The sequence below is a fragment of the Sciurus vulgaris genome (assembly GCF_902686455.1).
Source record: "Sciurus vulgaris genome assembly, chromosome: 16".
NCBI classification, from domain to species: Eukaryota; Metazoa; Chordata; class Mammalia; order Rodentia; family Sciuridae; genus Sciurus; species Sciurus vulgaris.
Genome location: NC_136477.1, coordinates 77,336,878 through 77,408,966, shown reverse-complemented (window position 1 = coordinate 77,408,966; position 72,089 = coordinate 77,336,878). Strand labels below are relative to the sequence as shown.

Sequence of the window (72,089 nt, the reverse complement as noted above, 5' to 3'; positions counted from 1 at the left end):
TGGAATCACCAGTAGAGAAAACTCAACTCTAAAAAGAAAGATGACAACAAACCCTAGGTAACAGGTAAAATTTGGAAGGGAAAGAGAACATGAACAAAGGCCCTAGGAGGATGATTTGGAGGTGCTGGCTTCTAGAAGGCATGGAGAAGATAAGACTTCACAGCACTGCACATTCCACAGCTCTTCAATGCTCATTATCACTTCAGGTTACAAAATAAACTGACATATGGTAATATGATTATTGCAGGAAGCTTGTAAGAGTTTTCAATTTACAGAAGTGTTACTTATTTCAACTCAATCCCCAGTAGAACAGAGCTAATACATGATGATGATTATAATTACCCATTTTTTCAGTATCTGGAAGCTCAAGGAACTGTAACTCAAGAGAGTTCTTCTGTTCCTTGACATCCATTGGCACATCTAATTCTACCAATTACTCCTCTTGTTAGAAACCACTTTCCTATTCTCTAACAGCCAATTCTCAGACCCTCCCCCTTCTACCAGCACAATATTATTTTTTTCATCTTAACAAAAACAGAATTATCAGGGAACAGATTCTTTATGCCATTGCATGATAGCTTACTTAATACAAATAAGTTTTTAAATAGGAGTCTAGTACTGTGCCTTAGGGACTTAATAAATTTTGTGTTCATTTCTCTAACAAAGAAAAAAATTCCAGTAGATTTTAAACTCTAGAGAGCAACCCTGGTGCTTTTTTAAAATTATTCATAGTACCAAAAATAGTTGATTATATTCTGACTACTCATGAGTACCTGCTCACAAAAGGATACTGAGATCAAACTGGAAAATAAACTTTCAATTCCTTTCCACCAACAATAAGATAGCTCTTAATTTTTGAAGATACACAAAACAGCAATATTTCCCTGGCCTCATCCTCCTCCATAGCTAAAAGTCAGCAGTCTTAAAATACTGTATAGAGATTTTGCTCTGCTTGATACAACTATAAAACCCACTAAAAACCAACATAAACTAAGAGATAATCAGTAGCAGATATGCTACTTAGATACGACTAATTGTCATTGTGAACTGCCAATAAAATCTCAAATCTTTTACTCTCTGTGGGTTTCATCTCACAAACGTATTGGTCATACTTTATTAACTTCAGTATTTTCCTTGTTTTTTTTTTTATACTACACGATTGTCACATCTGTTAAAAACCTGAAACAAATTAAAATAATATATCATGACACACATCTTATTGATGCATTTTAAGAGACTGTTTAAAGACCAAAATTTAAATAAGCAATTTCAGTCTTTCTATACTTTTTATGGCCCTCTTTCTGTTCCTTTGAACATATTAGCATATTATAAGTTCAAATAGATCCATTAAAAATGCTTAATGAGATTACTCAAGTTTGTAAAAAACAGTTGTGAGAGTTACAATTGCAAATTTATCATAGCACAGAACAGTAACTAAAGCAACACAATCCCTCACCTTTTTGGTTAACAGCATAAAAACAAGTTTAATATTTTAATAATACATTACCAGAAGCTTCATATAAAAAGATACTATTTTAGTTTCTGGCTATTTATCCTTTAGACAATTTTGAGTACACATTATTATTTGCATCACTATTTTGCCATTTTAAAGAAAGAAAAGATGAACAATTTTATAAGGTAATTTGTATAAATTGTCATATTTGCTTAAAAGGAAGAGCAAAAAAATCCAAGTTCTTGGATTAATCACATGTGAGTATATGCAGACATCATTATTTAAAAAGCAATGGGATCTTGAACAATTTAATCTCTTTGAGCATGTTTACTAATCTATAGAATAGGAAAAATGCTACTTCTTTTGGTGTTATGGGAAAACTACTATTATCAAGAATAAGAACTAAAATGCTATGGATGTTTTGGAAATCTTTCCAAGCACAGTTCCCACATAAAATGCTACACAATTTAGAGTAAGATTTCAGACTATAAGTGCTTAGAAGTAGCTGTTTATGATTTTCTCAGTTCTGCTTCCCTTGAAATTTCAGGAATCTAACACCAACATGAATACAAGAGTACATCTTTAAAAACACAATGTAGCAATTAAACCAACAAAGCCTCCAGCTCTCTGCACACAAAATACAGAATGCAACAGGGATTTGGTTCCTGTCTTAATAGTAAGCAGTATAGTAACATCCTTCCACTTCTGGGTTAACTATCTATGGCTTGCTTTAAAAATATTTAAACCACACCACCACTGGTTTTCTGCTTTACCTTTCTTTCAAAAATTGGTCACGTTATATTCAAGGGATTAAATATTTTCATCTGACCATATGCTAAATTAGAAAAAAAGTACTCAAAAAAATGTAAACTCTTTAGTAACCTTCTTTATGAAGGCATCCAGCCACATGTAAACTGACCATTAAGATTTGTGTAAACAGATTACTCAGTCCATTTCATATAATAGTATCACATCTGGCCTTGGACATTCTGAAAGTTCACCATGTTATGTTTCAAAATATTAGCCATTTAGAAACAACTGATAATAGAAAACTTATAACTCAAGCCCAGCAATAAAAAAATAACTTCACAGTTGTGCAGCTTTTAAAAAGAATGAGGCATGTTAATAAAAGTGAGGGATATTTGTGGTTATAGTTGGTCAATAAAAGAATATACTATCTATGAAAAAATATACTATACATGGAAAAAAAAACACTGAATGAAAAAAACACTTTAAGTCTGATTACACAGTAAAACAGGAAATATGAGAAGACAGGGGAGAGGGCAGTTCATTCCTTTCTTGACAGCTTCATTTTTTCTTAAAGAGCTAACAGTGCTTTGAAAAAAACAACTATTCTTAAAAATGCATTCCTCCCTACCCCAAATTCTTCTAATTTGTTCAAAACATAGTAATGAATTCTCAAAAATAAAGACAGGAAATATGGAAACAAGTAATGACTAAAAGGAAACTCCTGAGTTCTACTCCTGGGTCCTCCCTAAGCTGGTGTTTACAGCGTCCCAAGCAATAGAACAGGTACAGCACTGACCACCAACAGATGTACACTCACTCACACAACCAGAAAAAGGTAGAAAACATACCACCTGCTCTCAATGTTCTGACACCCAATCCCCAGCCACAGGACAGACTGAGCACTCTCATCCTGGCCTTTGCCAGGTCCTTGGGCTCCCTGTCCTCAGCCCAGACCCAGGCGCAGGACTGGCTGAGCACCCGGAGTCCCTGGAGTCCAGTCGAGCTATGTCCAACCCCCAAGGCCTCCCTATCTAGGATCCCCGACCTCAAGGCCCAGACTCTGGGTTCGGTCTCCAAAGGCACTTCCGCTGCCCCAGGACACACCAACCAAGGCCCCGCACAGGGTGGAGTCCTTACCCCAGGGCGTCCTGACACAAGGGAGGTGGCCTTCTCATAAGGCCGAGACTTTACCCAAGAGCAGTGACCTGATCCGAAGGCAGAGTGCGGTCTTGAAAGTGTTCCAGGTACTAGGTCTCCTCCAGCTGTGAACCAGCCGGATGCCAATGTCCCAACAACTCTGATCCTCCCAGAGTGATCAAGCGGGGATGGTTCCTGTTCCTGCACCTGGAACTGAGCATGCAGAAGGCCTCGGTGGGTTGGGCACTTCCCCTCATGGCTCTGCCCACTCTGAACTTGCCCTGTCGGGAACCCCAAACCACTGAGCTCTGCTCTAGGGCCCTGAGGCGCCTCTGGAGAGAAGAACCCGCCAGAGCAAAGCCCTTCCTCCCGCCCTCCTGCCCATGTGGGGATGCCTGTGAGCATGCTGGCACTGCATAGTTCAGGGTGAATCGCTGTGGAGGTCCCGGGGATGCAGGCCCCTCACCCCAGGGACTGGGCTTCCCGGTACTGGGCATCATCAGCTTACTTTTCTAGGTCAGAGACATGCCTGGCAGGGAGAATTTCAAGACACTGTTTTGGAGGTTCCTTGCTAAATGGTCTAAAGTGTTCTGGGCTTTCCCATGATGGTCGTTTTAAAGTGTCCCCTTAGGGGACAAGTGCTGCACTGCAAGCCACGCTGAGCTCCCCTCCCCCACCCCTCTGCTGTAGCTGGTGGCCCTTGGACCTTGATCCTCTCAATGTGTGCGCTCCTAGGAGCTGCCCACACTGTGCAGGACAAGCAGGGATCCACCTGGGAGCCCCTCCACACCCCCCACACCCGCAAGCCAGTTGGGGTCCATCATGGAGCCCCTCTTCTGCTGTCCACACCAGTGCTTGCTGGGTACCCTGGGCCTGGGCAGGTGCAGCTGCTGGCTGGGCTGGGCCAGAGCAACAGTTCTGCATTTTGCAGATCTATTTTTAGGGGGTGGGATGCAGGAGCTGAAAGCCTCGCCCAATGCTGGGGGGCTCCAGGCTGAATTATCTGAACATGCTGTTCAAAATGGGAACTATCACATAGTCCTTTGACAGGAAAATGGGTGGAACTTTGTAAACTATTAGAACACCTGATGCTTAGGCATGACGAAAAGCCAACTGAATAACACAAATTAATTCCATGAACTTACAGTTGAATGAAAGAATCCAGACAACAGAAGAACAATACATGAGTCTAAATGCAGCACACCAGCACTGTTAATCTCTGTGGAAAAGACAGGCAACCAGCTACTTCAGTAAGGTGTGACCGGGTTTATCATGAAGGAACCTCTGGGTTGCTGAAAGTTTCATGTCTTTGTTTTTGGTGGTGATTTCATGGTTGTGTTCATCTCCCAAAAATCCATAAAGCTATACATATATAATTTGTGTATTTCTATGCATGTGGGTTTTATTTTAACCAAAAGCTACTGAAAATTAATTAGCTGGTCAGTTTGCAGCATTGGATAATGTGAACTAAAAGTTCCTTTGATTGCCAGCAGCACTTACAGAGTCAAAGTCAAAGGACCAGACATCAAGTGTGGGTGTGTAATCTGGTGGAGCTGATGAGCCTCAGGGAAGAGTAAGTGAGTACAGTTGTCTTTGGTATTTCTGGGAGATGGGTTACCTTCCCCTCCCCTCCCAAATATCTATATTCTGAAGTCTTATATAAAGTTATATGTAATTTACATATAAACTATCTTATTCTTCAATATATTTAAAATCATCTCTAGATTACTTATAATACCAAATATAAATGCTATGTAAACAGTTTTCAGACTCCATTGTTTAGGGAATATTAATAAGAAAAATAGTCTGTACAGATTTGGTACAACTACAGTTATTTTCTAAGTATTTTTAATTCTGAATTTTTTGAATTTTTGAATGAAAACCCAATGTGCCAACTAATGTTCTAAATCATTTGCATGTGTCAATTCACTGAATTCTTATAACTCTGAGGTTGGGGTTATTATCTCTGAAGATTAGGAGGTTGTTTTATTAATTATCAAGCAGCCATTAGTGGGGGAATCTACATTAGAACCCAGTCAGTCTGGACCTAAATTCTGGATTATTAATTATAATTTAAGACTGTTCTTCAAGTTAACTGTATCATAGTATTCAATAATTCTTTAAACAGTCATCACTTAATTCAGTAAATGATCACAGCCAATTATAAAAAGTTTTCTAAATGATCAGTTGTATTTGTAGAGGCCATAAATGAAACCCACTCATGAAATTTATTTGGTTTAGAATTACAAATGAGCTTTTTTTTTTTTTTCTTACAGGATAACATAGTATTATGTTGAGATACTGGTGTGGGGCATTTTCTTTGACCTAGGAATAGAATGACATTTTTCATGCATTAAGTAAAGAATACAGTATGACTAAAGAGAAGTGACTTTTTAGTTAAGAGTTTATTTTGCCTATGTTCTCAAATGATTTCTATGCTACATTTAGCATAATTACCCAATCTGTAAATTATTTTAAGTAAGAAAACATGTCTGAATGCATTTACTTCCCATACCATGATTCTTTAAGAAAAAAACAAAACAAATAAAATTTCTATTTTTGATAGTGATTATTAATTGGTGTAACTGACTTTTTTTACTGCTTTTGCATACCTCTTGGTAAAACAAAACTCAAGAATTATTCACACAATCAACTTACATTGACAGTCCTTCCTATATTTTCAGGTTATATACTTAAGAAAATACTCACTTACTAAATGGATATTTAGTGCTAAATAAAGGTAAAACATTGATTAAAGCTGAAAAAAAGATTCTCTTCCTAGAGTTTTTATACAGAAAAAGGAAACATAAAATTTGAAGATAAGTACTTTATAAAAAAAAAATAAAGAAGGCTCAGGGAATGTGTGGTAAAAATGGGTCAGAATTTCAGATAGCACATTGGTCAGCTTTATGTTAGGTACTGTAAATGAATACCTGAGGTCATCCACTTACAAAGAGAAAAGGTTTATTTTGGCTGACTGTTTTGGAGGTTTCTTTTCATGACTGGTTAGACCACTGTTTACAGGCCTGTGGCAAGGGAATGTGCACTGTGGCAGCACTGTGGCCAAACTTTATCTCCTGACTGGGATACACACCTCCATGTTAAAGATCTTTAGCAGGGCCCACTGCTTCAAAGTTCTGCCACCTTCAATAAGCACCAGCTAGGCACCAAATATTTAACACAAGGACTTTGGGATGACCCAAACCAGATCCAAACCACAGCAGATGGGGATCAGGAAAAGCCCCATCAAGATAATTAAATTTTAGTCCAGATATAAAGGTGATAAGGGAGAAAGCATATGGAAAGACTGGGGCACAGAACTGTATGCAGAAGGAATACCCAGTACAGAGTTCTTGAGGTCACACTGTGTGAACACATATTAGGGCCAACACAGAGGCCTCAAGCAGAGTGAGTTGGTGGGGAACTGCAAGACATGAGGTGAGAGAAATAACAGGTTCAAACAGTGTTCAAAAATACATACCTCATTAGGGGCTTTGACCCTGAGTGATAGGGGAAAGCTTTGTATCATTTTGAGAGTGATATGTACTGGTTTGCATGTTAGTAGGGTGACACTGGCTTCTATGTTGGGAGGAGGCTGTAACCCACAAGGGGTCAGAGGCAGGGAATGTGATGAGGGGGTATCCCAATAATCCAGGTGAGAGGTGATGGGTGATGCTGACTATGGTGGTGGCCATTGGGGTGGTGAGAGAAGCTACACTCTAAATTTGGAAAATGAAGAGAAATGGAATTATTGAGAGGCTAGAGGTGGATTGGAAGAAAAAATGAAATGACTGCAAGGTTTAGAGTTGAAACTGTGTAGTTTACACTGCTGAGGAAAAACTCAAAGACTCAAGATTTGGGAGGGTTGGAGGTCAGATGTTCTTTGTGGAACATGCTGAATATACATGATCACTGCAAAAGGAAGCAGGATAGGGACATTTTGGTTGACACACTCAAAAATACTAAATCCTAAGAGTGACCTGGATCTTCTGAGTCCCGGAAGGGTCTTTTCTCCTCACATCACACTGATGGTCCAAAATTTCTATTGTGCAAGATAATAAGCACTTCCACCTCCCCTCCTTGCCTCCTGAACAAAAGCAAGGTCAACATAAAACATCATTTGGCTTGCTAAGAAAAGAAATGGTCTATACGCATGCAGGTTCTAGCTGATACTCATAGAAGAAGCTGAGGGAGGACATATGAGCTGGATCCCAGGAGTGCTGGATCAAGGAGTGGAGCATTAGGCTGGATAAGGGAAAGCTGGTGCAGAAGACATCTCTCATGTCATAGGAATTAACACTCCACCAAGGACCTGGGAAACATACTACCATGTAGCCAGATTGTTTTTTCAAAGCCTAGAGAAACATTGGTTCACTCTAGTGTAGGATTTCCAGAACTGCCACTACAGACAGTAAGAAAGAAGTGGGCACAGAACTAGTGATGCTTGGACTAGTGATTTTAAAAGGGCCAGGGCACTCACACCATAAAGAGGCATGATCTCTTGCCAACTCTCTGGACCTGATGCAGTTCTTAGTCTCAGAAGCAAGGACTAAAAGAGAGGCTAGTTCACCTCAAGGGAGTTCCCTCCAACAGCAAGTCAAGTCTATGCAGCAATCGTCCCTGCTAATCCTTTTACCTAAAGATCTATGGCAATGTACTTGGAGAACAAGTGCCCTGGCTAGAAAAGATTGGGAAGCATTTTAAGATGGTTCTATAGTATCTAATTTGATAACAAAGGACAGAAGCTCCATAGCAGACTGTTCGAGTGGCCAAGTATAATGGCAGGTCACAAAAGGAGCCCGGTCCCAGATGCTCTCTTGGTTCTATACACCCACCTCTCAGTTACATGCCACTTCTCTGTAGGTATAATGGGAACAAAAATGTTCTGGCTTCTTGGCTAGCATAAGAGTTCATAAAGTGGGAAACATAAATGGAATTTTCTATAACTTCTTCCTTCAAATGATCCAAGTAGTAAATTCAAAATATGGTATTCTGGAGGGAATGGTAAAAATCAGAGGATGTGAGGCTGTTTGTCTGCATCATTTTCCATGTAATTCACCAGTGTGGACCCTATAAGTGACTCAGGAAGTTGACAGTGGACAATGACAAACTCAAAACAAATAATGTTTCCAACTGTAGCTCCTATGCCACAATACAGGATTCTGGCCTTAGGAGATTAACACAGACACAAATACAGGTGCAGCATCCCAAATCCATAAATCTGAGACCTGAAATGCCCCCAAATCAGAAACATTTTGAGGATCAATGTGCCACTTTAAATGGAAATTTTCACATCTGATCTCATGTGACAGGTCATAATCAAAATGTAACATTATGAGAGGTCATAATCAAAATGTGAACATTAGTACAAAATCACATTCAGGCTGTCTGTATAAGCTATTTATAAAACAAGTGAATTCTGTGTTTAGACTTAGGTCCTATCCCCAAATACTGCATATTTCTTTGAATATGTAAATATCCCAAGATACCCCAAATTCCAAAACAATTCTGGTCTCAAGATTTTGGATAACTTTGACATGGTTTGAAGACCTTGACATGACACAGGTGTTCTTCTCCATTCCTAGAAGAAGCAGAATCTGGAGCAGTTAACCTTCCAGTGATAAGGAAGCAATAGTTGATCTACAATCTTGCTGTGTTAACCCAGCTGTCCATTTTAATTCACTCTGAAGGGACCTGTATAATTAGACATCCTTCAGATCATCATAGTTATAATGTATGCTCATACAGATGAATGGATAAATAAAATGTGGCATACATATGTAATGGAATGTTACTCAGTCATAAAAGAAAAGAATGTTTTCGACATCTTCTAAAAAATGGATCTGGAGACTATTATCCTAGGCAAAATAAGCCAATCCCTAAAACCAAAGGTCAAATGTTCTCTCTGCTATACGGATGCTAACACAGAAGTGTGGGGGTGGGAGAAGTTCAGGAGAGTATACAAATGGGCACTAGAGGAAGGGAGAGGGGATGGGAACAGAGGAACAGGGAGCAATTCTGACATACTTTCCTGTGTACATGTATAAATATCCCACTGTGAATTTGTACATCATAGAAAACCACAAGATGGGGATCCTAATAGAATAAAATGTACTCCATGTTTGTATAAGTAACTAAAATTATACTCTACTATCATTATAACTAAAAAGAACAAAAATCAAGAATAAAGAAAAAAATTATGTTGATGGAATTACCCTGATGAGAACAGAGAAGCAAGAAGTGGTAAGTATTTTGGAGGCCTTGGAAAGAAATCTGCATTTGAGAGGTATAACATATATCTAGCGCATTTGAGAGGTATAATATATATCTAGCAAAGATTCAGTCAATGAAGTTCTTATGGGTCCAGCAATCTAACAGGTGCCCATTTACAAAAAGGACAAATCATGGCATCTTTTATTTCCCAACACTGACAAGAAACCCATTGCCAAACTGGACTTTTTAGGTTATGGGATTTGCATATTCTACAGTTGAGAATTCTTCTCTGTTCATTGAGAGACAAGGGAGATGGATAAGCTAGCATTGGGCAGCAGAACCACAATGAAGACTTGCAGGGTACTGAATCAAACCCTGTCATATCCAGCAGAGAACACTACAACTAGAAACACAGTTCTAGTAGAGATGGAATCCCTCCCAATGAAGTCAGAGTTGACCACCATGGATCAAATCCTATGAGGAGCTCAGGTCATAATATCAAGCAGAACAGAAGCAATCCATCCTAAGATGGTGGGTCCAAGAGTCAGTCTAGAGGGGACAAGTGAGTCATTCTTGACTGGCAGGGGAGATGGTACCTCACCCTCAACCACCCTCAACTGCCACAGATGAGGTATGTGTGGGGCTCTCCCTATCAGCCACCCAGGAAGAAAATGTACATCTTAGTTTATAAATAGTTGCTTCAGAGTCCAGTAGAATCTGAAAGTGGTTTGTAGGACAGTTACAGAGGGCTGTGAAGTTGCAGAGAAAAGAAATTCTGATAGGCAAAGCTGCAGTGAAGGAATGCATGTGGTTCTCCACTTTGTATGGAGAAAAAACTGGCTGAGGGAATAAAATATTTGGGTCCCTGGGGAAAATCAATAGCTTCTTTTCAGTCAGGAAAAAGGAGATTAATGAAATATCTGGAAGGTCAGGGAAAGGGAGGTCTGAGGCAGAAAGAGGTTATTGGATTGGTAAGAGTTAGTATGGAGTTTGAATGTCTTAATCTTGCATGGTAACACTTGCCTGAGAGTATACACACAGAAGCACACCATGGAAAAGGCACTGAAATTTTATCCAGACATGATGACCAGCCTATCTTTAGCCTTCCCAGGAATGACAAAAGAGTCAATAATGGAGTGCATTAATGGAGGGAATGTGATATTGGTTACACCCAACAGCACAAACTCCCATTAAAACCAATATGTTAGTCCCACAGCCATGTCTAATCTGCTGCCAGAAGAAACATATCTTGATTTCTCTAATATAATCCATTTTTCAAGAAAACTAAACAGCCATAGGACCACTCTAGGAGGGGCAGCAATTCACTTTGGCTGGGACGAACATATCAAGGTATGATTTTTCCTTCCCCACCTTCAGAGCCTCAGCCAGTATTGTGTGAGGGCATCTAGAATGATTTATGTACAAACAAGTCCTCATCCAATTCATTGGACCAGAAACCCATTTACAAAAATAACTATGGGAACTCAATCACAAACTCCATGAAGAGGATGGAACAGTATACAGTCCATAAATTGATACCCTGATGGAGGGATGGAGGGACATGACTGGAACACTAGATTAGAGGTGATACACTGTCAAGATCAAGTGCCTTCCTGGAAGGCAACATAGGCAACATTATATAATGCTTTGTCCTCAACAGTTTGAATACATGGAACTAAAAGTTTGAATTAGAAGTAATTTCTTTTACCATGACTCCCAATGACCAACTTGTATAATTTGTACATATCCTACACCCCAGTTTAAATTCTGTGGGTCTAAAGAGTCTGATTTCCAAAGTGAGGTTTGCACCAGGAGACACTATAAGAGTCCTCTTAATCTTTAAGCTCTGACTATCTTTCACTTGGACTCCTCATGCTGAGATACGTTCCCTGATGAAGTTACTGACACTGACCACTGGAAGCAGTAAGACAGGTACTAGATTCTGGGAACAGGAAAGGATATATTTGGCACCCAAGTGGCACACCAAGGTGTCTCCTAAATGTTCCTGGCCAAAATTGATAGCAAATCAATAGGTCATCACCCAGAGTATCTGAAGGTCATGGTGGCCAGGGGCTCAGATGCTTCAGTGATGAAGATGTGAATTATGCCACCAAGTAAATCAGAAGTACTTGGCAGGGATGGAGAGGACAGGAGTGAGAGCAGGTAGACAATGAACTTAAGATATACAGCAAATAGATTCAAGCTGTGGGAGTACAGACTACAGCAAGTACCATGGTATGCCACTCCCTTTTCTCCCTTGAGGATGAGGGCATTCACTTTCTTCCTTGCTAAAAGCACTGGGATATGACAGACCTCAGAAGAATCCATTTCTCAGATTTGCCATCAAAGTCATTCAACCCAAAATCATACTCCAGGGGACAGCTCATCTTCACCCAGCCTGAAGGCAGGACAAACTGGAGGGCAATCTAGCACCAAGCTCTCTGCAGGATGGGCAGCAGACTCAGTCCCAATTACAATTCAACTGTATTACTGCCCTGAAGTTTAGCTTCTTCCTCTGTCCAAATCTACTTCCCTTGTAGTTCAAGAGAATGTTCTCAAGATCACAGCACAACAATGCACACAGAATTTCTCATCCCAGGGTCTGTCTCCTGGGGAAACTATCTCATAGCAAGGGCATGTTGAGATGACTGCCAGTCAGCTCAAGGCAAGGACTGGTGGTGAGGCTGGGTATGCTGATGACCATGGACCTTTCTCTTGACCTCTGCTAACAAACACAGGATACCTTGGGTAGTCTGTAAGTAGTCTTTGATCATATTACTCTATTTTGGACCTGAAATGGACATGATTTAGAAAGAAACAAGAAAGTTTTCTCAAAACCACCTGTAAACTGAATTGTGTTAGAGAAAAGCCTGGAAATGCCAACAAGGAATTTGAGGAAAGGTGGGCCTGTGGCAATGAATTTCATTTTTTCTTTGTGGTGCTGGGGATTTGAACCCAGGGTCTTGAGCATGTGAGACAAGCACTCTACCAATTGAGCTATATCCCCAGCCCCAATAAATAGCATTTTTAATGGTGCTGGTACTAGCTGAAAGATTAAAACAATACAATGAGAATATCAGTATCAATTTTTATTATTGAAATGAACAAGATACACTGTATTTCAATTAGCTTCACTTGCATTAGTATTTTTGTAAGTAGTCTCTCTGGAAACAATGACATATTCAATTTATTTAAAAAGAAGGAATAAATAACTTTCCAGTGTTCTCTAGAAAACAACCATAATTTCATACAGGGGAAAACATGCTACATTACCCAAGGTTACTCAGAAATTCAGGAACACGATTGTAATTCTGAATCCCCAAAAAACTGTAGAATAAGTTAGAGGAACATTATAGGGGATGGATTAGGTTTTACACAAGTTGCATGAAAATTAAAGAGGAACTAAAAATAAAGTGTTTAAAAACAAATCAGCTCTCTCCCTCTCCAAAATGGATAAAATTATAATGAGGAATTAATTATGTCTAGGTTAATTTAAGCCAATTAAGGAATGACTTGGCACTTCTTCAGCCAAAACATGATCATTCCATTCAACATAAATTATTGTAAAATTTAAAATAATCAGTTAGTAATTTCTATTAATTGATTATTATTAAATAAAAATAAGAGAATCTGTTTCATGTATTAATCTTCCCAAAAATTTCTGACATTGTTCTGAATTAGTCTAATAACAAATTAGATCATGGTGCAGGGAAAACTAGAAACCCATATGCAGCAAACTGAAATTAAACCCCTATTTCTCACCCTGCACAAAGTTCAACTCAAAATGGATCAAGGACCTAGAAATTAGACCAGAGACCCTTCATCAAATAAACAGAAAAGTAAGTCCAAATCTTCATCATGTCGGCTTAGGGCCAGACTTCCTTAACATGACACTCAAAGCACAAGAAATAGAAGCAGGAATCAATAATTGGGATAGATTCAAACTAAAAAGGTTTTCTCAGCAAAGGAAACAATCAACAATGTGAAGAGAGAGCCTACAGAGTGGGAGAAAATCTTTGCCACATGCACTTCAGATAGAGCATTAATCTCCAAAATCTATTAAGAACTCAAAAAACTTGACAACAAGAATACAAATGCTAAGGAAATGAGCAGACACTTCACAGAAGTAGATCTACAAGCAATCAACAGATATATGAAAAAATGTTCAACATCTCTAGTAATAAGAGAAATGAAAATCAAATCTACCCTAAGATTTTATCTTACCCTAATTTGAATGGCTATTATCAAGAATGTAAGCAATAAGAGGTGTTGGTAAGAATGTTGGGTAAAAGGTACACTCATACATTGCCGGTTGGGTTGCAAATTGGTGCAGCCTCTCCAGAAAGCAGAATCTCTCTGGAGAGTTCTCAGAAAATGTGAAATGAAACCACCATTTGACCCAGCTATTCCACTCCTTGGCCTATACCCAGAGGAGTTAAAATCAGCATACTATAGTAACACAGTTACATCAATGTTTATAGCACCTCAATTCACAATCACTATATTGTGGAACCAAAATAGATGCCCTTCAATAGATGAATGGATAAAGAAACTGTGGCATACATACACAATGGAGTATTATTCAGCCCTAAAGAAGAAAAAATTATGGCATTTGAAGATAAATGGAAGGAGTTGGAGAATATCATGCTAAGTGAAATAGGCCAATCCCAAAAAACCAAAGGCCATATGATTTCTCTGGTAAGTAGATAATGACACATAATGGAGAGGGGGAAGACAAGAATGGAGGAAGAATGAATTGTGGAGATGGAAATGTGGGGTGGGGTGGGGACAGGGGAAGGAAAATAAGAGAATGAGACAAACATCATTACCCTATGTACATGTATGATTATGCAAATGGTGTGAATCTACTTCATGTAAAACCAGAGAAACAGAAGTTGTACCCCATTTCTGTACTATTAAAATTTAAAAATTGAAAAAAAATTATATCAAGTGGATTTTTTGACAGAAAAATGATTTCTAAATAATTGGAAGAACAGGAAGCATTATCATTTCCAAACAAAATATATTCTTTGTCCAAATTTTAGAAAACTAGATTGTTGAATGATAACTCTGAAAGTTAAAATGTGGAACTTTGAAAAAACATAAGCAGTGATTTACTTCTTGATTTCATGTTGTTGGTAGTAGTAACTGTGTATGAAAGCATAGCCTGATGATAGTGAAGCTGGCCTATGGTCTGAACTCTGGATTACTTATTAGTGTACAGGACTGGATTATTTATGTATACTGCTTATTTTCACTGTGTTTTCTGAAAATTTGCATAGTCATGGTTTCTAACTTGTAAGATTACTGTTGAGGATTAAATGAGATAATTGGATGAAAAAGATAATGAGTGTATGTCACATAAGACCTTGATGAATATTATTTTATTATAATCTTTAATGGTACTGACATGCTTAAATAGTGACTTCTATTTCTCTACAAAGGTTAGATTAGACATTTTTCCCCATAAATTTGCTTATCTATTAATTTCTTCCTTTTTCTCTCCAAATTATGTGTTTCTTATGTTGATGCACCTAACAATTCCCTAAAAATCATTTTTTTAAGTTACTTTTAAGATACATCACAAAAAAGATTTATTTTTGCCCTCTGAATGGCCTGATTCCCTAAAGGGCTGACATATATGTTCACTGGGGTGCTATTCCTCTGACCATGAGCACTGTTTCTGTGGTAGACCACCAGGAAACCACTCACAGTGCCGCAAACATCTCTCAATCTTTGAGCACTTGATTGTTTTAAATTTCTTTTAACCCTTTACAGGAGACATAAAAGTCTCTAAAAAGGAATTTTAGATGAGAGTAGATTCTAAAACAAGATTGTAAATGAGTCAAGTACTTCAATAGTTTAATCCATCCCGATTGTGTGGATATACTACACGTCCTGTTTTTATTAAAACTGTTTAAAAAACAAAATTCTTAATGATAAGAATAACACAGGTAGGGTCATAAAATTCCCTACTAGTAAACTTCTACAGAGACGAGCATCAAGGATAGTTCTAATAGGTATGTGATCCTCTAAACAGGTGGACCAAACCTGGGACAGAATGAGTCATATGCAACAGGGAAGTCGCTAAGGCAACCTGTGTTCCAAGGAACCACAGAGCTTGGCTTCCTGGAAAAAGAACTATGTAAATTTTAATGCATACCTTCTAAATTACAAGCATGCCAGATACTGTAACACATCCTCTATTTTTCAAACACAACCCTGAGGAACAATAATAGATCATCATTGTTTTTAAAAAGGGGGACTAACTCTGAAAGAATCAATAAATGGGATGTATTCAAACTAAAAAGCTTCTTCTCAGCAAAGGAGACAATCAATAACATGAGGAGAGAGGCTACAGAATGGGAGAAAATCTTTACCACAAGCACCTCAAATAGAGCACTAGTCTCCAGGACACATAAAGAACACAAAAAACTTAACACCAAGAAAACAAAATAATCCAATCAATAAATGGACAAAGGAACTGAACAGACACCTCACAGAAGAAGAAATATGAATGGTCAACTAATATATGAAAAAAGGTTCAAGATCTTTAGCAAGTAGAGAAATGCAAATCAAAGCTATTGTAAGATTTCATTTCACTCCAGTCAGAATGACATTTACTAAAAATACAAGCAACAATAAAATGTTGGCAAGGATGTGGGGGAAAAGGTACATTTCCAATGATACTGCAAATTGGGGCAACCACTCTGAAAAGCAGTATGGAGATTCCTCAGAAAACTTGGAATGGAACCACTATTTGACCCAGTTATCCCACTCCTTGGTTTATACCCAAAGGACTTAAAATCAGCATACTATAGTGACAAAGCCATATTAATGTTTATAGCAGTTCAATTCACAACAGCTAAACTATAAAACCAATCTAGGTGCCCTTCAAAAGATGAATGGATTAAAAAATGTGATATACATATATATGTATGAATTCACATGATGGAATATTACTCAGCCTCAGAAAAGAATAAAATTATTGCAATAAATGCATGGAGCTGGAGAATATCATGCTAAGTGAAATAAGCCTATCCCAAAAAATTAAGCTGCATTTTTAAGCTGCATTTTTTCTCTGATATGCAGATGCTAATTCACAATGAGGGGTGGATAGGGAAGAAAAGAGTTACTTTAGGTAGAGGGGAGTGAAGGAAGTTGAGGGGGTATAGGGTAGTAAGGACAGTGGAGTGACTCAGTCATTATTACCTCAGGTACATATGTAACAGTATGATGGTGGTATTCATGTATAATCAGAAGAATGAGAATCATATCCATTATATATGATGTAGCAAAGCACACTCTACTGTCATGCATAAACTAATTAAAACACATAAAAATTTAAAAATAAGGTGAACTAGAAGTGAATTTAGGACTTTCTGAAATTGCCATATCAAACCTTGAAAACAGGAAAGGGAATCATCTTGTTTCTGAGAGAAAATGAATCATCAGCATGTTTTCTTTATTTCTTAAGTAAATTTTTCATCATTTTCTTCTTCTTTACTATACCTCAACCAAGACCCTATGAAAGAAAATCTAATGGGAATTTGTACTGCAAAACCAGGTAGAACTTTCAAAATACCTTAGCTCTGAGGTGAGGGATGATACCTAATGTAAAAATATATGGACCCCTTCAAAAAACCTATTTGTCACTTTACCTTCTAACATGTAGGTTGAAAGGAACAAATTGTGGCTACCAGACAAAATTATCTAATCGTTAAAATAAAGTGTGTATAATTTGGGATCTGGGTGATCCATTATTCAGGTTCACAGATGGCTGTTCAAATCACTGAACTTTGGTATAAAATTCAACCATTTGGTGTTTAGAAAGTGTGTGGTAGCCCACATTTCATGATGTACAGTGAGAAATTACTTGCATTTTAGCAACATCTTTCTGTTCTCTGTTATTGGAATATCAGATTGACTGTTTTGGGTTATTATCAGGTCATCTGTACCCCTTCTCAGCTTATTTGGTGTACAGACAGAGCCTAGGTGAAGGAAGTCCTCTGGCTTGTTTTTTACCCTAAAACAAGTATTGTGAGGCTTGAAATGTACAAATCATTTTGATAATTAAAGTCAATCAATATGAGAAAAAAATAATGTAGGGAAGATCTTGAGCTCCTTGATTATGGAATCCATTAGAACTACTTAAAAACAGAAGGAAAGGAGTCAATCAGTGGATGCCTGAACATTTTCACCCACCTAAAGGTGATAACCAGGAATGGTCAGTGCCTCTCACTGGGTGGCTTGATTCTTCTCTTGTTCTGGTCCCTTGGAGATACAAGGACAGGCAGGGATATCCTAGGATTACTTACTGTTAGACTTCCTACTCACAGTTTGGACTCTTGAAGTATGTGTCTTTAGAGGTTCATTGAAAAATTAGAAGAAAATAAAATATCTCTATGTTTTAAATAAAATTATTTTAATAGATTATTCACAAGAATTTGTTTTATTCTCTCTCTTTCTCTCTGCATGTGTGTGTGTTTGGGTGATCCTGGGTATTGAACCCAGTGCCTCATGCATGCTAAGCAAACATTCTACCACTGATTTATACCCCTTCTCCAGATGACATACTTAATGACATTAAACACATATTCAAGAAAAGTGGCAAGGCTTTACTAAATCAATATGTCACAAGATTTTATTTCATAAATTTTCTACCTAAGGAAGAAAGGAATATGCTTATATGTGTCAGAAATATTAATACCAATGACATTTTTAAATAATTTTTTAGATATTGACAGATCTTTTATTTCATTTATTTATTTGTATGTGGCACTCAGAATTGAACCCAATGCTTCACACATACTAGGCAAGTGTTCTACCACTGAGCCACAACCCCAGCCCCACCAATGACCATTTAAAAGTGAGAAACTTGTAAAAAAAAATGGCTTTGGTTTTTTTATGACTGAGAGGCTTGGAACTATTTGAATTCATGTTTATAAATACCTGCCTACATCCAACAAGTAGCACATGGAGGCCAGCAACAGGTGTTATTCAAGGTTACATGCACTTTATGAGAAAATCTGGTTCTATTTTAAGGACATGTGTGCATGCCCAAAAAGAATTCAAAGTCCAAAAAATAACTGCAAATTTAAAGACCTGCCTTTAGAAAGTATGATAGTGTAGTATGCTTTGAAACATCAGATTAAGAGATCAGAAGATTCCCCTTCATACTCAAAGAAATAAGAAACATAGGGACAGTAGTAACATACCTCAAAATTGTAAAGGCTACTTATGCTAAGCCCATAACCAACATCATTTTTAATGGAGAAAAACTGAAATATTCCCTTTAAAAACTTGAACAGGACAGGGAAACCCTCTTTCACCACTTCTGTTCAATATCATCTTTGAAATACTAGCCAGAGCAATTAGACATACAAAAGAAATTAAATGGACCCAAAGAGGAAAAGAAGAACTAAAAGTGTCACTAATTGTCAATGATATGATTCTATATTTAGAGTATCAAAAAACTCCACCAGAAAACTTTTAGACCTAATAATAAATAAATTCACCAAAATAGCAGAATAGAAAATCAACATGCATAAATCTAAAGCATTTTAATTCATAAGCAATGTAATATCTAGAAGGGAAATAACTCTGTTCACAATAGTCTCAAAAAATAAAATATGTGGAAATTGATGTAATCAAAGAGGTGGAAGACCTCTACAATAAAGAGGACATTAAAGAAAGAAATGGAAGAAGATCTTAGAAGATGGAAATATCTCCCATGACCTTGGATACTAAAAATTAATATTATCAAAATGGTCATACTTCCAAAAGTGTCATACATATTTAACACAATTCCAATTAAAATCCCAATGACATTTACTATAGAAATAGAGAGCACAATCATTAAATTCATGTGGAAGAACAAGAGACCCATAATACAAAAAGCAATCATTTACAGGAAGAGTGATGCATGAGGTATCACAATACCAGACTTTAAACTGTACAATAGAGGAAGAGTAACAGAAACTGCAAGGTATTGGCACCAAAATAGACAAGAAGATGAATGATAAAGGATAGAAGACACAGAGATATTCCCACATAAGTACAGTTATCTCATACTAGACAAAGTTACCAGAAACTTAGAATGGAGAAAAGATAGCCTATTAAACAAATGGTGCTGGCAAAACTGGAAATCCATATGCAGTAACAGGAAATTAAAACCCTATCTCTCACCCTGTGCTAAACTCAACTCAAAATGGACCAAGGATATAAGAACTAGTCCTGGTACCCTTCACCAAATAGAACAAAATTTGGCCCAAATCTCCATCATGGTGACTTAGGACAGGATTTTCTCAACAAGACCCACATAGTGCGAGAAATAAAAGCAAGAATCAATAAATGGGGTAGATTCAAACTAAAAAGCTTTTTTCTCAGCAAAGGAAACAATCAATAATGTTAAAAGAAAGGTTATTGAGTGGGAGGAAATCTTTGGAGATTGGATAGAGCACTAATCTCCAAAGTGTACAAAGAACTTAAAAAACTTTACACCAAAAATACAAATAAACAAATCAATACATAGGCTAAGGAACTGGGAAGACACTTCACAGAAGATATACAGGTGATCAATGATCAACAAATATATGAAAAAGTGCTCATCATTCCTAGTACTTAGAGAAACACAAATTAAAATGACCCTGAGTTCAACAAACTCCAATTAGAATGGCTAATATTAATAACACAAGCAATAATATTGTTGGCGTGGATGTGGCTAAAAAGACACACTCATACATTGCTGGTATAGTTGCAAATTGGTGCAGCCACTCTGACAAGCAATATGGAGATTCCTCTGAAAACGTGGAATGGTCCTTCCATTTGACCCAGCTATTCAACTCCTCGGTTTATACATAAATACTTAAAATCAGCATACTACAGTGATGCAGCCACATCAATGTTCATAGAAGTTCAAGTAACAATAGCTAGATTGTGAAACCAACTGAGATGACATTCAATAGATGAATGGAAAAAGAAGCTGGTATATATACACAATGTAATATTATTCTGGCATAAAGAAGAGTAAAATTATAAATGTTAAATGGATGAAGTTGGAAATTATTATGCTAAGTGAAATAGGCCAAGCCCAAAAAAACCAAAGTTTGAATGTTTTCTCTGATAAGTGAATGAGGATATATAATAAGGAGGGATAGTTAGGGAAAGAAGAATGAAGAAACTTTGTATGGTGTAGAGAAAAATGGGGCAGAAGGGGTAGGTTAAGAAAATAGAGTAGAATGAGACAGTATTACCCTATGTATATGTATCATTATGCAAATTATGTGAATCTACATTGTGTGCAACCATAGAAATGAGAAGTTGTACCCCATTTGTGTACAATGAATCAAAGTGCAGGGAATTTTCAGATATAATTGTACAACCATGAGTCAGAGATTACTAAAATAAAGAATCTGATTCAATAGTTCTGGGATGGAGTTGTGTTTTCTGAAAATATAACAATTTCTTTAGCAATTACAAGACCGCAGTGGAATTAGAGAAACTTTTGAAAGGCAATGAGTTTGACCACATAAAGGAAACACTTACTAGTGAATTTGAGTTCAAATATTTTATGGTATTTATGCATGTTATTAAAATATCAAATAGCAACAAAAATCCCATTTGAATATTTTGTTCTGTTTTTCAAATTAAACTTATTTTAATATATAAAGTAAAAACTATACATATTTATGCAATAAAGTTTTGGTACATGTATATATTGTATAACGTTTATAACAGGATAAACATCTAGCTTTTCAAACAATTGTCAGTTTTATTTAATTTTATTTCTTCTTTCTAGTTCTACATGACAGTAGAATCCATTTTCATGAATCTATGCAAGCATGGAATACATTCTAATTAGAATGACAATTGTCTTGTGGGTGGGCATGATGGTTGAACACACATATTTTTACATGTATACACAGGAAATTTATGTTAGATTTTTTCTACTGTCTTGTCTATTTCTATCCTCCTCCCTTCTTTTTTTCACCATTGTCTAATCTTACAACTTTTCTTACCCTCCCCACTTCAGGTGGTTTAGATTTTATGTATTGGCAAGAAAATCGACCTTTGGATTTGGGAATTGGTTTATTTCTCTTAGCATAATATTCTTCATATACATCCATTTACTTGTAAAAGTCATGGAGTCATTATTCTTTATGGCTGATTAACACTGCATTGTGTATACATGCCCTAATTTCTTTATCCATTCATTTGTTGAAGAGCACCTATGTTGCTTTCATAACTTAGCTATTTTAAATTGTACTGCTATAAATATTAATGTGGCTGTGTCACTGTAGCATGCTGAATTTAATGTCTTTAGGTATATATTAAGTAGTGCATTCTCTCATTTTAATGGTGGATACATTTTTTTTAAGAACATCCATACTCCTTTCCAGATGGGTTACAACAATCTGCAGTTCCACCAGCAATGTGTGAGCATTCTGTTTTCTGCACATCCCCATGAACACGTGTTACTTATATTCTTTTTTCTTTTTTTTTTTTTTTTTTTTTTTTTCTGGTGCTAGGGATTTGAACACAGGGCCTTGTGTTTTTGAGGCAAGCACTCTACAAACTGAGCTATATCCCCAGCCCCTTATATTCTTGATACTAACCATATTGAACAGATTGAGATGTAATCTCAGGGCACTTTTAATTTGTATTTCTCTAATATCTAAAGATGTTGAACAATTTTTGAAATATTAGTTGATTATTTCTCTATTCTTTGTGAATGGTCTCTTTAGTTCCTTTGTCCCTTTATTGATTTTTGATGACTTTAGGTAATTAACATTCACGGTAATTATTGAGATATGATTTGTAGTCCTAGTCATTTGGGTTTATTTTTGGTTTTTAACTTGATTTGGTATATCTTTTGATTGTCTTTTCCTATAAAGTAATTCCTCCCTTTGCTGACCTACATTGCTGTTTTCCATTTCCTCCACATGGAATATTTTGCTGAGAATGTTCTGTAGCACAGGCTTTCTATTTGTAAATTCTTTTAACTTCTGTTTATCATGGAAGGAGATTTTTTCATTTCAAATGTGAAGGTTAATTTTTCTGGGAATAGAATTCTTTGTTGGCAACTACATTTTTTCACAGCTAGAAATATATTGTTCTAGGCCCTTCTAACTTTTAGGGTCTAGGCTGTGAAATCTGCTGATATCCACATTGGTTTTCCCCTACATGTAGTCTGATGCTTTTCTCTTGTAGCCTTCAAAATTCTATCTTTATTTTGTATATGAGGCATATTCATTATAATATGACTTTGTGTGGATCTGTTGTAATTTTGTGCATCTAGTGTTCTATAACTCTATTCCATTTGATTTTCCCTTTCATTCTTCAGGTTGGGATAATTTTCTTATTTTGCTGATTTATGGTGATTTCACTTTATTGAATATCCTTTTCCAAGTATAAGTGATACCTACATATATTCTTAGACATAAATGTTAGATCATGCTTCATAACAGAGTTTTAAAGTTTCTTCACCATACACTGAATATTTATTAATAGATTAAAATATTGTATTTTCAATAATGCATTTTACTTCTTTTTTAAATTTATTTTTATTGTAAACAAATGGGATACATCTTGTTTTTTGTTGGTACATGAAGAAGAGGCATACCATTTGTATAATCATATATTTACCTAGTGTAATAATTTTTTATTCATTCTGTTGTTTTTTCTTCCACCAATCCTCCCACCCCTCTTTTCCTTCTATAAAGTCTCTCCTTCCTCCATTCTTGCCCCCTCCCACCCCACATTATGTGTCATCATCTGTTTATCACCCATATCATTTGTCCTTTGGTTTTTTGACATTGGCTTATCTCTCTTAGCATGATATTCTCCAATTTCATCCATTTGCCTGCAAATACCATAATTTTATTATTCTTTATGGCTGAATAATATTCAATTTTATATATATAATATATATATATATAAAATTGTCCTTCAATTGAAGGACATCTAGGTTGGTTAGACAATCTGGCTATTGCAAATTGAGCAGCTATGAACATTGATGTGGCTGTATCTCTGTAGTATGCTGATTTTAAGTCCTTTGGGTATAGGCCAAGGAGTGGGATAGCTGGTTCAAATGGTGATTCCATTCCAAGATGTCTAAGGAATCTCCACACTGCTTTCGAGAGTGGCTGAATTAATTTGCAGTCCCACCAGCAATGCATGAGTGTACCTTTTTCCCACATCCTCGCCAAAACATATTGTTGCATGTATTCTTAGGAATCACCATTCTAATTGGGGTGAGATGGAATCTTACGGTAGTTTTGATTTGCATTTCTCTTATTACTAAAGATGATGAACATTTTTACATATATCTGTTGATTGCTTGTGGATCTTCTTTTGTGAAGTGTCTGTTCATTTACTTAGCCCATTTGTTGATTAGGTTATTTGTATTCTTGGTGTAGAGTTTTTTGAGTTCTTTATATATTCTGGAAATTAGTGCTCTATCTGAAGTATGAGTGGCAAAGATTTTCTTCCACTCTGTAGGCTCTCTCTTCACATTGCTGATAGTTTCCTTTGCTGAGAGAAAGCTTTTTAGATTGAATCTGTTCCAGTTATTGATTCTTGCTTTTATTTCTTGTGCTATGGGAGTCCTGTTAAGGAAGTCTGATCCTAAAACAACATGTTGAATATTTGGATATACTTTTTCTTCTATGAGATGCAATGTCTCTGGTCTGATTCCAAGGTCCTTGATCCATTTTGAGTTGATTTCTGTACACAGTGAGCAATAGGGGTTTAATTTCATTCTGTTGCATATGGATTTTCAGTTTTCCCAGCACCATTTGTTGAAGAGGCTATCTTTTCTCCCTTGCATATTTTTGGCACCTTTGTCTAGTATGAGAAAAATTGTATTTATTTGGGTTTGTGTCCATGTCCTCTATTCTGTACCATTGATCTACCTGTCTAATTTGGTGCCAATACTATGCTGTTTTTGTTATTACTGCTTTGTAGTATAGTTAAGTTATGGTATTGTGATACCCCCTGCTTCACTCTTCCTGCTAAGGACTGCTTTAGCTATTCTGGGTTTCTTATTCTTCCAGATGAATTTCATGATTGCTTGCTTTATTTCTGTAAGGTACATCATTGGCATTTTAATTGGAATTGCATTGAATCTGTGTAGAACTTTTAGTTGTGTGGCCATTTTGACAACATTAATTCTGCCTTACCAAGAACATAGGAGATTTTTACATCTTCTAATGCTTTCTGTAATTTCTTTCTTTAGTGTTCTGTAGTTCTCATTGTAGAGGTCTTTCCACTCTTTTGTTAGATTGATTCCCAGGTATTTCAATTTTTTTGAAGCTACTGTGAATGGGATATTTTTCCTAACTTCTCTTCCTGAAGGTTCATCAGTTATGTATAAAAATGCATTGGATTTATGAGCATTGATCTTATATCTTGCTCCTTTACTGAGTTCATTTATGAGTTCTAAAAGTTTTGTGGTAGAATTTCCTGGTTCCTCTAAATATATACTCATGTCATCATCAAATAGTTTGTGTTCTTCTTTTCATATTTGTATCCCTTTAAGTTCCTTGGTCTCTCTAATTGCACTGGCTAACGTTTGAAGGACAATGTTGAATAGAAGTGTTGAAAGAGGGCATCCCTTCCTTGTTACAGTTTTTAGGGGGAATGCTTTTAGTTTTTACCATTTAGAATGACATTGGCCATGGGCTTAGCATAGATGGCCTTTACAATGTTAATGAATGTTCCCACTATCCCTATTTTTTCTAGAGTTTGGAGCATGAAGGGATGCTCTATTTTATCAAATGCTTCTTCTGCATCTATTCAAAATAATCATTTGATTCTCAAGTTTATGTTTGTTGATATGGTGAATTACATTTACTGATTTCCAAATGTTGAACCAAGTTTGCATCCCTGGGATAAAACCCACTTGATTGTGGTGCACTATCTTTTTAATGTTTTTATGCAATTTTTATGAGATTTTTCAGAATTTTTGCATAAATAATCATTTGGGGTATTGGTCTGAAATTTTCTTTCCTCGTTGTGTCTCTGTCTTGTTTATGTATCAAGGTGGTGTTGGCTACATAGAATGAGTTTGGGCGGGTTCCCTCCTCTTCTCTTTCATGAAATACTTTGAGAATTATTGGAATTAGCTCTTCTTTAAAGGTTTTGTAGAACTATGCTGAGAACCCATATGGTCACAGACTTTTCTTTTTTTGGTAGGCTTTTGATGACTCCTTCTATTTCATTACATGAAACTGATCTATTTAAATTGTGTATTTCCTCCTGGTTCAGTTTAGATAACTCATATGTCTGTAGAAACCTGTTGATGTCTTCAAGATTTTCTATTTTGTTGGAGTATAGATTTTCAAAATAGCTTCTAATTATGATTTGTATTTCACTTGTGTTTTTTGTGATATTTTCTTGTTCATTTTGAATTTTAGTAATTTGAGTTTTCTCGCTCCTTCTCTTTGTTAGTGTGGCTAAGGGTTTATCCACTTTGTTTATTTTTTCAAAGAACCACCTATTTTGTGAATTTTTTGATTGTTTCTTTTGTTTCAATTTCATTGATTTCAACTCTGATTTTAACTTTTTCCTGTCTTCTACTACTATTGGTGTTGTTCTACTCTTCTATTTCTAGGGTTTTGAGCTGTAGTGTTAGGTCATTTATATGTTGATTTTTTTCATCCTTTGTTGAAGACACTCCATGAAATAAATTTTCCTCCAAGTAGTGCTATCATAGTGTCACAGAGATTTTCATATGATGTTTCTTTGTTCTCATTTACCACTAAGAATTTTTAATTTTCCTCCTGATGTATTCTGTTATCCCTTCAACATACAATAGTTTATTATTTAATCTTCAGGTATTGGAATAATTTCTGTTTTTTACTCTATCTTTTACTTCAAATTTCAATCCATTATGATCTGATAGAATGCTTCTTGTATTTGCTAATATTAGCTTTGTAGAATAACACATGGTCTCTTTTAGAGAAGTTTTCACGTGCAGCTGAGAAGAAAGTTTATTCGTTCTTTCTTGGACGATATATTCTATATATGTCTGTTAAGTCTAAATTATGTATTGTGTTATTGAGATCTATGGTTATTTTGTTCAATTTTTGTTTGCAGGATCTGTCCAGTGCTGAGAGATGTGTGTTAAAAATCACCTAGTATTATTGTTTTGTAATCTATTTGATTTCTGGAATTGAGAAGAATTTGTTTGATGATTATGGATGAGCCACTGTTTTGGGCATAGATATTTATGATTGTTATGTCTTTCTAATTTATGCTTCCTTTAAGCAGTATGAAATGTCCTTCTTTATCCCTTCTGACTAACTTTGACTTGAAGTCCACTTTATCTGATATGAGGATGGAAACTCTGGCTTTTTTGCTGTGTACTTGTGCTTAGTATGATTTTTCCCATCCTTTTACCTTTAGTTTGTGGGTATTTTTCTATGACATGAGTCTCTTGCAGGCAGCAAATTCTTGGATCTTTCTTTTTAATCCAATCTACCAGTCTATGTGTTTTGATTGATGAATAAGGCCATTAACATTCAGGGTTATTATTGAGATATGATTTGTATTCCCGGTCATTTTGCTCTTCTGTTTTTTGACACAACTTGCTTTCTCCTTTATTTGGCTTTTCCTTTAGAATAATTCATCCCTTTGCTGATTTAAATCATTGAATTTCATCTCTTCCTCATGGAATATTTTGCTGAGAATGTTCTGTAGTGCTGGCCTTCTGTTTGTAAAATTCTTTTAGATTTTCTTTATCATGGAAGGATTTTATTTTGTCATCAAATATGAAGATAAGTTTTGCTGGGTGTAAGATTATTGGTTGACATCTGTTTTCTTTCAGAGCTTGAAAAAAGCTGTTCCAGGCCCTTCTAGCTTTTAGGATTTGGGTTGAAATATCTGCTGATATCCGTATTGGTTTCCCCCTGAGTGTAATTTGATTTTTTTCTCTCTCACAGCCTTTAAAATTCTGTCTCTGTTTTGTATGTTATGTATTTTCACTATAATGTGCCTTGGTGTGAGTCTATTGTAATTTTGTGTATTTGAGGTTCTATAAGCCTCTTGTATTTGATTTTCCAATTCATTCTTCAGTTTGGAGACATTTTCTGACATTAGTTCATTGAGTAAATTGTTCATTCTTTGCTTTGTTTCTCTGTGACTTTCTCTATCCCAATAATTCTTAAATTTGGCCTTTTCATGATATCCCCAATTCTTGAGATTCTGTTCATGATTCCTTACCATCTTGTCTGTTTGGTCAACCTTTGTTTTAAAGGTCAAACATTTTGTCTTTAATGTCTTAGGTTCTGTCTTCCAGGTATTATATCCTATTGGTTATGCTTTCAGTGGAGTTCTTAATTTGGTTTATTGTTTTCTTCATTTCAAGGATTTCTGTCTTTTTTTTTCAGTATCTCTAACTCTTTATTGAAATGATCATTATCTTCCTGTGTTTGCTCTTTTAACTGTTTAGTTGTGTGATCATTCAAAGCCTGCATTTACTCTTTCATCTCATCATTTGCTTCTCTGATCATTTTAATAATGTACATTCTGAACTCCCTTTCTAACCGTTCTTCTGTCATGCTGTCATTGGATTTTATTGCTGTAACATCTAGGTTTTTTGGGGACATTTTCTTCCCTTGTTTTCTCATATTGCTCAGGTATCTACCTCTCTCGTAATGAAGCTTCAGGATATTGCAAATTTCCTCTATTGACTAATATTGTCACTGTAGATTTTCCAATAACTCACCTCTTAGCCTTCAGTAGCTAGTCTTGTAGGAACTTGATAATGTGGTGCTCCACAAGAAAGCTGCCCCTCTAGGGGTGGTTGCCTTCAGGTGTTGCAGGGGCGCCTGGCTCTCCTTGCAGTGCTTGACAGAGTTCCACTGAAGGATGATTGCAGAGACTCATCCTAAAAGGATTGTAGCCAGATGTATGCCTCCCTAGCTTGGATGTTATTCTGTGGAGTATTCCTAATAATATATTACTCACTTCAGTCTGTGGATCTTGCTAGAGGTGATGGAAATAATTCTAGAAATTTCCAGAAAAACATCACGGAGACAAAACACATGTTGAAACCCTGTGATGTTAAGCTCACTACAGGAGAATGTTTTCATCATGTTAAAAATCAAACACTGCATTTACTGGCACAGCCAGAACGTGTTGGGGCACAGAAATTTATATATAACAATGTTTCCACAAGTTCTGAGCACAAAGGACCTCCCACAGTAGCTACTAGAAATGGACCAGCTTATTTTATCAATGGAAAGCCCTGGTACCCCCCTAAAGGCAAGCCCTTAGAGAAGGTAGATAAAGATCTCCCCCTGCCTCCTACAGGGTGGTTTAATCCAGATGATGGTTTTGTTTATGTGTGGTGGTAAGGTAAAAGAATAAGAATAAGCTTTCACAACATTCCTTCCTTCCTACAAAGAATATGTCACCCTTATAATAAACATTGGTACACAATGCCTTGTTCTGGGAAAAGGAGCTACATAAGATAAGGTAATTTATTCAGTAAAAAATCTTGGCCATGAGAACCACTGTGACCTCTGTCCTCCTGTAACCCTTAATTCAGCAATTTAGATATTAACCAGATGGACCTAGTAGAGATGGTCACATGACATGATTTGTCTATCGCTTTACCACAAAAAGTAATAAGAATAGTCTTAGGTCACATAGAGTTTAAATATTAAGGAAATAAACATTGTATGTATTAGTTCATTGACTTAGTTAAATATTCTTAAAATAATTGTAATCTGTAAGGTTACTGTTTTCTCATAATCTTTCGATAAAAACAATTTCTGCGTATGCTTTGGAAACTTCTTTGATTTTATTAATCATAAGCCTGTTCGTCATAGCCTGAAGAAAAGTGTATATAAACCCAGCCTTCCCCAGAATAAAGTGAGATTGATTGCACCAGAACTAGAGTCTGTGTCTTTCATTCTCCATCCATCACCGATGCTGTCTCCCCACACCCCGTTTACCAGTGTGGAACCCATGGACTCCTGCTAGGGCTGGACCCCGGCAAGGTGGGGCATATTTCCTCTCAGGGGCAGAGGCCCCTCCACTTGTTGACTGATGGTTAGCCAACAGGGGACTAGGCTGCAGACTGGGGCACATCTGACCTGGGACTGTGTCTTTGATTCTACTGTCCTGGTGGAAAAGCCTCACCCAGCGGGGAAGACTCACGCAGTGTGAAAGTTTCACTGGGAAGCTCTCCTCCAAGAAGTTCCCTTCAGTCCAGAACTACCACCTGGACTGGGCAGCCCTCCTCTGCAGTGTTCCCAGGAGTTTTGACCTACCCCTTGGGCTGGGGAGCCAGGCCCTGTGAGGGACTCCCTTGCTGAGCAGCCCTCCTCTGCTACATTCCTTGGGGACCGAAGCAACCACCTGGGCCTCGGACCCTCACTCTGCCTTGATGTCTCTGGCTGTGCAGGCCTCCTCTGCAATTCTCTAGTTGACTGGGTTCAAGGCTCCAGCATTGGAGTCTCACTTGGTCTCTCTACTCCACAATGTTTCCTGCATTTTGGGACTACTTCTCATCTGGGGAGATCGCCCAGTGGGAGAGACTCACCTGGTGGCTCTGAGTTGGTCCTGAGTCTCTCAATACCTCCTCTTCTTGACTCCTGGATCTTGTCAAAGGTCCTCTAGTCTCCTGTAGATGTCTCAGGAAGGGAGCTGCCCTTCCAATGATGATGTTCATGCACTCAGGAATAATTCAAAATGCCTGCACCAGCCTATAAAGCATACTCTGGCTAACTCCATGATGCAGGTGGGCTGGTTCATCTGCTGGCTTGCTCCACGATGGTGACAGACCTCGGTGTGGTGGTCAGGTGGGGTCACTTAGTGAAGTCCCTGACCTCGATGCAGGGTTCAGGAAGGGTTGCTCAGTGATTGTGTCTGACTTTGGCTGGTGGTTGGGCGGGCTGGCTGCCTACCACCTTGCTCTGCAATGCAGGTGGTTTAAGTGCCCTTGAGCTAGTTCTGAGATGCAGGCCACCTGACTCACCTGCCCACTCACTCCACAACCACAACTGACCTGTGATGGTGCCTGACCTCGATGCAGGGGTCAGGCTATGCAATTTTTTTTTAATATCTGGTCATTGAATAGGTTGTTAATTCCTTTGGTTTGTATCTCTGTGCCTTCCTTAATTCCAATAATTCTTAAATTTGGTCTTTTCATGATGTCCCAGAGTTCTTGGAGATGTTGTTCATGATTTCCTACCATCTTCTCTGTTTGGTTAACTTTGTTTTCAAGATGAAATATTTTGTCTTCATTATCAGGTTTTTTCTTCTAATTGACCTAGTCTGTTGGTGATAATATCCATTGAGTTTTTTAATTTAGTTTATTTCTTCCTTTATTTCAAGTATTTCTGTTTTTTTGGGGGGGAATCTCTATCTCTTTGTTGAAGTGATCTTTTCCTTCCTGCATTTGCTCTTTCAACTGCTTATTGGAGTGATCATTCATTGCCTAAATTTGCTCTTTAATTTCATCCCTTGATTCATAAATCATTTTAATTATGCATATTTTGAAATCCTTTTCTGATATTTCTTGTACCATGCTGTCACTGGGTTCTCTGAATATAGAATCTAGGTTTGTTTAGAACATTTTCTTCCCTTGTTTTTTCATGTTGTTCATGTATCTTCCCCTCTAGCAGTACAGATCTTTGATGTTGCAGTTTCCCCACTACAGGCTTATAGTAACCCTATAGGTTTCCAAAACCTATTCCTTAAGGAAGAGATGAATATTAGCAGCACCCAGTACACATAATATGGAGCTCTAAACCAAATAGCCCCTTTGAAGTCATTACCAATATTGTCATAATAAACAGAGAGAATGAGTTCAATTATTATCTACAATATAACAGATAAATTTGCAATAAGCTCTGCAGTTTCTAATGGAGGACAAAGAGGATGGGGAGGAGTGTAGGATGTAACTGTTAATGGGATAAGAAAAGAGCATATAGAAGTGTGAAAGTGTGTGAAAGTGTGTGAAGTGTGAAAGCATCATAGAAAGTGTGAAAGTGCAATCAAAAGAAGTTGGTTGTTAGCATGACTCTGAGAAAACAAGTAAATGAAAGAAAAATAGAGGCAGAAAAGTAAAGAAACAAAAACTTACAGTTTTTCAAAAAGGAGAAAAAAATCCTGCACTATAACATTTATATATTATTCAAAGCTCCCATTCTTCGGTAGCCTGCTGCGTGAGAGATGCATGACAATGAGCTTCTAGTTTCCAGCAGATGTCTTAGGATTGGATTTGCCCCACCGAAAGATGGAAGTTTCCACTTCTGGAATAATCCAAGATGGCCACATTGGCTTACAAGTATGCTGACAAATGGGGAGCTGCAGTTCAGGGCATGGGTGTAGTTGGCCAGGTGTCATAGAGACAGGGTGTGGCTGGTTGGAAGGGGTCCTGGATCAGAGTGTGGTCTGTGTGGTTCAGGCGTTGCAGAGGTGGTGTGTGGTCAGTTGGTCTGGGCTTTCCTGTGTCAGGGTGCAGTCAATTGGGCTGAGGGGTCCTGGAGATGGGGCTTTGTCAGTCCACCTACATGTCTTACAGGTCCTGGCTATTGCCTCAAAATTGTGGCAGCCACATGTAACAAACCTGTGGGTACTGTGGCAATGAGCTTCCAGGCAACAGCAGGCAACTGGTGATCCCGTGATGGTCTGCAGTTGGTCTGCAAGCTAACAGTACACAATCACCTCTTCAACAGAGATTCTCTGGGAAGTCCAAGGCCTGATGCATTGAGAGTCTCCTCCAGTCAATCCACTGTCCACAGTCACTGTCAAATGAAATTCGGGCTGCTACCTTCTCCTCTGTACTATTTAGTGACCTATTTTTATTTTAGGAAGTGTTGACATTCAGGGATGTGGCCATTGATTTCACTGAAGAGGAGTGGAAATTCCTTCAGCCATCTCAACAAAACTTATATAAAGATGTGATGTTAGAGAATTACAGAAACTTGGACTTCCTGGGTATGCATAACTTCCCATCACAATTTTTAATTAATTATGATTGTTTAATTTTCTTCCCTTGATGAATATCTTCTGGGAACTTCTGTATAAGAATTAGTTTCAGATTTTTGCTTTCAAGAAAAACAGGGCATTTTAGTAAAAATAAAATGTTAGTGACATTCCTTTTAATCTTTAATCTTTCCCTTTATCGGTAGGTTATATATCCTTCACTTAGAAAAGTGATGCTGAGAGTAATAGAGTGATATAAAATATTGTGGCCTACACTTATAAGAAGACATAGTTGAGAAGCCCAGAGTTTAAGGAAGAAGTCAAACTTTAAAATGTTGATGGAGAAGTTATCTAGCAGAAAAGATTTTTCAGAACCTTAGGTTTATTTCTCCTGTTATCATTGAATATGTACTGCCCTATGTTTATCATGTTGTAAAAATCTTAAAATTTTTGTGTGTGATGTCACAGTTTATTTAAATTAACCACCCAACTCCCCTTTGCTAGTGAGCAACAGCATGACCTAAAATATTTTGTTTTTCTTGGGTTTCCAGGTGATAATATGCACATTTTTGGAAACTTCTAGGTCAAGCCATTTTAATAAATTAATATTCTAAAGCAGTTTAATATTTATATATTTATTCATTAAAATTCACTTACATGTGCTCTTTATAAATAAATGTTTGTTATGGATTTTCTGTGAAATGAAAGCCAAGTTTCACAATAAATGCTCTTTAGTGGTATGTAGTCATAGTTGCAGATTGCAGTTATATTAAAGCATTTGTAAATAATATATCCATGATTGGTTAAATTTTCCTTTTATTCTTTCATTTTATAGACTACATTTTATGTTGTAGGAGAGGTTTTCTCACTTCATGTAACACTGCTTTATTTTTGTCTATATTTTATGAATATTTGACAATTTCCATTATTTCACAAATTAGGACATTGTTGGAATTAAGATATGCTTATTTTGTTTGTATTGCCAATACAATTTTATATGCTTTTACTTGTTTGTATAAATAATATACCTTTTAAATGAATTTTATATTTTATGCAGATTGATTTTTTTATCCTGTATATGTACATAGTAATGTAAATTTTTATATGCAAATATAATAGGGATAGAATCCAGATGTACTGTAATAATGGGCTACATCCTTAGCCCCTTTCTATTTATATTTGGAAAGAGGTTCTCACAAAGTTATTGAGGATGGTATTAAAATTATTACTTCTCTGACTCAGAATTAAAATAGTAATTTTGGATCATATGTATGCTCTTTATATATATATATATATTCATGAATTTGTTCTTATTTATAGGATAAACACTGTAGGATTTTAAAGATAAGTGCAGGGTGACAGCTGGGCTTTGCTCTTCTTAAGCAAGGTGGGGTGGGGAAAGCAGCCATCCTTAGTACTTTCAGGGCCATGGTGAATCTAGAATCTCCCACTTAAAATTAAGGGTCACAAAAATATAGTTAATTATATTAAAAAAATTTTTACAGGGTGTTATTGTCATTCAATCCTGTTTTCCAGATGTTGAGATCACCAACGACCTATCTACATCTCAATATTTCTTTACCATCCAATGCTTACAGAAAAAGAGGGATAAACAGCAAGCTAAACCTTCCAAGCCTACTTTGCAGGGCTCCTGGAAATTCCCAGCAGGGATAGGTAAGAAACAAGTATCATCATTTTACTTGAACAAAGTACAAACTTGGAGCTACTAAAGCAGCTAATATTAAAATCAAAATCAGTTTTAGAAATAAATTTATGATTCAGTTTTTCCCTTGGTCTTTTGAGGTTACTTTTTATTAATTGAACTGACCATGAAACATACCTCCCTTGTTGAACCTTAGAAAGTTTTGCATAATATTCAAATCTACTCATGACTGTATTTTGCAAATATTAGTGCCATATATCATTTGGACTTTCCAGAGTCCTTAAACTCTTGGTTCATAATATTTTTTCTCTCAATGCCAAGGGTCAGTGTTTTGGCTTGATTGGAACAAAAAAGTCTGAGGAATGTGTGATCAATCTGATTACATGCTAGGAACAGGACTCCAGCACTTCTGTGTTTTACAGTATGGTGGGCAGAGCATCAGGGAAACTGTGTACTAACTCACCATCCATTCCTTCAGAGTATGTCCAAAGCATTTTGTCTTCAGCCTCAGCATCCATCTGTAACATGAATACAAGTTCTGAGGTCATGCATTTGATGTTAACCAAAACATGAAAACATACAATTAGAAGTTTATGGTGAGAAACAGAGTAACCCTCCTTGCCCTTGAATCCCATTCTGACTCTATGAGGATATCACAGTGACTCTCTTCCATACCAGGGGTTTTAAGAGACACATCTACAGATGCTGAGAATCAGAGAGAACAACAAGAAGACTGATATCCTTGTACACAAGTGTTTTGGGTTTCACAATTATCAGGCATTAAAAAAATTAAGAATTTATCAGCTGTGTTTGTGAAAGGGATAAAATCTCAAAAGTTAAACCAAAAGATTTCCAATGGATTTACTAAAATCTGATTCTTTTACATTTCTAGATCTTTTCCAACACATACTTCTTTCTAAGGGAAAATAAATGTCAGCCTAGACAAGCAACCTGAAGCCAAATTCATGTAATGTTCCCAGAATATACCATGAAAAAATGTTGTCAACAATAACCTACATTTACTCCCAAACTTCAAGAAAAAAAAATGTTACAATCATCTGAAAATAAAAGGAAGGTGAAGTCTGAGTTCTGTGGCAGTATCAAATCCCCATCAGTAGTAAGAATTTTAAATGCCATAAAATAATTTATCAAAAGATTGCAAACACTTTCAAGGACTTTTGTTTTCATAGACTCTGACTTGAAGACATATAACCATTTCACAAGGATTGGTTAATCCCTCTCTTAGTTTAATTTACTTCTGCACACTCTCAGAAAGAATTTTTAAATATAAATAATTTGTTTTGTCTATTGAAAATAAGAAGCAGGTGGAAGGTGCACTCTGTGGCTCACTCCTTGCAACCTGAGGAGCAGAGAGCCAATGGTTGCCCTGGAAATGGGAGCTCCTCCCTGCTCCCAGACAAGGCTGTGACTGAAGGTGCTGATCTGCACAGACCTGTGACACAGAGCAGGTGTGGCAGCAATGATGGACTCTAACTTCCACTGATGAGCATTTTATGTGCCACACTTCTGCTCTTTCACACTCTCCAAGTACTGCACATAGTAGGTCCATTATTTTGATTACTGTAGTTGCGACAAATGACTCCAGAACACACTATGTATCATGTCTGGCCAAACCAGTATAGGCTATTTATCCATTGCACATTTTTTCACCTGGAATATGACACATGAAATTAATGACAGTTCTCATAAGCTAGAACAGTTAAAACCACAAGAACACTTCTGTCATTGCTTCATAATAAACACCATAGCAGTTGCTCAACTGCTCTTTAAATTAGCAAACAGAATGTGTTCATGACTTTCAAAAGCAGTTGCTTTAATCTAAATAAAATGGTTCATTGATATGAATATTTTATAACTATGCAACAGAAAATAAAAATACAGCAGAGGTAATTTTTTTTCTGTTGATTTTCCTTTTAAAACTGCATGAGTTTATGGCAAATAATGCAGTGCCCAAAATTCAAAGGGCTTGATGTATTCAGGATGGGGGGCACTGCCCTGTGAAGCCCCTCATCTAGGGTAAACCCCCATTGCTTAAAAAGTGGCTCAACTCACACAAATTTCCTTCTGTGTGCTACACAGATAACCAGGTTGAGAGTGATCAGCACCATGTGAGGGTTAAAAATGAAACCCATCACATATTTTAGAGGAAGATATTCCCATGGGAGAGCATCCACATAATAGATGTCTACTGAAGGCCCAGGGCAGTTATTATTTGGTAGATTATGAATAATATGTTAAAGTTAAAGACCAGAGGGCAGCTATTTGTTAGTTTTAGATGGTATAGTATGGATATGTTAGTATGAAATACCTGAGGAATTGGATTTTTTTAATTGGGGATGGACATAAATGCTTTATTTATTTTTTCATATGTACTGCTGAGGATCAAACCCAGTGCCTCACATGTACTAGGCAATAGTTCTACCACTGAGCTACAACCCCAACCTCAACACATCTATTTTATTAATTTCAGATAGTTCAGTATGGATGTAATATTGGCTGTCGAGGCCTCAGCTCTTATATTGGTTTTAGGAGCTACAGTATGGATATATTAGTATAAAACATCACAAGGAAGCTATTATATTCATGTTATAGGACACAATGTGGTATTATTTACTTTAATGTCACAAAAGAGTCTATATTAGCATTAGAAATCATGATACAGCTCTTATACATGTGTTAGATGAAACCATATGTATATCATATTGATTTTAATAGAGACAATAGGGCAAATATATTCATATTAAATGCCATAGGGAAGCTATTAAATTAGTGCTAGATGCCGCAATATAGATATTATATTGGTATTTCAACTACAGTGTGGACCTTATAACAACATTAAAGGACACAGTGCAGCTATTTTATTATTGCTAAAGGATGCAGTGTGGACACCACATTAATATAAAAAGCCACAGAGTATGTACTACATTAGTGTTAGATCTAACTGCATGGATGTTATATTAGTATTATAGGCCACAGTGTGTTTATTATGTTAGTATTGGTGGCCAAAAGGTAGACATTATATTAATATTGAAGTTCACGAGGGGTGCTACAAGTGTTAGCTTCTTCAGAATGTATATTCTATTAGTATCACAGGTCACAGTGCAGGTATTCTATTAGTGTTAGAGTCTGCAGTGTGGATAATATGCTAGTGTTGAGGCCACAGTATGGATAATATATTGATATAAGAGCTCATAATGTACACATATTAGTATTAATATTGAAAGCCCTATGGCTGCTGTTGTATTCATGGGCAAGGCCTCTCTGTGGATGCTGAATTAGTGTCAGGAGGCCACATATGGACACATTAGCATCAAAGGTCACTATGGATGGTGGATTAGCATTGGAGGCTGCACATGGATAGCACATGAGCATTATCATTCCACCACATCAGTGTCAGGACACTGTTGGGTCCTAGAAGGAAGATGTCCCTCAGGTGGCCACTGGGGCTCAGCCCAGGATGCCAGAGTTCAGCAGGACCCAGGTGCCCTTCTTGATGTTCCTGACAAATGGACAAAATTCAGTACTATGTCCAGATTATTCAAGGCCATGATTTTAGAAATTCAAATATAAATGAAACCCATTACACATGGTTTTCTCAAAAAGTGATGATTGAACAAGTTTTAGAAAACTATACTGACTATATTAACTATTACTATATTAATATTTAAGTATATTAAAATATACACAGACTGAAACTCTTAACAAAATTAACTTAAAACAGTCAATAATTTAAATTTGAGACAACTAAAAGTTTCTAGGAGAAAGAAGAAAATCTATGTAATCTTAGAGTTAGTGATGAGGGCATGTGTGTGTGTGTATTCTAGTACTGGGACTGAAAGCAAGTCCACACATATGCTGGAAAATCTCTTTAACAATGAGCTACCTCCCCAGCCCTTGGCGATGACTTTTAATTCAAATACCGAAAGCCAATTGACAGAAGAAATCTAATAATAAGTTGATCTTTAAAAGATTAAAATTTTACCAAATGTTTTACTGCATGCCAATCCCAATTGCTCAAAATACTGAGGCAGGAGGATTGCAAATTTGAGGCCAGATGGGGAGATTCAAAAAAGGGTGGATTGTGTCTCAGTGGTTGAGCAAAGTCCAGCATGTGTGACACTCTGGATTCCATTCCCAAAACCATACAAAAAAAAAAAAAAAAGTTATACTGTGAGAGAGAACAAAATGACAAGCCAAACGCCAAGATAAAGGTTTTACAAAACACATTTCTGTAAAGAAATTTTTATGTAAAATACACAGAGAATTTTGTTTTGAGTTTTTATTTTTATTTATTTATTTATTTATTTTTTGTAAACAAATGGGATACATGTTGTTTCTCTGTACATGGAGTCAAGACATACCATTTTTGTAATCATAAATTTACATGGGTCAATGTTGTTTGATTCATTGTTATTTTTTTCCTGCCCCCCTCAACATACCCAACCCTCTTTTCCCTATATACAGTCCTACCTTCCTCCATTCTTGCCACCCTCCTTAACCATAACCCTAAAACTAACCCTACCCCAACGCTAACACCTCCAACCCCCCATTATATGTTCTCATGCACTTATCAGTGAGATCTCTCATCTTTAGATTTTTGAGATTGGCTCATCTCACTTACCATGATATTCTCCAATTCCATCCATTTGCCTGCAAATGTCATAATTTTATCATTCTTTATGGCAGAATAATATTCCATTGTATATATATGCCACAGTTTCTTTATCCACTCATCAATTGAAGGATATCTAGGTTGGTTTCACAATTGGAAATGGTGAATTGAGTAGCTATGAACATTGATGTGGCTGTATCTCTGTAGTATGCTGATTTTAAGTCCTTTGGGTATAGGCCAAGGAGTGGGAGAGCTGGGTCAAATGGTGGTTCCATTTCAAGCTTTCTGAGGAATCTCCACACTACTTTCCAGAGTGGCTGCACTAATTTGCAGTCCTACCAGCAATGTATGAGTGTACCTTTTTCCCCACATCCTCACCAACGCCTATTGTTGCTTGTTGATAATCGCCATGATAATTGGGATGAGATGGAATCTTAGAGTAGTTTTGATTTGGATTTCTCTTATTACTAAAGATGTTGAACATTTTTTCATATATTTGTTGATTGCTTATACTTCTTCTGTGAAGTGTCTGTTCATTTACTTAGCTCATTTGTTGAATAGGTTATTTGTATTCTTGGTGTAGAGTTTTTTGAGTTCTTTAGAGATTCTGGAAATTAGCGCTCTATCTGAAGTATGAGTGGCAAAGATTTTCTCCCACTCAGTAGGCTCTTTCTTCACATTGCTGATAGTTTTCTTTGCTGAGAGAAAGCTCTTTAGATTGAAGCTATACCAATTATTGATTCTTGCTTTTATTTCTTATGCTATGGGAATCCTGTTAAGGAAGTCTGATCCTAAGCCGACATGTTGAAGATTTGGATATAATTTTTCTTCCATGAGATGCAATGTCTCTGATCTGATTCTAAGGTCCTTGATCCATTTTGAGTTGATTTCTGTGCACGGTGAGCGATAGGGGTTTAATTTCATTCTGTTGCATATGGATTTCCAGTTTTCCCAGCACCATTTGTTGAAGAGCCTATCTTTACTCCATTGCATATTATTGGCACCTTCGTCTATTATGAGAAAATTGTAATTATTTGGGTTTGTGTCCATGTCCTCTATTCTCTACCACTAATCTACCTATTTTGGTGCCAAGACCATACTGTTTTTCTTATTACTGCTTTGTAGTATAGTTGAGTTATGGTATTGTGATACCCCCTGCTTCACTCTTCCTGCTAAGGACTGCTTTAGCTATTCTAGGTTTCTTATTCTTCCAGATCAATTTAATGATTGTTTGCTCTATTTCTGTAAGGTCCATCATTGGGATTTTAATTGGAATTGTTTGAATCTGTGTAACACTTTTGGTAGTATGGCCATTTTGCCAGTATCAATTCTGCCTATATAAGAACATGGGAGATCTTTCTATCTTCTAAGGTTTCCTTTAATTTCTTTCTTCAGTGTTCTGCAGTTCTCATTGTAGAGGTCTTTACCCTCATTTGTGAGATTGATTCCCAAGTATTTTATTTTTTTCAATGCTATTGTGAATGGGGTAGTTTTCCTAAGTTGTCTTTCTGAAGATTCATCACTTATGTATAAAAATGCATTGGATTTATGAGCATTGATCTTGTAACCTGCTACTTCACTGAATTCACTTATGAGTTCAAAAAGTTTTCTGGTGGAATTTCCTGGATCCTCCAAATATTTAATCATGTCATCAGTGAACAGGGATAGTTTGAGTTCTTCTTTTCCAATTCATACCTCTTTAAATTCTTTGGTTTGTCTAATAGATCTGGCTAGAGTTTCAAAGATGATGTTGAATAGAAGTGGTGAAAGAGGGCATCCCTTCCTTGTTCCAGTTTTTAGAGGATATGTTTTCAGTTTTTCACCATTTAGAATGAGTTTGGCCATGGGCTTGGCATAGATGGCCTTTACAATGTTAAGGAATTTTCCCACTATTCCAATTTTTTCTAGTGTTTTCAGCATGAAAGGATGCTCTATTTTATCAAATGATTTTTCTGCATCTATTGAAATAATCATGTGATTCTTAACTTTAAGTCTGTTGATATGATGAATGACATTTTTTGATTTCCAGACGTTCAACCAACCTTGCATCCCTGGGATAAAACCCAATTGATCGTGGTGCACTGTCTTTTTAATATACTTTTGTATGTGATTTGCTAAAATTTTGTCGAGAATTCTTGTGTCGATGTTCATTAAGAATACTGGTATAAAATTTTCTTTTCTCAATGTGTCTCTGTCTGGTTTAGGTATCAGGGTGATATGGGCTTCACAGAAAGAGTTTGGGAGGGTTCCCTTCTCTTCTATTTCATGGAATACTTTGAGGAGTATTGGAATGAGCTCTTCCTTAAAGGTTTTGTAGAACTCGGCTGAGAACTCATCTGATCCCAGACCTTTCTTTGTTGGTAGGCTTTTGATGACCTCTTCTATTTCATTGCTTGAAATTGATTTATTTGAGTTGCGTTTATCCTCCTTGCACAGTTTAGGTAATTCATATGTCTCTAGAAACTTGTTGATGTCTCTGAGGTTTTCTGTTTTGTTAGAATATAGATTTTCAAAAGAGCTTCTAGTTATGTTTTGTATTTCACTTGTGTCTGTTGTGATATTTCCTTGTTCATTCTGAATTTTAATAATTTGAGTTTTCTCCCTCTTTCTCTTTATTATTGTGGCTAAGTGTGTATCAATTTTGTTTATTTTTTCAAATAACCAACTATTTATTTTGTTAATTTTTTGATTGTTTCTTTTGTTTCAATTTTGTTGACTTTTGGCTCTGATTTTAACTATTTCCTTTCTTTTACTACTTTTGGTGCTGGTTTTCTCTTCCTTTTCTAGGGCTCTGAGCTGTAGTGTTAAGTCATTTATTTGTTGATTTCTACTTTTTTTGTTTAATGCACACCATGAAATAAATCTTCCTCTAAGAACTGCTTTTATAGTGTCTCAGAGATTTTTATATGATATGTTTCTGATCTCATTTACTGCTAAGAATTTTTTAATTTCCCTCCTGATGTCTTCTGTTATCCATTCATCATATAATAGTGTATTATTTAATCTCCAGCTATTGTAGGTGTTTCTGTTTTTTATTCTGTCATTTATTTCTGATTTTAATCAATTATGTTCTGATAGAATACAAGGTACTATCTCTATCTTCTTGTATTTGCTAACAGTAGCTTTGTGGCATAAAATATGATCTAATTTAGAGAAGGATCCATATGCTGCTGAGAAGAAAGTGTATTCATTCTTTGTTGGATGGTATATTTTATATATGTCTGTTAAGTCTAAATTGTTGATTGCATTATTGAAATCTATGGTTTCTTCATTCAATTTTTGTTTTGAAGATCTATCCAGTGGTGAGAGAGTTGTGTTAAAATCACCTAGTATTATTGTGTTGTGGTCTATTTGATTTCTGGAATTGAGAAGAATTTGTTTGATGTACATGGATGAGCCAATGTTCAGGGAATTTATATTTATGATTGTTATGTCTTGCTGATTTATGCTTCCCTTAAGCACTATGGAATGTCCTTCTTTATTCCTTCTGACTCGTTTTGGATTGAAGTCCACATTATCTGAAATGAGGATGGATACTCCAGCTTTTTGCTGTGTTCATGTGCATGGTATGTTTTTTCCCATCCTTTCACCTTTAGTCTATGGTATCTCTTTCTATGAGATGAGTCTGTTTCAGGCAGCATATTGTTGAATTTTTCTTTTTTATCCAATCTGCTAGTCTATATCTTTTCATTGATTAGTTCAGGACATTAACATTCAGGGTTATTATTGTGATATGATTTGTATTCCCAGTCATTTGACTTGTTTTTGTTTTTTGACATGATTTGGTTTCTCCTTTATTTGGCTATTCCTGTAGGCTCGTTCCTCTCATTGCTCATTTGCTTCATTGTTGTTCTTTTCTTCCTCATGGAATTTTTTGCTGAGAATGTTCTGTAATTCTGGCTTTCTTTTTGTAAATTCTTTTAGCTTTTGTTTACCATGGAAGGATTTTATTTCATCATCAAATTTGAAGGTAAGTTTTGCTGGGTATAAGATTCTTGGTTGGCATCCATTTTCTTTCAGGGCTTGATATATGTTTTTCCAGGCCCTTCTAGCTTTTGGGGTCTGAGTGAAAAATCTGCTGATATCCGTAGTGGTTTCCTCCTGAATGTAATTTGGTTTTTTTCTCTCACAGCCTTTAAAAGTCTGTCTTTATTTTGTATGTTAGGTATTTTCATAATAATGTGCTTTTGTGTGAGTCTGTGTAATTTTGTGTATTTGGAGTCCTATAAGCCTCTTGAACTTGGTTTTCCATTTCATTCTTCAGTTTTGGAAAATTTTCTGATATTATTTTAGTGAGTAGATTGTTTACTCCTTTGTTTTGTTCCCTAAGCCTTCCTCAATCCCAATAATTCTTAAATTTGGCCTTTTCATGATATCCCATAATTCTTGTAGATTCTGTTCATGATTTGTTATCATCTTCTGTTTGGTCAACTTTGTTTTCAAGATTAAATATTTTGTCTTCAATATCTGAGATTCTCTCTTCCAGGTGTACTATCCTTTTGGTTATGCTTTCTATGGAGTTTTAACTTAGTTTATTGTTTCCTTCATTTCAAGGATTTCTGTTTGTTTTTTTTTTTTCAGTATCTCTAACTCTTTATTGAAATGATCCCTTGCTTCCTGTATTTGCTCTTTTCACTGTTGATTGATATGATCATTTAATGCCTGCATTTGCTCTTTCATCTCCTCATTTGCTTCCCTGATTGTTTTACTTATGTACGTTCTGAACTCCCTTTCTGACATTTCTTCTGCTGTGCTGTCATTGGGTTTTATTGATATAGTATGTAGGTTTGTTTGAGACATTTTCTTCCCTTGTTTTCTCATATTGGTCAGATATCAGTGGGACTCTGAGATATTGCAGATTTCCTCTATTGGCTTATTGTGTCGCTGTAGATTTTCAGTATATCACCTCCCAGCCTTCAGTAGCCTGATGTCTTGGAGAAACATGATAATGCAGTACTTCTGAAGAAACTGCCCCTAGACCACTACTGGTTCCAGGGCTTGGAGCTGGCTCTGTGCGGAAAGGCTCTAACTGGGCGGCCTGCTGTGAGAATGTTGTTGTAGAATGGGCCTGCCTCTCTAGGGAGCTGGCCTGCTTGGAGAAATCTCTGGCTGCCCTGCCCTGGTCCCTGAAGCCACCTGCGGGCCTGGGCCCACTGCTGGTTCCTGGGCTAGAGCTGGCTCTGTATGGAAAGGCTCTGAGTAGCTGGCCATGGAAGGAACCTGCCATCAGAGGGAGTAGGGCTTCTTGGAGAAGTCTCTGGCTGCCCTGCCCAGGACCCAGAGGCTGCATGTGGGCCAGAGCTCGCCACTGGCTCTGGTACTTGGAGCTAGCTCTGTGCAGAAAGGATCTCACTGGGTGGCCTGCTCTGAGAAGCTGGCTGTGGAAGGAGCCAGCCGCTGGAGGGAGCAGGGCTGCCTGGGGAAGACTCTAGCTGCCCTGCCATGCTCTGAGAACCCACCCCTGTCCAGGCCTGCCACCCAGGCCGAGCTTCACCCAGTGGGGGAGACTCACCTCGTGGCTCTATGTTAGTCTGAGTCTCTCAATGCCTCCCCTTCTTGAATCCTGGGTTCTGGAGTGACAGGAGATGCAGTCACCCTCTAGTCTGCCATCTTGTATCACCCACAGAGAATTCTTAGAAACCAACAATTAAAATCCCAAAGTAAATTGGTAAATATCTGAACAGATGCATGACCAAAGAAAACACAAAGATGGCAAAGAGTTGCACAAAATGATGTTCAGAATTTCATATCATCAGGGAATCACAAATAAAAAAGTACTGAGGTAGCATGGCACAGATATTATGGACTGCTGGACTCTAAGAATAGGCATGGCACCAATAGCTCCAGGATGTGGCACCCCAGCACCCTCAGGCATTCTTGGGAGAACATGTGGCACAGCCACATTGGAGGACAGTGTGCCAGTTCTACTCAAAGCAAAATAAGTCTAAAGTGTGACCCAATGGTGTGCCTATAATTAACTGCATTTGGACAAGTGCTTTGAGGAGCATGTAAGAACAAAACAGCATGTAATTATGCAACAGAGCTCTGGTGATGCTGATCAGATCATAAATTGGGATGTTCGTCCATAGCTGAATGCACAATTGTACTACTAACCTACACAAAGACACAGGTGCATCCTACCTGGTATGCTGCAAGTGAAATAAGATGAGCCAAAGAGGCGGCATTGTCCAACTTTCATGACATTCTAGAAAAGTCAAACTTGCAGTCAGGTGAGAAGATGCATAGGATGAAGCCCAGGAGGGTACCCAGTTCAGAAGCCTCCATCCACATGGAGTCTGGATCACCACCTTCCCTGTGCATAGTTGTATTCAGAAACTCAAGAACTCCCCAAACTACTTCTTTCAGAGACTTCCTAAAGAGCAATCATGTAGACATGATGAATTATTACCTCAGTCTGCTAGCACCTTTCCCCACACGATGGACAGGGGCTGGAACTTGAAATATAAATTTATCACTTGGTCTTCTCATGACCATCATTCATCCAGAAGCTGTCCTAGAGCCCACCAAAAGTCCCTTTTAGAGCAGAAGACCCTCCTACCACCCCAGAGATTCTGCAGGATTTAGGATATCTGTGCAAGTAACCAAGACAAAGAACCCACACTGGAAAAACAATGATCCTAACACCCTGATCACTGAAGGATATGAAGATTATAGGAATGCTGGGCCAGGAATTGGGGGCGGAGGTCAATGGGTATTTCTTATTTTGTCACAAAATTTCATCTGGAACAGAAATTAATATTGCTCATAATGGAACAATGAATTAATGACATGGTACAAATAGGAGCTAGGTCACCCCCTTCAGGGGGTGAAGTCACACAATAGCAAGGGGAGATAGTAGAGTGATCTATGTTATAATGGATCAGAATCTGCCAACTACACATCACTATAGACTCACATTTAGCTTAAGATACACACAGATGGTCTCAAATCAACATAGGAGAAGGTAGAGATTAGAACACATATATACTATCTTGCATTGTTCATTTTTTTTTTGTTATAAACCTCCACACTTTTATTTTACAAATGGTGAAACCAAGGCTCAGAAACCAAGGCATATCTAAGATGATGCAATGGGAAGTTTCTTGGTCCTGAGGCCATGGAGAAGCAGGCATTAAGGCTGGAAATGGGGCTGTGGGTGAAGCCAAGGCTGTGGGCTCTGCTGTGTGACTCAGTGGAGTGAGACAGACTTGGACGGGGTGCTGCTGGATGCATCAGCAGCTGTCCACCTGCTAGCACTGGCTGTGAGCAACTGCAACTATGAAGGCTTGATGCGGAGGCTCCCCTGGCTGTGTTACTGCAGTCAACTGTGCCTTGTGGATTTGGGGTTCTGCTGGTTCCTGTATGAGGCAGTTTCCATGCCCAGGTCAGACTTTACCAGGTCCACTGTCTCTTACTGCTGTCCCGCTGGTTCAACCTCCCTGGCTGAATACTGGATGCAGGCTCTGTGGGCCAAAGGTGGGTGCTGCATGCCTCAGAGTGTGACTACAACACCAAGGATGCCCAGTACCTGAACCTACCCACCCATGTGTGCACCATCCAACCTCACCAGCCATACCCTAAGGCCGACAAGTGACTCTAGGATGAGAAGTACAAGCCTGTTGAAATTCTCAACAAGGATCAGGTGGACCAGGTGTGTCAGAGGAGCAGGTGTTGCAAAAGGAGAAAAAAGAAAGGTTCTCCTGAGCCTGGTCGACTTGCCAGTTCAGAGGTTCTCACCCTGGCAGACTGTGCAGTGTGTTAGTGTAATCCAGGTCTGAGTCCTGGCAAGCTGTGCAGTTGACTGGCACAGTTCAGGTCTGGGCCCTGGCACACTTTGCAGTTGGCTGGTGTAGTCTAGGTCAAGCCCTGGAACACTGCAATTGTCTGATGCAGTCCAGGTCCAGGCCCTGGCAGACTATGCAGTCGGCTGCTGCAGTTCAGGTTGGAGCCCTGACAGATTGTTCAGTTGAGGAGAGTAACACCTTCTCCTGCAAGCCTAAGACCCTGGGTTCTCTTCTCACTATCACAAAAAAAAGCCCTTCATCCTTTTTCACTGGGTGGAACAATTGCCTTGATAGATGTCCTCCATTGCTCAGTTCACTCCCAAACTCTCTTCTAAGGCCATTCCTATTATCTTTTTTAAATTTTGTGTGTTTGCCTCCTCTTGTTATTTTCTACGAGTAACATTTTTGTTTAGATTTTTAAAACATTTTGAGCCAGGTGTGGTGTTACACACCTCTAATATGAGTTACTCTGGGATTTAAGGCAGGAGGGTGACATGTTTGGGAAGCCCACCTTGGCAGCTTAATCACAAGTCTCAAAGTAAAAAGGGCTGGGGATGTTGCTCACTGGTGGAGCACTGGAAGTGAGGAAGGCCCTGTGGTAAAACCCCATCAGAACAAAATAATGTAAAACACTATTTTAAAATAATTACAGTTTCCCAGGAAGTTGATAAAATAATACATTTTGTATACTTTTCACCCAGTTTCCTTAAGTGGCATTGTTTTTTATAACTAATACTAAACCAGCATATTGACTGTGCTGTGACTGGTTTTGAGAGGGAAATGCTCTTGTAAAATCAAACTGGTTTTTCCATATGTGTATTTACAATGGATTTAGTTTGGAAGGAAAAGCAGGTCCTGATCTCAAAATCTATAGCTAATTGTAATCCTGTTGATGTTATACTTCAGGTAGCCTTAGAACAGAGATCTTTGGAAAGAAATAAATTTAAATATGTAGTTGGTACTTAAGCTAGGTTATGACAATCATACCTTTTAAGCTAAAATATCAGAGGAATGAGACTTCCTCCCTCATCTTGGTAGCTTCATGCTATTTAATATAACCAGATGATGAAACAAAAAAATACCCAAATGTAATGGGTAGGAGCTGGGGGTGTAGCTCAGTGACAGACAACTCACCTGGATCCTGTGATGCACTGAGTTTGATCCTCACAACATGAAAGTAAATAAATGAAAATAAGGGAATCATGTCCATCTGCAGCTAAAAATAAATAAGTAAATAAATAAGAAAGCTAATATATATATATATATATATATCTATAAATGTATATATGTATATATACATATGTACATATATATATATATATTAAAATCCTTCTAAAAATTCAATGGGCACATATAATTGCTAGATGAAAGTTTTTAATAGAAATTTGTGTATTATTAATTAATTAATTTTGGTACCAGGGATTGAACCCAGGGGTGCTTAACCACTAAGACACACCCCACCCCTTTTTGCTTCTTTATTTAGAGATAGGGTCTATGATGCTTAGGGCCTCACTTTGAACTTTAAACCTTCTGCCTCAGCCTACCAAGCCACTGGGATTAGAGATGTGTGCCACCATACCCAGCCAGAAATAAGATTTTGATATTATTTTCTAATCCAAGGAGTCAGGGCTCTTTAAAGAAGTGGCAGATACTAGAAACAAGAGAGTAAGTATAAAGCCAGGGTAACATTTAAGTATCAGAAAGATCTTTGGGACAAAGCAAGAAAATATGTTAAAGGACAACAGGAGATAATGGAAAAAAGATCCCAGTGGAAAGACCTGAAAGGTTAAACCAAGAATGAATTGAGGAATGAGGAACTACAGAATTGGATAATAAATAACAGCCTAAGGTAACTCTCCAATGTCCACAGTGATATAAATAAGTAACTGAATAGATAAATAAGTGGGTTGAGTGGAAAGAACTTGTGTAGAGGAATTTCAGATAATTGGGGCACACATTCAGCCATCAAGGAGGTGGAGTTAACTCCCTATTCCTTATGTGCAGGCCATACAGAGTGACTTCCTGGAAGAGGAAGAGGCAGAAATGAGAATCCAAAGGAAATGCAACTGCACTAAGTGATAGCACACTAGTGTTTGTTCTATATGACACCTTTTCTAGGACATTAACCCATCAGAGACAGTGCATATAAATCATATCAGAAGAAAAATGAGGATGAGTCTACCTAGGAAATCTCTGTATTTTCTTTGCAATTTCTGTATAAAGACAAAATCTACTCAAAAAACAAAACTTAAGACCTGGTTATATGTTTTTAAACACTTGGTTGTTTATACAATTATAATTGCTGATACATGACATTCTAACTAGTTCTGTATTTTACTATGAATTCAAAAAGTAACAGAAAAGTAAACCATTTCACCTAATATATGATTCAAGATAACACTACTTTTACAGGTTTTGTGTTGAAATAAAAACACATGTATGTCAACTTATATTTTCATGCAGTCACTAGGTACTAGGTGCAGCTTCTAAAAACTTTATCACTTTGCACTAAAATAACATTTTAGAGACTATTTCAACTCATGACTGAACTTCCTCAACAGAGGGACTTTCACTGTGACGAGATCAGTTATTCCCAAGAATCCTTGTCCTATTTTTATTTCTATTCATACTCTTTAGCAGTGATAGATTCAAAATGTTCATTTGACTAATAGCAAAGAGAAGAAAGAGATAAACAGGACTGGCAACTACATGGGAGATGCTTTGTGAGAAAAAGAGGTTAGAAGGACACCAGAGTCCATTGCCTCCACGATGCTCGGCAGGAAGTGAAGAAATTGGAGAAACATAGTCCATGGATGATCTTAGATGCTGCTATGATTTGGAAAATTACTTTTCCTTTTAGAAACCACAAACCATTATTGGAGGTCCAAAATCTTTAATGGTTCCAAATTGAGTTATACTTCTAAGTTATTTTATTATTACTCTATCTGGTCATAAAATTTATGATAATTAAAATATCTAGTTGCTGGGGATGCAGTTCAACAGAAGAGCACTTATCTAGCATGCAGAAGGTCCTGGGTTCAACCTCCAGCACCAAAAAAGAAAAAAAAAAAAGAACTATGTCTTAATCACATAATCAAGTACAAAATGAATAACCACTTCTAGCAAAACGTGTTAGACCTGAAATAATGTACACTATCAAAATAAAAATACCCCCTCAGAGTGGATCACACACCTAGACTATCATGTACACTGGTGTCTCATCAGGAAGCATGTTCATTTTAAACATACATCAAAATAACAAAAAAGCCTTTACTGACTGTTGACAAGGGAAAATGGATATAGTCTGGCTTAGGAAAGGACACGATAGAAGCATATAATACATAGAATCCTCCATGACAAGCCAGGCACTTTGACACCAAGTGCTGTTACCCCAGCACTTGGCAGGCTAAGGGAGGGGGATAACATATTTGGGACCAACCTGGGCAATTAGGCAAAACCCTGTCTCAAAAATAAAACATTTAAATGGCTGGGGATATATGTAGCTCAGTGCTTGCCTAGCACATGCTACAGTGGTCACTTGGTTCAATTCTCACTGCCAAAAATGGTGCAGGCCAGACATTTGATCACAAAACAGGGCAGAAGTCATTATGCCAACCTCCCAAAATCATCAAACTAAATTACACTGTGTTCAACTCATAATATAACATGTCAAACCTCTGCTTCTACTAATTCAAATTTGATGATGTTTCAAATATAATAAAAATTGTGTGTTCTTTGTTAATAAATTCAACAAATATGAGAGGTATACCTGACTTTGATCTGAAAGCCATAGGTGCACTGGTATTATAATAAAACCGATTCATGGCACTTCCTGTGACAACAGGCCCATTCCCCTGATGGCAAGGAATAAGAGAAAATTTTTCTGATGAATATACAACTTTAGGAAGATAAATGGTTACACTTTCTATGTTTGAAAATTAGAAAAGAAAATGATTTTCAAAAGATTGTCTTTATAAATATGTCAGAATTATAAAAAGTAACTGCTATCTTGTCTCTTAAATAATTAATGATTTGAGTCCTGAGGAAATTTCAGAGTGGTTTTAAATATCATGCCATATAATAGCTGACATTAAACATATCACCATTCTGCTTAAAAGATGGAGACGGTTGGCAAGTCACCGGAGAAGTCCGCTTTATTACAAGATGAAGCTTACATATATACTCTTGGGGCTTCCGGGTTAAGGGAGAAAGTGACGTGTGGGTTTCTGATTGGTCCGGCTTGCTGCCGGCGGGAAAATAGGTGGCGGGAAGCTGAGACTTATGGGAAGAAGAAGCCGCTCAGGGGCCATCTTTGGTGTGGATCGGACTGCATATGGAACCTTACATTCCCCCCTCTTTGGTTTATGGGAATTCGGGACGTTGAATTTTCAATCTGGCTGCTTCCTGCTGATCAGGGGCGTTGTCAAGGGGCCCGGGGCAGGGGGGTACTTCGTCCCCCGTAAAGTCCATAAAACTAAGTGGACCTAATAGAGGGAGGCAACTACATAATTTTTCCCTGTGGTGGTCACTGCTCCCGGGGTTGAGGCCCCTTTGCAAGTTGCACAGGGTTGTCCATATAGGGTTTTAATGAGTTCCAGCTAGGGTCAGGGAAAAGAAGGGGAAAAAAGCAGAAAGGTAGGAAGTTATCATTCCTCCTGAATGGGTGAGGCACGAGAGACAGAGTTTCAAAGGATTAGAGGGATCCACGGAACTGGTGTCCAGAGGAGTAGGGGGTGAGTCTCCTTGGTCAGCCGGGCAGGGTTTTAACCTGGAAATATGGATCCAAGGAGTGGTCTCGTTATTAGGTAGGATGAGTTTAGCTGCGGTGGGGGTACTAAGGATTACTGGGTATGGTCCCAGCCATTTAGGAGATAAGGGTCAAGGAGGGAGAAGGGGAGGTTGAATAGGCAAGATCCCCTGGGTTAGATGTGGGCTGTCCCTAAAACCCTGAGGAAGAACCATCCAAGTGAGCTGTTCGGAGTGTCGTGTGTGGGGGTCGGTCCATGTGAAGGCAAAAAGGTCCTGTGAGGAAGGGTCTAGAGGTACGGAAAAGAAGGCATCCTTCAAGTCCAGAACTGAGAAGTGAGTGGAAGAAGCTGGGATGAGAGAGAGTAGAGTGTAGGGATTGGGAACAAGAGGGTGGATGGGTATGACAGCGGCATTTATGGAGCGGAGGTCCTGTACCAAACGGTAGGAACCATTGGGTTTTTTTATACCCAGAATGGGGGTGTTAAATCAGCCAGGGAGAAGGGGACATGGACACAGACAATACCTTCAGCTCCAGCTACCTCCTTTAATGGGGCCATAAAAGTGGGAGGGGCCGGAGGGGGTCCATGGGAGCGCGTGAGCGGCGGGCTGAAGGAACTAGGTGGAGCGGTGGGTGTAGGAGCTATGGGCGCGGGAGCCAAGGCCGCAGGGGTGGGGAGAGAGGGGAGGAAGATGGCTCCGGGAGTATAGGGTTGAGAGGAGGGGCTCTATAAGGGGGAGGCTCATCGGCCGGGTCAAAAGAATCAAGAGAGGAGGATGGGGGAGGGGAGGACAATGGGAAAGCAATCTTAAGGGATCTCCTTCCACTTGTTCAGGCGCTGGCAATAGTTGAAAAGGTCCCTTAAAAGATTTGGATCAGAATTTTGTCAATAATTTGGGTTTGATGTCAGGCTTAAGGGAAAGAGGTCCTAAATTTTTGAGGAGACACTGGAGGGGCGTGTCTGCCACCGGGGAAGATGGGGAGGTCCCCATGGTTAGAGGGAAGAAGGGTGTAGGGAGCGGAAGACCTCGGGCGAGGAGGGAGCAGTCTGCGAGGTAAAGGGCATCCCCAATGCCTCGAGAGAGACCCGGAGGGGGATCAATCTACAAGGTAAAGGGCGTCCCCAATGCCTTGAGAAGGATCCGGAGGTTCCGGAGACGGAACGGAAGGGAAAGCACGATGGAGATTGTCACCTCGATCGCTATTCCCAAAGGGGTAAGGAACCCGGATGGCCACGAGGTTACCAGTACTGGATTTAGGCAGTTGGAGAGGAAAGGTGATTGCGGTTCCCCGTGGGTAGATTAAGCTCCTCACTCCTCATAAAGTGTCTTCTATTGGCCTCTTTTGTGTTCTGACTGAAGTGCACAGGGGTCCACTGTGACCATGAAGGTCGTGGTGGGAGGTTGTCCCCCCTTAACTCAGCGTCGGGAGGCTACCGGACGGTACCGGTGTCGGCGAACAGGAGGCATGTGTGTGCAACTTGCCAGTCTGCTGCCGGAATGGAACCGCGGGCTTGATACAGGGGAGGAAGAAAATGATGCAAAGAACTCCAATCGGGTGGAGGAGCCATGCATCAGTGTCACGGCTAGTACTCCCGCGTATAGCTGAGGTAAGGTGTGCTCTTCCAGGGGGAAACTTACAAATTTTCGAAGCCGGTGTTGAGTGTCGAGAGCCAGCGCCGGAGCAAGAGGACAAGGGTGGCCTGCCAACAGAGGAACGGAGTGCCGTTGAAGGCTAACTCCGTCCCGGGTTTCGGCACCAATAAAAGATGGAGACGGTTGGCAAGTCACCGGAGAAGTCCGCTTTATTACAAGATGAAGCTTACATATATACTCTTGGGGCTTCCGGGTTAAGGGAGAAAGTGACGTGTGGGTTTCTGATTGGTCCGGCTTGCTGCCAGCGGGAAAATAGGTGGCGGGAAGCTGAGACTTATGGGAAGAAGAAGCCGCTCAGGGGCCATCTTTGGTGTGGATCGGACTGCATATGGAACCTTACACTGCTTCTATCTTCTAATAATGATTTGAAAAATTTTCTTAGAATAAAGTCATCTTAATTAGGAAGATTTATTGTAGTATGTGTGTGTGTGTCTATGTGTGTGTGTCTGTGTGCAGGCACCCACACTGCTGAGAACCAAGCCAGGGTTTTTCACATGCTAAGTAAGTGTTCTGCCACATGACTGCACACAGTTGAACCACCCTTTGGTAATACCCCAAGATGCTCCGCCCCTCCCCACCCTACCCAAAACCCCAACCCACTCTGCCCTTCCCTACTACTTCTTGCCTTGCCTTGCCCTGCCCCACCCTGCCTGGCCTTGCCCTGACCTGAGGGTGGCCTGAATTGAGGGCAGAGACCTTACCAAGAAAGTGTACATCACCAATGGTTGTCACTGCCATAGGATGGGTGGAGCTTGCAGATTCCCTGGCCTCCCATATGTGTCCAGCCTCTGAGGCCTCCCTGTCAAACATCCCAGATCTCGAGGCCCAGATCCCTCCGGTTGGTCTCAGTTCACACTTCCTCCGCCCCAGGACACACCAACCTGAGATCTTGAGGATGTTGGAGGCCTTCCCCAAGGGCAGCCCAATGCAAGGGAGGCGGCCGTCCTCTTGGGCAGCTGCATTACCCAGGAGGCCTTATCTGAGTGCAGCCATAGGCAGCGTTACACAGGGGCAGTGGCCTTACTGGAGGGTGGCTGCCTTTCCCGAGGGCGACCTTCCCCGAGGGCAGGGTGGTGGTCAGGCGACCACAGAAGCACGTGGTCCAGGCAATATGTCTGCACCAGTGCTGAAGCAGCCAGACACCAACACAGGACAAGAAGTCGAGGCCTCCAGATCTCCAGCACACATAGAGAGGGCAGATTGAGACCTGTGCTGTGCATCTGCCTGTCCAGCCCCAGCCTGTCTCAGCCGCCTGAGAACTGGGCATGGGCAAAAAGCAGGGTGGCCTGGGCACCCGCTGTGGGATTGCCACATGTGTCTGAGTGCTGCAGCTCTTTTTAGTAACTTAGAAACATGAGACTAAAGGAGGAAAGTGCTTCTTGTTCAAGAGGAGGAAAATACTTATTTCTGATAAAATTTCTATACATTAACCACCCACTACCAAAACTCCACTAGGCATTCATGCTGGTGTGCAGGCAGGACCCAGAGGGGTGGGCACAGGAGGACACGTGAATGTGATGGTCACACAGGCAAGTCCAGCCAGGTGACACCCCTGCCACCAGACCCCACCACAGGCCCCAACCCAGGGATACTGAGGCCCACACACGAGGATTTCACAAGGGATGCTTGGGTCCAGTTGATCCAGTTTTGTCTGGAGTGAGCTGCACATGCACCCTCTGGCCCTGAGCCATTGTAGTGACATCCACCTGTCACACTGATCCTGGGGGTTTAGGGTTGACATGAAACCACACAGTGCAGAGGGAACCCCAGCTGCTCCAGGCTCCAGGATTCCATTAGCCTCCAATGAGCTGCCTAAACCTATCTCCCAGGAGTTCTGATGTCTGATCAGGTCAAACATCTCAAAGCAAAGGAGGAGCCTTTTATAAAGGCTCTTTCTTCATGTCTGGGAGGAACTGACTCAATAGGGTTTGGAGAGCATGTGAGGAGAAATTCTCAGGCAAGCGAGGCAGTCCTGGTATATTCGGCTATTAAGAATTCTTTTCCTAGTTTATAACCAATATGCACTGCTGCTTGACAAGGTAAAATGACATCTACTTTGGCTTACAGTGAAAGTGCTAGTAGCACCCAGACCACACCAAGGGGACACAGGCTCTCCTCCTACAGGTGACACAGGACAGAGGCCCTGCAGACACCCAAGAAGAGGACCTCTGTGGGCCTCATTCACAGAAGTGCAATGCGCAGCCCCCTCTCTCTCTAATACTCTGCTGCTGAAGAAGCAAGGGGAAAAGGCCACAGCAGGTCCCAGCTTCTACAACATGTGCTGCCCAGAGAGAAAGAGTGAGTGAACACAAAAGAGGTTTCCTCCTGAGTCCACCAGCTTATGTCTGATCAGGTAGGTGTGCAGACATGGCGACCAGCCAAGTGTCCCCTCCAACAGCATTGCTGTTGTGACCAGCGACTATCTGGGCACCTCCCCAGCCAGAAACAGAGCAGATTTTAATCAAGGTCCTGGCTCCATGGGTAAGGTAGGCAAAGGAGTGTAAAAAGAAGGTTTGTAGGGAGGAGTCTATAAATTCCAGAAAAAAAAACAAAAAAAAAAACATTTGTAGAATAAACAGTTAATCCCTTGTGCATTTGTAGGTACAGACCCCAATATTCCCCACACAAAAAAAACCACACTGGATTTCTGAAATCAGTGTCAAGAATAAAGTGCTTGGAACTGCCCCAAAGAGACTGAGACCCTAATAGCATTGGCAGTTTTCTTTACCACTCCTGGAAGCTTTCACATTGCCCCAGAACCACCCAAACCCCCAGAATGTATGCAGGATACACTCCTCAGGGGGTACAACTTTGGCTAGAGGATGAGAGGTGCAGGGAACTACAGAACCAAGGAGGATGAAGGCACCCTGTGACACCACTGTGTACAAACACAGGAGCCAGAATGGCATGGAAGGACATGCTGAAAGAAAAGGCTTCACTCCATGGGGTGCTATACCATGTGGTGAGACTTGGATGGCCTTGCATTTCCAATTAATCTTGGAATGAGAGCCCAAGGCAAGAAGCCAGCAGTGCCCAAAGAATGCTAAAGAGCAAATCAATCCAGAGAAGCAAATGCCAGCAAGGGACCCCACAGCAAAGAGACAGACACTGTGAGCAACACTCCTATTATCATGAGGCTTGTGAGGTATGTGCATGGGTCTCCATGTTGGCACCATCTGCCAATTCCTCAGGAGGGCAGAACAAAGCAGCGAGGCATAAAGATTAGATTATGTAATGCTCGAGGATTGCTGTTTTCAAAGAGGAAACAAATGGAATGATATGATTTGCTTGTCAAAGTCATGTCACTGAAGGAGACCCATTCCCTCCTCTTGTGAAGGACCTCATTAAAGAGGTGAATGATTTCCCAGATGCAGAATATGAGAGACCACAATCCACTCCATTCATAAGAGAAGGTCCAATTTCCAGAATCACATGGATGGATCCTATTCTGGTCTCCCTGCTTGAAAAGTGACCATTGAGGTGCTACCTAAAGGTTTCCAACATGGCCTGAACATAATTGCCAGCCTCTAGCCAGAAGATCCAGAACCTGTGTGCTTTGCCTGAACTCTCTTACTTCCAGAGAAGCAGCATCTAATTTTGAGACCAGTGGGGACATTTTTACTATTCAGAGATCTAAACAAGATCTTTGATGGAGTGGGGATGTGGTCTTAAAAATACATGCAGGAAGGAGAATACATTGCTTTTCTGGAACCCCTCTGCCATTCTGGGCTTCTGGGAAATACTTTGTATATTGTATGCAGTAGATTTGAGAAACAAATGAACAAAAACCCCAGGCTTGCTGCCTATTCTATTTCCACAGGTTCCAGTGCCTTTTTAAGATATCAAGATTGAAATATCAGTTCTTTATTTAACGTGTAAATGAAACCTGCTCTACAGGATATTTTCCATTTGCCTCTCCAGACCTGTTTGTCTACCCTTCTCCACATTGCCTTTTGCCCTGGAGTGCTGACCTATCTGAAATATACCAACTTGCTGTGTTACCCTCTAGTTTTCAGTTGGGTACAGCCGAGGGGAGACACTGTTGGGGGCTGTGCCATGCAGACTCGCCAAATGACACCTGGCAGCCAGCCAGAAGTTGTTTTGGTCACATCAGCAGTGAGGAGGTTGATTAACATAAGCACACCCATATCATTGGCCATATTCAATTAAGTCCATGCACACAACGTGTGCACAAGTGTTCCCAAGTGTTCATGATCATGCCTCCTCGTTTTGACCTTTGCCATGATTGGGCATTTAGCTCCCCACATAATCTTCACATAACTAGCATCATTCCTACCCTTCACCTCCTGGAGGGGATATAAGCTGGCTCTCCTTGAGCGCCGGGGTTCAGAGTTCAGAGTTTGAGTTCAAGTTTGAGGTTGGAGGTTCCAGGTTCAAGATTCCAGTTTCCAGGTTTGAGAGCCAGGGTTCCCGGGTTTCCTGATTGAACAATAAACCATTCTGAATTCAAGAGCCTTGCTACTCATTTGTTCCCCATGCCAAATTGACCCTGCAGGATGGCGTCAAGACAGCAGCAGGAGACAAGGACAGGCGGAGGATGAGGTTGACACATCTCTTCCCCCAACTCTCTCCCCACCATATCATCTTAGGTTGGTTGAGTCTTTTGATAATAGACCTACTCTCAAGGTTGCCCTTTCCACACAACCCTCTCTTTCTGGGTTCTACAATGCTCCCTCCTCTGGACCTTCAGATCTGGGAGTGGTAAAAGCTATTACTAGTCTCTTGGGTATTACACATAACCTTATGGTTTCCCTGTGTCCTGCCCAAATCTTGCAAATAGTCCCTTTATTAAATCCTCCTCTAATTATCTTAAATAAAAGGATTATGAAGTGCCTGATGCAGCCCTGCCTGCTATCCAGGCAATGGCAGCAGGTGTCAGCACAGCTGCCCCACTGCCTCTGGACAGTGCCCCTTCCTCCTTCCTCTGCTGGTGTTGCTTTGGCTTTCATCTAGTGAACAGGGCAATGAAGAGCAACATGGAAGTTCACCTAATGGTAGCAATCCTGCCCTTCACCCCAGAGGATACCCCGCTGCATCCCTGCCCTTGAGCCAACCTCCCCTGCAGGTGTCCTGTGTCTGGGCACTGCCCTGGAAGCTGCAGTGGTGACTCCTCAGGCTCCTTGCAGCTTCTTTGCAAACCAGCATTATGTTTCCAAAGCACCAGGCCCCAGCATGACCCAGGCAGGCATGGTCCCCAAAGAACTTCATTCGAAGCCCAAACCAGTATTTCAGGTTAGCACAATATTCCCTTGTATTTTAATGCCAGAAGCAATTTTTCTCCAGCTTTCTCAAACCTTCTTTTCTAACAAAAATATTTAGCTCACCCAGGAAACATGTCCTTACCATAAGCTCCCCACAGGAGGGCCCCTGGTCCTCTCCTCACTTTCCTCTGGGAAGCAGGGTTAAGGCACCAGGCACTCTCCCCTGAGCTGTTCTGCCAGCCAGGGGTTTGGCTGCACAAAACACAGGTGGACTCTGGCTCACCTACCCAGAAAAGGAATTTATTGGACAGAGAGGCAGGGCCTCCCAGAGTCAACAGGAAGCCTGGGGATCAATCTCAGAACAATAAGAACTGCAGCTGAGAACACTGCCAGGTGCTGCCATGGGAAGTCTTCCTGGGACAGGCATTGGCACTGGCCCCTGTGGAGACTCACCTGCACCACCTCTGCAGCATCTGGAGCCTCCTGTCTCTTTGCTTAACTCTTCCAAAATTCAAGGCTGGGCCCATACTTCCAATTGGTTAAATGCTAAGTGCTCCTCATGCCCAAGCTGGCAGGGAGGCATGGGGTCCACGGGGGGGACATGTGCTTCAGCTGCCAGAACTCCCCACAGTGAGGGAACCCCTCCCAGGCAAAGGTGCCCTGCCCAGACTCATCCTTGGCTTCCTCAGTTCAAGCTGCAAGTTCCCTTTATTCACTCCAGCACCCTGCTTTGTTCAGTGAGCACCATCTGAATACACAGCATGCTGGTACTGTTCAAGGCAATTGGTGACACAAGAGAAACCTAGATGCTGCTGTCCCAGCTCTCAGAGAACACAGGCATTGAAGAAGGATTACAGCTGCACCCCGGCACAAAGGCAGCAGCAAAATGCATGCTCAGTGCTGAAGACTTGGGAGAGCTCTGTGTATGCCCTGGCCCTGCCTCCTCAGGAAGTTATAAGGCAGATTCATAAGGGGAGACAGTGTGAATCCAGATGCATCTTCAAACCTGGGCATGGCACGGTCCCAGAACATGACTTCTAGAGCAAACCTAACTCCCATTTCTCAAGGAAAGAAGCTCCTCCTCCATGTCCATGGCAAAGCACTTGTGAAGGGCTCAACACCATCCTGCACCAGGTGCTGTGCCCATGGTTCCTGTATCCCTCACTTGGGTGTTGGGCCTAAACATGCTCAATAAATAGTGACTACTGAAACTTCATCTTACAGATGTGCAACAGAGGCTTGGGAACAGAAAGAGTCTGTCTGAAGCCAGAAAGTGGGACCTTCCCTGTGGCTGCCTAGCAGAACCGGCATGCCACACCCAGGTTGGAAGCTAAACATGCACATTGCCTTCAGGACACCACACAGCAGGCCTACTCTGCTCCCTGGACAGAGGAAAGTGACTTTGGCAGGTAACAGAGCTCAGCACCTCTCCTCCAGCAGTTGTCTGCACTTCCTGCAGTCAGTCTTATGGAGACATGACTGATCTGGCCAGAAACTCTGTGCCCAACAGGGGAAGCACCTCCACATCAGGCTGACTGCTGTTGGGCACAGACTTCCTTCATACAGCAGCCAAGTGAGGGCTACATGGTCTAGAAGATTGGCCTGGCAACCTGGGCACTCCCCCAATGGCCTTCCTTCCTTGTCCCTCTCCTCTGCTTTTTCTTTGTAACTGACCACTCTGAGTGCCATTGGGAGGGGAAAGAGGAAGGCTGCAACTTCGAGCCTTGGGTCTCCAGCCCACAGCCCACCATCAGCGATCCTCCCAACATTTTTTCGGGCACCTGCCTAATGGTGGGTACACATGCCAGTGATGGCATAGACACTGAGTAGCAAGGAGGAGCCTCTCCAGGTGTCTTAAAAGGACACCCCAAAATCACCACTGGGGTGGCCCACAGTGGGCCACAGTGGTGAGGCCACAGTGGTGGACCCACAGGAGCTAGATGTTAAACCAGCAGACCCGCCCAGTACCTGGCCTTCTCCCTGGGCTTGAAGGTGTTATGGGACACAGCCATGCAGGGCCATGAGTGAATGGAGGCAGCAAGCCAGCAAGCCCAGCTAGGCAGCCGGGAGAACAGGTCTTTCTGGACCACTCTATCAAAGTGGAGCCTCCTGGGCAGTCCTTTCTACTTGAGCAGGACCCCATCCCAGAAAAAGAACCAGTAGGACCCCTTGGGTCAAGTAGCACAGATCAGCAAGTGCAAACACTGCATTTCGGGAGCAGCCAAGCTGGCACCAGCATCCTGTGTCAATCACGAGTGCAGTAACGGAGGAGGTGTGCTACAGCTGAGCAATCATGGCTGCACACTGCTGCTGAAGTGAAGCTTACCCACATGCAGCATGAGGCACAAGCACCAGCTTTGCTTTAGCTTTACTGCTTTGATTAATCCAGTCAGAGCGCATCATTATAATATGATGCATCAGACAGCAGATGCCCCACCTCTGACAGGTAATCATGCAGGATGTACCTCCCAAGTCTTAAAAGAAGAATGAATGTGACTGCCCTGGTCATTTCAGTCCTCCAAGATGTCACAATTTGCAGAAATGCACTATCTCTGCAAGTGCTCTGTGGAAACACCAGCAGCACACACTGTGTGGCACTGCATTGCATCAAGAAGAACATCACCAACTCGTCTGGACTGGAGTTTATTGCTTTAATATTATTGCTTTAGTCAAATATCCATAGAAATTTTTACTTTAACACAAGCTTGCTACCCTACTCATAATCCAGTTCACCCCTTTGTGACTTGCATGCCACGCACCAGCTGGCAATAGTTCTTACCATCAAGCTTGGCAGGATTTACTACATGTGTACTATATGATGCGCTGAATCAGATGTCACATACATACCAGGAAGACACCAGGGAAGAACTGGTGTCCACAAGCTGCACACAGCTAGGCAAGTGGCAAGGACTGCCTGGACCTTGTGGCATCTTATTGTCTCTTATACTTTCCATTTCACATTAGGCTTGTCCCTTCATTTCCTCTGTGTCCACTACTCAATCCTAAATTGACACTGCAAACCTCCAGTGAGATCAAATGGCATGCCATGGCTCCACCAGATTCCAGATTCCAGGTGTTTTTTTTTTTTTTTTTTTTTTTTTTCATCCTTTGTTTAAGGTGAAGGAAACAGCATTGATGGGGTCCTGTACAGATTTGGAAGCCTACCTGGTCTTGAAATGCTGTGAAGAAGTCTTTTATGGAATTTTGTTTCAAGGAAGAGGAAAGGCTTGACATGACCAGAGGCTGATCTAAACTATTCACATGAGATGAGTTCTATTATTACTTTAACTTCCTGACTCTGTAGAATATGAATTAAAGTAATTAGAAGAACACATGTTCTATTGGGCAAATGTAGCTGGGAAAACATTTTCAAGAGACAGAGTAAGCATCTGTCTTTTGAATCACTGCCTGGGAAAGACCCCGATTCTGGTAGCTATTCAAGTGCAGCCAAGATGTCATCAGGACCCAGTGCTTCTGCTGTTAGACCTCAGGTAGGCCATGGATACCTGGTCAGAGCAGCACAACAGCATATGTGTTAAACCAATGACCATGTGACATGTCCTACCATCAAGTGGCTATGCTGATGGATCCTAATAATCCAGTTATACTAAGCAGTTTAATTTCTAGTCAATTAACGTGATAGAGTGTCTTATTTTGATTCTCTTAAAAGTATGATTTCTGAAGTACATAGGAACATACATTGTTCATTTCACCCCTACCTGCTGCTGATGGCTCCCTGCCTGCATTGCAGTCCCAGGACTTAAGGGTCACAGTAAGCAGCTCCATATTCCTGCTGACCACAGACTCACTGGACACATGAAAACTCCACCAAGTCACCATGTACACCTTAGCGAATGCAGCATCTTCATGTAAAACCAACCATGTAAAACACAGGGCCATGCTGCGACACCTCAGGGCAACTACAGGACACAACTGTATAAAACAGCTCACAGACTCGGAGCCCAGTGCAAACAGAGAAAACATGACCACATTGCAGGGCACTGGGTTGTCACAAGGAGAAGGCTCGTTGGCATCAGAAACATGGGAAAGCTATGACTGTGGCCCTAGGACCATGTGGAGCAGCTCAGCCTGGGAGATTCAGAGTGGTCGCAAGGCCAGATCCTCAGCACCTCTCTCCATTCAATTAAGGACTCTGCCACTACCACACCAGAGCACACCCACAGCAGGGACCCCACAGAAGGACCTCAAAGGTAGGTTGGAGCCTGGCAGGGGGGCATGCTCAACCAGTGAGCTGCTCCTTTGACTGCAACCCATGGCACCAGCTCCATCCCCGAGTTATCCTGCCAAACATGCTGCCTGGATCCAAGCAGGCCACGGGGGAGACTTCCCAACACCTGGGATCTTCTCTGTGAAGGTGCTGTACTCATCTCCCCTCATGTCAACCGTGAGCTCAAGGGAAGGACTGGTTGGTGTTTTTATTCTGCAGTACTGGGGTTGGACCCAGGGCTCCAGAGAGCTGGTCCTGCCTCTACCTCTGGTTATGGCCTAGCCCTCTATAAGTATGTGTCTTGAGAGGAGTCTTGCCACTCTGTCCAGGCTGGCCCAGGACTTGAGGTCCACCTGCCTGAGCTTCTCCAGTGGCTGGATTACAAGCACCACATCAGGCTACTTCGTTTACTTTCTGTACCCAGTTTGATGGTGCCAAATGACCACATGAATGCATTAGTTAGTTAACTCCTTTGAGTTTTTCCATCAACAGATTACAACTGTGCCCTTCCTAAATAGGTCCTGAATTGCTATATACCTGCATTTCTCTTTGTGAATTTTACGGGTGAGGGGCAGGGAAGAGAGATATATGAGGGTATGCCCAGAGGTTAGGGTCTTGACTCTAGAAAGCACAAACCCCAACAGGGAAGCTCAGAGGGTTTGAGCATTTAAATTCCTGCATTTCTGCTTCACTTGATCTTTTCAGACCCTTCTCCATCTGTTCCGCATTCCAGTGTGACCAGCAGAGAACTGAATGAAGAAGACCCAACAAGGACATACAGCAGAGCTTAGATCAACCCTAATGCAGGACTGGGGTCTCGTCCTGATGTCAACCCCAACCAGGGCCCAGACCTGGCTCTTCTCTGTCCCTGTAAGCAGCACTGATGGACTCAGGCACCACAGGCATGCATGTGTCACCCCGTCACACCTGTGGTTCAGTTACCACACTGAATTGTAAGTCAGGGAACTGGGCTTCACTGCTACTTCAAAACCAAGTTCCTCAGACTGTTCTGTCCATGGGGTGTCACAGTCCTCTTCCCAAAGCAGTGGGTTTAAGTACAACTGCCAGAGATTTCTACTTTTAAATTGACTCTTCTGTTTGGAAAGAAAAGGATCTAAATTTCTCAAAAATAAAATCCTATTTTAATCCCCAAAAGGACCAGAATTTTAAAATCAAATAATCCACAAAGAAAACCCTGAGGAAGGAAAATGCTGCCTTCTCACCATGCTCCCCATTCTTCAGGGCATGGACTCTAGCCAAGAGAAAACAAGCCCAGGCCATCAAGTGTCACTCTGAACTGAGCGATGAGGAACCTCTGCACACCATGTCTAAGCTAGACCCTCCCTCCTGTCTGGCATCCTGAGCTGGCTCTTCCCTCCTACCTGTCAGCCTAAGATAGACACTCCCTCCTGCCTGACAGCCTGAGCTTACCCAACCATACCCCCTGCCTGGCAGCCTGAGCTCACCCATCCATCTCTTCTGCCTGGCAGCCTGAGCTAGCCCCTCCCTCCTGTCTGGTGACCACAGCTAGCTCATCCATTCCTCCTGCCTGGCAGCTTGAGTTATCTCCTCCCTCCTGCCTGGTGGCCTGGGCTAGCCCATCCATCTCTCCTGCCACACAGCCTGAGCAAGCTAGCCCATCCATCCTTCCTGCCTGGCAGATTGAGCTAGCCCCTCCCCACTGCCTGGCAGCCTGGTCAGTCACTGAGTCTAGAGCAGACAGGGCTAGTTGTCCATGTGCCCCAAAGCTTTCTCTAACATTTATGTGTTAAACATCAAACTGGTATAAAAAGTGAGACTAGACAAACTCCATAGAGTAGAAGGTGAGTGATACTTTGTGCCTGAGGTTGTTTGAGGCAGAGAGGGCAGAAAGAAGCATTCCAGGGTGGTAGAGTCTCACACTTAACTGCAGTTTTGTCTACACTTGCAGAACATACCAACGGCAGACTTCAGGTCTATCCATTTTACTGAGCACAGATTAATTCCTATTTTTTTATTTTACAAGCTACCAATCTCCCCTCTCCTCACAAAATCTAGAGAATTTAGTGGTCTAAGCAAAAAAATTTTCAAGTTCTGGAAGCAGAGAACCTGAAAGGTAACCCTATTTCCACTTCAGCCTCTGTCATCTTGAGCACTGAGTCACAGCGTCTATCCACACCTGCCCATCTGAAGTGGTCAATACCAAGGCTTATCTTGATCACAGTGCTCTGAAGACAAAATGCCAGTACTGTGTAGAGTAAGTGACACCAGGTTATGAATCAGAGATGAAGGGACCAACACTCTGCCAGATTCACTGAGGGAGGGCATCTGGGGAGCACTCACTGAGACACTGGACCATGTGGTGAGTGCCTCTGCCACCATCTTGGAACCTGGATTTGTGTGGGTGATCAGAGCCACTGAGCCAGGAGCTCACATGCACCTCCACACTCCTTGCACACACTGTGCATGGTTGCTCTCCCTCCACAAGCTCAGGCTGCCCCAATGTTCCACTTACTGTCTGCTTTGCAAGGCACCCAATCTGAATAAGCCATGATAATAAATCAGCCTGGCAACAAGGGAAGGCGACACACCACAGCCAGGACTGAGATAAGCCCACAGGGCCAGGAGCAGTGCATCAGGTCCTGCAGGGTGTGGGGTGTCCCTCCAAGTGAACCAGAGACAGCAGTCACTTCCTGCAGGCCCTCTCCAGCCTCTGCCTCCAGTCCTCACTGCACCTCAACTGCTCAGAGGGCAGGGTAACTGATGAGTCCCCACCTCCTGCTTTCCTGCTCTGGGCTTTCTCCTGCAATTACTTACTCTCTCTAGGCTGGGTTTAATTTGACACCTCCAGCTTTGGCAACAAGGTGGGGAGCAGAGCAGACACAGTGGAATTCATTAGGTGCAACACTGCAGGGCCCACTCTCTGTGAGATAATAACATCAGGGGTAGGGAAATGAGACAGCTACCACATGTAATGAAATAAACATGAGGACTGGCAGCAGTGACTGCCTAAGCAAAGAGGACAAAACGAGCCAGGAAGAGACCTTACCTGTTCACACAATGTAAACCAACAGCTTGCAAAGCCTCCCCCAGCCTTCCCTGCCTCCCAAAAGCCAAAAGCTGAGCCAGGTGGGTGAGGAAGAGGTGCAAATGGGAAAGAAGGAAAGAAAATACAATCAAATTATTATTGCTCTAATATACAAATTTCATTTATTAGTTTAATGTTGGCAGAGACCAAATTTATCACCGTCCTTTGCAACTAGGAGGTTTCAGGAGCCTGAGGTGCCAAGTGTGGCACTGAAGTTTCCTCTGTGCCCACTTTGGAGCTCTCTAGGATGTTACTTGGTGTGCGCTCTCTCTCTCCTCTGAGCAACATTACTCTGCACCTTCAACCACCATGACTCTTTTTCTCCTTGTGAAAGAAGATGCAGGAGGAGGAGGGGAGGAGAGCAGCAAGGGCCCCGCACATGCTTCCTGCTCCTCTCCAGGCTGGGAGCCCAGGAGGCTGACAAGGAACTCTTCATGCCTGTTCTGGAATCACTTTCTTGGGCTGCACTCACTTGGTGTGGTGTGTATACCAAGGGGTGAGGCCCGTTCCCATCACCAGCCATCCAGAGACAAAGAGGTGTCCACAGGTCACTGCAAGAAGGCCACAGATGCTGAGGGACTTCACACAGGGAAGAAGGCCAGGGGGCCAGGTGGAGGAACTTGGCATCTGTCCAACACAGCTCTGCATCTGCCCATCTCCAGAGAGGGCTGGCTCCCTGCAGCCAGGCACAGGTGAGGCCAGCTGCTGTGGTTGGCACTGCCTTCTTCCTGGCCTACTCTGCAGATGGCCAGAGCAACAGCTTCTCCTCTGTGTTTTCCCAAGAACCCAGACTCTTGCTCAGCCTTCCTTACAGAAAGGACCCTAGAAAGCAAAGCCGTACACCAGAGCCACATCACTATTGTCTTTGGTTGCAGAGTTCTCCAGCAAAGAACCCCCGAAGCTGTCAATATTACAAGAAGGGAAAGGAAAGCCATGGCCTGGGTATCAGTGAGCACTGAAGAGCATTCCAAAGGCAGAGTGTGGGACTGGATCAGGGCCAGAGTCCAAATATCAGGGCAGAGGCCACGAGTGCAGTTCTGCCTTCCACACCCCAGGCAGGGGTGGGGAAAGCCACCTTGAGCATGGGACAGAGGCTGCCATGAGGCAGAAGACCACGGTAGACATGTGCAGCAAAGTGGGTGCTCCTCCTGCTGGAGCCCAGCAGGGCACAACCAGGCCCACCACATGCACAGACTAAGTCCTAGGCACCACCCATGGACTGGGGTGCCCACTGTCCCTACTACTAGAAGAATGCTGCTAGATTGGGTACCATCCTTTCTGGAGGCCAGGACAATTTTGTCAAGGAAGAATTGATTTAAAGCCTACAGACTCCCCAAAAAGTTTTGTCTGTTCTAAAACAGTCACCTCTTTTCTCCCCTAGAGGCAGGAAGCAGGTGAGTTAGTCCCCCAACAGCACCATCACCCACAGGAGAGGGGTCCATTCAGGAGGGGCTTTGGAGCATTTAATATTTAAAAGACTAACTGTGTTTCAAGCTTGAAAATATGATCAAGGGCAGGAGACACACACTGCCCATTTGTTCAGGACCACAGAGGTAGAGGGATCCAGAGTAGACTAGCTAGGACTCCACATTCCAGAACAGCCATGAAAGGCTGGGTCCAGGAGCCCTCTGGAGTAAGGATGCTCCATCTGGGCCTGTCCATGAAAATGAGAGGGGCAGAGAGCAGTGGCCAGACCAGGCCAGCTACCCCCCACACAGCCCAAGCTCTCTTTCTCTAGGAGCAATCCTAATAACCACTGCCCCAGGACTGCAGGCCCACACATAGCCTGATGGGAGTACATGCTGCCTTGGTAGTCTCTGAGGTCATCGCTGCAGAAGCAGATTTCTTTCCTCAAATTTCCTCACCTATCAGGAAGGAGTAAGCCAAAGACCTTCCCACGAAAAGAAGGTGCAGACACCCACCAGTCCCAGGTGATTCTGGAGGCAGTAGAAAGAGGCAAAACTTTGGAGCAGGCGAGCCAGCTCAATCCCTTCCCCACTACTGACAAGGGTGGGGACCCCAACAAAAGGGTCAGCCTCTCTGGGCCTCAGCTTGACCCTCTGCAGGGTGTGGGGAAAGGCCATATGCCACTGAGAACATCCTGTGTGACATCCCTTGGTCATGCCTGGCTTATGTCAGGAACTAGGTGTGGAGGATGGGGCCAGAGGACACTGCCACCTTCCAAAGTCCCCTGCCTGAAGAATGTGGGCAATGAGCTAAGCCTGCCTAGTGGCAACATTCCCTAAGAACACCCTACAACTCGAGGACCCTGTGGCAAGACCTAGACCCCTCCCCATGGCTCACAGAAGGGCACTCAGCACACCCACATCTGGAGCTCTCTCCCCCCTTTGAGTGCCACCCCAACCCCCATGCAGTGTCCCACACCCTGGTGACCATGCAAAAACCTGGGCTGTGGGACAGAGGGACACTCAGCACTAGCCCCAGAGGGACTGTCTCATTGTGGCAGCATGGAGCCCAAGCATTGGTGATATTTTGTAAAAGTTCCTCAGGTGAATTTAGTGTGCAGCCAGGGTTGAAAACCACTCTGTACCAAATATGTTATTGAAAGGTTTACGTGTAACATTAAAAAAAAAAAAAAAAAACATTTATTACACTTTTATTACCAAATTGACTTGTCAGGAGGGCTAGGCCTGCTTACCTTAAAATGAAAGCTTGCATTCTGCCTGAAGAATCACACTGGGAGTGGCCTGTGAGATCAAGCTGGTGGCCTCCCCTTCAGGAGCAGGCTTAGTGAAATCAGCCAGGCCTGCAGTCTCTATGATTGCTCCTGGGCTACAGGATTCCCAGGGTCTAGAAGGTCAACCCCTCTCCCTGCTCATTCCCTGCCCTCTTTGCTCATCCATCCCAGTGTGCACTGGTTGACTGGTCCCATTTTTAATCTTTAATGTGAAATGCTATCTGTTTGAAGTGCTGCAAATACTATATTGGTCTTTGAGAGAGAAGGGGCCATGAAAATCCTAATAAATAAATAAATAATTCATGATAAGCACTGGTCTATTCTCTGCATCACTGAGTTTCAGCATTTCTTAAAAGCAGATTCTTACTCATAAAGCCAAACAAAATCCGTGAAGCCCAAGTGTGGGATTGGAGTTGAGGTGGGGGGCCCAGAGTTGCACAGATGTGGCCCTCATAGGGGCCCACAGGACATGTGGGCACACGCTTGTGGTGGGCAGATACCCCAGTGCACATCGTCACCCTGGGAAACAGCTGGCTGCAAACCAGGACACCTCTGGAATGCTGACATGCCTTGACGTAGGCTGGTGAGGCTTGGACCTGTGCGGCCCCGGCAGCCTGAGGTGAAGGCCAGACCCAAGACACTTGCTGAGAGCCTCAGGGAGATCCTGCTTCTTCCCAGTCACAGCCCACAAAGAAACCCAGAGCTACCTCGGTGCTTCCACAGTGCAAGTGTCACCAGCTGCAGGTTATCTCACTGGCCACACAGTAGCAGCCACAAGTGACCATGGGCTCCATGTGCCAGAAATATCCAATGGATCATTTCAAACAGTTTTCATATTAGAGATGAGTGCTGTGACTGAATTTTGTTTACTTTAACAATATCATTTCTCTTGAATCAACTTCTTCTTGCTTCTGCTGCAGAGAAATCCTGGCTTGCCGCAAAGGCCAAGTCACCACACACACAGTCATGAAGAAGAGGGAACATGGACTGGGAACATGCGGGCCTGAGGGTCTGCATTCTGTGTTACTTGCAGAGCATTTCTGCTTGATCCTGGTGGTGCCTCCACTAGGCAACTGGCGTAATGCCTGTGGCAGAAGAGATGGAAGCTAATGGCCAGCCACTCCCCAAGGTAAGTGCACTGGGGTCCCAGGGTCTGGACCCAAGCCGTCCACTTCTGAAGGCTGTGTGCTCCCACCACACCTCATCTGCATGGGGGTCTCACCTGCACATGGCATGTCAGGAATCCACCCAGAACTTCCCTGCCGGAGGGGTAGACCCCTGAGCTGCTGTCCTCTCTCCCCAGGATGATCTTACCACCTTACAATTCCCCCAGGACAAGTTCCCATGTGATTTTAGTGAGGTGCGTGTGTGCACGTGTGCTGGCAAGCACAATGGGCCATAAAATATTTCCTAGGCCACAACATTCCTGACTGCTCCTTTCCATGTCCTGCCATCCTTTCTCTCCTGCTGCCCCTCTCCAGCTTCTTTTGATGGCCCCCACTGCCCTCCTCAATCCAGACCCTTCCCCTTGGCCCAAAGTTCAAACAGCTGTGGAGTTTGTTGGATTCCCTGTTTGTGAAGGAAATGAATTCCATATGCATAATTCATATGCATAATTCTTTTGTGAACTTTTTTCCCTGTAGGGAATTAATGCTTCCAGAGCACTGAGAACAGTCACAGTGATAGAAGGGCCAGAGAGGAGGGCACAGAAAAGCCTTCCCCACATAGTGGGGACAGACGGGGTCAAAGGTCTGACATCTGCTGGGTAACACCATGGGCTCCACAGTTCTATCTCACCCAAAGAGGGAGACCCTGCACTATTTGGCAGTGAGAAGCCCCAGGAGCCCAAGCCATTAAAGGCTGGAAGCCTTATTCCCAAAGCCAGTGGCTGCCTCTAGGGCAGGAAGAAATCAATGGAACCCTCCCACTCATTATGTCTGCTCAGATTGAAAACCCAAAATTAAACAAAGACATACACACATGCTTGATGCACCATGTTTAACAGTTGTTGCATTTGGAGAAAAAAAAAAAAAGTCCCTAGTCCACAGTCATATTTGACAAACGGCTTTATTTAGAGGAAGATTTGCTGTATATGAACTTCAAGTCAAAAAATGGGAGGAAGAAGGGATTGTATAGAGGGAAATAAGAGGTGGGAGGGGTGGGCGGGAAGGAAAAACATAACATAATGTTCAAACATTAAAAAAAAAAAGAAAAACGAAAAACATTCAAAGCAAAGTTCCAGAGTCTTGCATGAAGTAGAGATGATGCTGCCAGGAATGGAGTGAGTCTTCCACACCTGGACTTCAGGCAGCAGCAACAATCCCTCAACAAAATCAATCACACTGGTGGCCTCTTCTAACTCCTAAGGGTAAAACAAGATCAAAACTTCCTGGTGAGTGGCCTTGAGCACACTACATGGCCTAAACTGAAGTAGATCATCTCTGGGTGAAAAATACATATTGTAATGGGGGTACTCTGTTGTCTCCTTTTATTGCTATGTGAGGGTCTATTTTTGCTTATAAATCATCCAGAGTTGCTTGAAAGCATTCATTGTTTTCCAAATAACTTATTATTATAAACTTATTGTCCTAGTCTTGTATCGCATCTAGTACAAAAATTCAAATCCTTTAGAACATTCTGTATGAAAAAGTTTTTATTATTGTCATAAACGTTGAATCTGATGTTTCTTTAAAATACTGCCTCATTTTTTTTTCTTCATTTCAGAGACAGAATGTGGAGAAATCAATGCATTCCTTCTATCACAAATCCATTCTTTTATGTAACTTTTTAAAATGCAGATTGGCAATTTAAGAGTCTAAGTAATGAGGCGGGCTTTTCAGACGTTCCTGATACTTTTACTGTCTGAAGGTATAAAACACAAGAATTACACCTTCACAACGTGAGTTCACTGAAATGTCTCAGGCTATATTGTTTGATGCTACATCAATTTTTCATAGAAATATGATTTGCCTTGGAGTTTTGAGACTCTTAACCCTGTACTTTGGTAGTAGCTTCCTGCAAATGCTCAGATTTTTTTCCCCCAGCTTCCTGGACACTGCAGAACACTGCTGCTAAGTACAAATTTTGTGGGGTGTCATGTGAATGGAAAATCCACCAGTCTAATTAGCCTTTGTTAAATTTACATCACCACTATCTATCAGAAGCAAAGAGGTTATTACAAGAAAAACATAGCTTTCTAAAAATTGAAGAAGCCAAATGTGGACCATGGACAACTTATAAATAGATGGAGGATAGGTGTTCAAAAAAAAGCTCCCCAAACTACAAGGAAGATGTTGTTAAGAATACATCAGAGGTGCCAGGCATGGTGGTGCATGCCTGTAATCTCCGTGACTCAGGAGGCTGAGGCAAGAAGATGGCAAGTTTGGGGCCAGCCTCATCAACTTAGTAAGACCCTGTCTCAAAGTGAAAAAATAAAAAGGGTTGGGGATGAAGCTCAGTGGTAAAGCACCTTGGTTTCAATCTCCAGTATGCAAAAATAAAAAGAAGAAGAGGGACAATCTTTGATTAAAATAATAAATGGGAGCCACTCACTAGAAGCATAACTCAGTGGAAAGGAGATGGTGGGTTTCTTCCTTAAAAACAAAAGAAAAATGGGAGGAGCAACTGAGGGAGACAGACCTGCCAGATGGCAGGCCCAACCAATCCCTCTGGCCAATGCTACCTTTTGGCAAGGCACACTGAACAGCAGACAGACCTTTGGTTATTAACTCTTTAATCACAGTCTGTAGTCCTCAAGGTCAACACCTGATTTAATAAATGACAGAAGAGACTTAAAGGCCAAGTTGCATCTCTTATTCGAGTTCAGTTTATTTCAGGAAAATTAGCATCTTTTTTAAATGGTTTTATTCCACTTTCTGCCCTTCTTCATTAAGAA

The 72,089-nt window shown here is 40.8% G+C and overlaps 1 long non-coding RNA gene across 1 annotated transcript; it reads right to left on the bottom strand.

Moving 5' to 3' along the window:
- Window positions 1-34,312: 34,312 nt before the first annotated feature.
- LOC306646364 lies at window positions 34,313-58,443 on the bottom strand. Its single transcript, XR_013759855.1, has 3 exons — window positions 58,344-58,443; window positions 35,614-35,831; window positions 34,313-34,678 (listed from the first exon to the last, which is right to left on the bottom strand). It is a non-coding gene; the product is annotated as an uncharacterized lncRNA (long non-coding RNA).
- Window positions 58,444-72,089: the final 13,646 nt, after the last annotated feature.